The 72,089-nt window shown below is 34.5% G+C and overlaps 2 protein-coding genes across 2 annotated transcripts in view; one reads left to right on the forward strand and one right to left on the reverse strand.

The window, feature by feature from the left end:
• Window positions 1–3,771, forward strand: part of LOTGIDRAFT_161648 (hypothetical protein) — a gene marked incomplete at both ends in the record, with an annotated part of 4,090 nt that extends 319 nt beyond the window's left edge. Inside the window, 3 exons of the mRNA XM_009057496.1 lie at window positions 1,044–2,341; window positions 2,666–2,735; window positions 3,500–3,771. Coding sequence (XP_009055744.1) covers window positions 1,044–2,341; window positions 2,666–2,735; window positions 3,500–3,771 — 1,640 coding nt within the window. The remainder of the gene's footprint in view (window positions 1–1,043; window positions 2,342–2,665; window positions 2,736–3,499) is intronic.
• A 6,098-nt stretch (window positions 3,772–9,869) lies between these two features.
• On the reverse strand, window positions 9,870–25,233 carry LOTGIDRAFT_119146 (hypothetical protein; the record flags this gene model as incomplete). Its single annotated transcript, XM_009057497.1, has 7 exons — window positions 9,870–10,236; window positions 10,993–11,089; window positions 11,390–11,645; window positions 17,092–17,242; window positions 18,941–19,109; window positions 24,189–24,350; window positions 25,002–25,233. The coding sequence occupies 7 exons, from the start codon at window positions 25,231–25,233 to the stop codon at window positions 9,870–9,872; spliced, it is 1,434 nt and encodes a 477-aa protein (XP_009055745.1).
• Window positions 25,234–72,089: the final 46,856 nt, after the last annotated feature.

Here is a 72,089-nt window from a genome sequence, read left to right on the forward strand (position 1 = left end):
GTGAAAATAATTATCACCAAGGTGAAAATTAAAGTTTTTAATTAAAAATTACACGAATTGTCTGACAAAAACACAAAATCTTATACACGAATTATCACATAATTATCACCAAGGTGAAAATTAAAGTTTTTAATTAAAAATTGCACGAATTGTCTGACAAAAACACAAAATCTTATACACGAATTATCACATAATTTTCACCTAGGTGAAAATTAAAGTTTTTGATTAAAAATTAATTTTCACCTAGGTGAAAATAATTGTCACCAAGTGAAAATTAAAGTTTTTAATTAAAAATTGCACGAATTGTCTGACAAAAACACAAAATCTTATACACGAATTATCACCTAATTTTCACCTAGGTGAAAATAATTATCACCTAGGTGAAAATTAAAGTTTTTAATTAAAAATTAATTTTCACCTAGGTGAAAATTAATTTCCACCAAGTAAAAAAAAAGTTTTTATTCAAAATAAAAAGTGGAAAATGTCGTATGTAGGTTTGCACCCAAGGTTATGTGATTCCTAGTATATTGGCATATTTATTATTCCAACATTTCTCTTGTTTTATAAACTTGCTACAGTTCAGATGCAAGTCAATTGTATTGCGCCTGTTGTTGTTATAAAATTGTTGGAGATTTTTGTCGCCGATTAGAGTCTTGAGTAACATTTCGCGTGTTCCCGTGATTCTACGACAAGATTGTCACGTCTCCGACAGTCTAATTGTCTGCAAGACCGTCATCATCCAATCAGATTCATTTTCCTTTCAATTGCATGCTCCGCACGTGATTATCGACATGTTGGAAAACTAACGAATGGTGATTTGTGTCTCCTCTCGTGCCCGTGCCAGACGGTGAATCTCTGGACAAGACTCTAATCGGCGACAAAAATCTCCAATCAAGACCGTTCGTGTGACCGTACCTTTAAGCAGACAATATTACAATGTTAGAAGCACCTGTTAGGTTTGTAACCCAAGGCTATCTGATGTGTCTGGTGTGTTCTTACATTAACTGATCTTCGTAATTTAGTTGCTTTCTGTTTCTTTACAGCTTGTCCTACGAAAGGCAAATGGAGTTATCCAGTTTTTTGGATTGGTCTACCAGGGACCTATCCTTGCGAATATTTTTCAGCAAATGGGGGTTCAACAAGGGCGATAACAGTTTTAGAATGTCCTTACACTGGCAATTCCGTTTACAAACAGCTGATCTATTTAGGTTATGAATCGGTGCGCCATTCGCCAACTTCCTCTACTCGAATGCCATCTTCTACCGGGAAGAGCTCTAATGGCTGCTTGGTAAGATCTAATAATCCAATTTCAGTTGTGGCCATAAATCAATATAGTGGTATAATTGAAGGCAGTCAGTTTCGGGAACTGAAAGAACTTGGAAATGAATATTATATTATGACTGCAAACCCGAACATCTCTTCTAAACCAGAGTTCGCCATCATGGCGCCTTTCGCGGGTACAAACATCAGGGTGCGACTTCCTCTGGTACGACCAATCTCTGTTAATTACGAAGGTACGACCTACACCACTGGCGATTGGATTAATGATACCCTGAAAGATTTTCAAACCATGAGAATAGTAACGAATAAAATAGATTTAACCGGTTCTTACGTCGTGTCGGATAAACCGGTTGCGGTTGTGGCTGGAGACTATGAAACCAAAGTTACTATTGGCGGAACAGTAGTGAGTGGACACGTAGAGGAATCCATGCCACCAGTCCAAGAATTGGGTAGAGATTACATTGTAGCGCCTCTAATTCACGAGAACTATACCTGCTCGTTACGCATATTGGCTGTAAGTAACGTCACAGATGTAACAGGCGTCACAATATCGAACATAACCGACACGGTCGGATTCGCTGTTTCGATTCCTTTCAATGAAGTTTATGATTACGACTTCAACTGCGAACTCCAACGTATTCGTGCTAACCAAGATATTATGGTCGGACTGTTCACACAAACTGGAGGTATAGTTGGTGGAAAGCCTGCGTATTTTCTTTTGACACCGTTGGAGAAAGCTGGAAATGTAGCGTGGTTTAGTGTGCCAAACAAACATGGCTTAAATCTTGAAAATCCTTTTGAACACACTTACGTGAACATTATTGTAAAGGCCTCTGATGCTAGTGGAATTCGAGTAAGGAACTCGAGCATCACATCCCATTTCCATCAAGACATTGACGTTGGAGGCGAAAACTACTCTGCATACTCTGTACCTGTTGATGCATCTTTGTCCGATGCTCATTATGTCAACCATACATCAGGGGGTAAATTTATAGGTTATTTTGAAGCGAGGAAAGACGACTGGAGATCTTACGGATATACCCTGATACCTTATACACTGGTAAGTTGTCGATTTCTCCTGCCAATGACCTTTTTGGGATTACCCTGACGCCATTCTTGTTATTTTAAGATCCGTACAGCATCCATGAGCGCGAAAACAGCTCAGTTTATTATCAGTCCGTATGTATGCAATGCTGATCGCTTTTAAGGGACAAGAAGAAATGAATTGAAAGTGAGTGTCCACTCATGATGTACTCATCATAATGTGTGTCTTCCGTGCGTTACAGACCGTGCACGTTACTTGTCCCTCGACTGGTGGAAGCCGTAGATTGTCCGGACGAAATATTCTTCATAGCACACTGTATGACTTACCATTTAATTCCAGGGACCAGATTTTCTTTTCTGGAATGCAAATGATCATGTTGTCATTGCTAAAAACATAACATACAATTCAAGTAAGTATGGTTAGTATGTTATGTGTGATAAAAACGCGACCGGGGAAAAAAATGAAATAAGGGGCACAACTCTTGTTAACAAACATGGTCAAATTTGGCCGTCGACCAGTGAGCTAGACTTTCTATCTGGCTAGACGTTGATATGCTTGTCAACCTAGAAATTATAAAGTGGTATGTAAGTACTGATCAATTTGCACCATCAGGTATCTGTGGTTTTTGCAATTCCTCCAATGGTGAGAGAACAGGAACCATATCCGCCTATTTAGAGTAGAATCTCACATGTGCCCGAGCTTTCACAACAAGAATATCGGTTACCGACAAAATTTATAATATAAAACCAGTTTGATATTTGTCGCCGATTGTTTATCGTCTGCATGACAGAGCGTCATCATCCAATCAAATTCATTTTCTTTTTAATTGCTTGCTCCGCACGTGATTATCGACATAGTGGAAAAGACGGACTGGAGATCTTTTGTCTCCTCGCGTGCCCGTCAGCGAAAATCCTGACAAGACTCACCAATTACGAACGTTCTTTTGACCGCGCCATGAAAACCAACAAAAGGAAGACTCTTGGACTATATACCATGATGACATATAGATCTCACGATACAAATAGCCACGGTCATTTGTTATAAATAACAATTCGTATTGGATTTGATTAAAATTAGGGTTTGTCTCCCCTAAACTTCATTTTTGTTTCAACATAGGCCTACTTATATCGCATTTATTTTGATATTTTATATGACAAAAAGATTTATTTGTAGATTTTAAAGTCAAAAATTTTGAAGCAACGAGCAACTTTCAAGTGAAATCATTTGATCCAGATACCAACGTAGTTTTGACTCCCACCAGCAGAGCCGCTGCCATAAACAGATGTAAGAAAACCTCATGTGACTTGGTCAGTTGTACGAACACCGATATGTGCACGCTTTTGTACACTCCACTTTATTGTCTTGTTTATGGAAGATCTGGCTCGGCGTTTTTTAGTTATTCTGGAAATAAAGAAGAGTCTTGTTTTTCACCGCCACCGACATAGATTAATGTACAAAGGCAACCGCGGTAGTCTTTTTCGTTCAGGAATGTAAATAGGGTGAACAGTTTTTCCTTTTTTGTTATTTAAGTTTGATTTGGATTCATTAACGATTCTTAGCTCCCTTCTTTCATCATAACAAGAAGTTTTAAAGGAATTCTGTCTTCTTATAAATCAATTATTAAACTATCTATATCATGTTATTGATATCAGGCAAGATGGACTTCGTAATACAGTTCGTTATAGCTTGACATTGTGAAGACGTAAAGTTATTGGCCCTACAAATTTTTTATTTAAGGACTCACTCCACTAAAACATTTTATGCAAATGATTGTATAGGAATGTAGTCCAGGCTATTTTTAGAAATCTTCTTTCTCTCTCCCTTTTGGGGTTTTTGCCTGCCTATTTTTGGGTAAAATTTGGTCTAGATTTGGAATTTGATGTCTGAAATTGCATTATCTTTCAGATTTGGTGAGATGATGAGAGACTTAAAGGCGGAAGGCTAATTCTAAAAATAGTCGTTTTGTGAAGTGCCAAACTCTAGCGGATGAGTATAACCGGTAGTAGTCTACTTTCAATTTTAGTAGCTCAAAATTTTCATGGTCATCATATAATGAATTTTTTAGGAGACATTGAGAATTGGTCAGGCTTTCATTCGACATATTGGAAAGCTTTCAACGAGATTTCTGGAAAAAGTTATAGAAGGTTGAATTTCGTGTTTTAACATGGGAAGAGATGGCAAATGAATTAGTGGAGTGAGTCCTTAAGTTTTGTCAGTATGTAAAACACAATATTGCCTCCCCTTATTTTAATGTGTTTATATATTGTAATATTCGATTATTGGGCGGCATAATTATACTGATATCAATCTAAGGTAGGGTTGTTCTGATGACCGGGGACAATACCAGTCTGTCTCACAAGTCAATTACCTAATTAGGAAGGGAATGCATACTAATGTTCTGACGAGTGACTGATCAAGAAAGATCAACAAGTCTTATTTCTACTCTCCAGCCTGTACAAACATGGACATGTAAGATATTTTTTTTTTCATGCCACAGCTACTCTAGTATATTGGTATTCCATGAATTATCAGGATAGATTATTTCTCACTTTCATTTTGCGAAAATATAATGAATCAATTTAAATCGGTTTTAACTTTCCACATTCCCTTCCGAATAGATTTAGCTCATGATATTTGACGAAAAATTACGCCACGTGCATCAAATCATAGAACTGTCAGTATACAGTACTACGTTCAAATATAGCTTCGCGTCATTTGGTGACGTAATTTGGAGTCTAAATTTAGTTACACCAAGTGGATTTGAGTTTGAGCCTTCTGCATCCACATAAATTTCTTTTGATTAGTACGTTGATAATTCATTATAATGACAAACAATTAAATAGTTTGCTTGATTTTACCCTTAAAGAAGCGAAAAGCGATCTTTAAGAATAACAGAATAGGCCAATATAGCCTGCTAGAACGCGTTATGTTATTTAATAAGAGATTTTTGACAGTAACAAATGAAGTAAAAACAAAAAGTAGCTAATGGTGTTTATTATCTACTTATTTTCTTGTACCATCCATTATCAGAAAACATTCTCGCCTGTTGCCAAAATAACCGCCAAGAACGTCAACATCATTTCAACTAAGTGACGTCAAACCAGTTATCAAACTTTGTATGGTAGTTCCCAAAGCAACTAAATTCGGTCAAAGGTCAAATTAATATTCCAGAATGAATCTGAATGGATTGTTCATTTCTCGCCTTTCCTGCAGGTGACTCCACTTCCCATCCACAATCTGAACATATGTTCTAAGTCTTTAAATATTCAACCAAAATTCGAAAAAAATGAATTTTTAGGTAGGCCAATCCATTGTTACAGATTAACCTTCTTCAGCCTTTTTTCTTAATATTATTTGCAAGTTTTATGACCTGTGCATTGGGGTTAGTTTTAACAGGGATCCCAGCATGGAATAAAAAAAATCGAGAAAATGGAAAATATCGGCTGAGATTCAAGGGGTGGGTGGAGGTGGGAAGCAAAGGCTCGCATGTGGAGTACAAGGGTAGAATTATACCATTTTAAATTTCATCCCTCTAACCAAATTTTTAGTGGTATTATTTGGTAAATAAAAAGAGGAAGTCTGGGATCTTTGTTTTAAAAACAAATGTATCTCAATCGAACGAGCAACAACAATTTTATGGCCAGAAACTGGCGGAAAATCACTTGGCTTCTGAGACAGAAAGACGTCTGAAATGATTAACCAATGACATGGAGTCAGATTCGCGGGTTTCTTTAAAAATACTTTGTGTGATATTTAAGTCAACTCATGATAAATCTCAAAAAACTTAGACGTTTTGATATGTTTTACACTTGATGAAAGTTGTCATAAAGAACCTGTCGTATTTAATACCCATGGATGTTATTAAGACCTGGCCTCTTAGGGAGAGGCATCGCTCATCCCCCCTCCGCCCTCAGGAATTTTCTGCAACTTTTGTCTCGAACACAAGCCATAAGGATTCTTGAATGTCTATCTGACAAACCGGGTCGTTTTGGTCTACAACAACAAAATATTCAACAGGGTCTTTATTTCACAAACCCTCAAAAAATAACTATAATAATAATAATAATAATGATAATAATAATAATGTGTGAGCCCTATATGAAAACCTGTTTAGAATGCAAACATCAATATGAGGTCCTTGAATCAATCAATTCAAATCAGTAATCAATCATTTCAAATCAGTAATCAATCATTTCAAATCAGTAAACAATCAAATCAAATCAGTAATCAATCAAATCAAATCAGTAATCAATCAATTCAAATAAAAAATTTGACAAAATATGATCAGTTTAACTTAACTTATGGTTGACTATCATTTAGACTCTTTGACCAATTTACCATCAAGGATTCTGACTTCTGATATTAGAACTAATCAGAATATTAAAAATTATACAGTTAAGATGTCTCAGACATCAAGTAAAATATATTATTTAAATATTCAAGAATACAATTTTGGCAGCCACGTTGAGAGCATATTATCACCTGAGGCAATAATTGCAACAATATTTAAACTAATAGACTCAAGAAAACGAAATATATTTTCCAAGTGTTTTTTTGTTTTTGGAAATTATAACAAATTCTATTTCATTGAAAAGAGCACAACCAAACACCAAGGGTTATGCTATATTTAACAAGGTTCTTTTCAGATACTACAAAAATCGCCAAACAATGTTTTTTTAATACGAGGTTACAAACTCTACTGAGTAAGTAAATATATCTACTTATTATTTAAAATAATTTTTTGACAAGGATTCCTCTTCATTTATTTCAACAAAATGAAAAATACATTACAAAAAAATAATTACTATTTACATTTGAAAATCAAAGAAATTAATTAACAATACTTTATTAAATTTGTAACACAATTTTTTTTTTTTAAGCTTTAAGCTTTTATCAAAAACTCGATAATCTTAGAATCATAATATCAAAATCTTCATTTGACTGATAATTTTAGTCTAACAAAGATAATAGTTTTTAAATGCTGACAATTCTAAAATATCAGAATACTGTCGAGGCTATAAAGACTAGATTATGATAGATAAGAAATTTAAAAGATTAAGACAAAAACATAGTAGATTAGATATTTTAGGGCATCTTGGTCCGATTCAAAACAAACACGAGCAGTCCATTTTATCGTTATAGGTAGTGTAAGTACTGACTGACTGATTAAACCTTTAAAAGTTTCAAGTACAATTTATTCTACCCACAAATAAAGTGGCCTGATCTTGTTTATATTTTAATGGGACCCCGACGTGCAAAGATTTTTCAGCTTGGCAAAAGTTCAGGTGCATAGAAATATATGATATGTTATGAAAATGAGCATGTCTCTGTCTTAAATTCAGTCCTTTAATTATAATATTCATAATTAAAACGACTTAACTAGTCGTGTACGGAAGCCAAAAGAGGCCATTTTATACTTGCGCGTCAATTCAATACTATGGCAGGCATTAACGGCTATTTTCTGCATTTTAATTGAGTTTTATAATAAGTTTTGTAGGATGAAACGAACCTTACAAGAAATGATAAATTTGAAAATACGTATGTTTAACACCGGTCGCGTTCTTAACGGCAAGATAATTTGGCATAAGATAGCCTATCAGATAGGAACAATAGGTGCAGCTTAATGGATTTCAACCAAAGGAAGGTCTACTACTTTGAATCGGACTTGGATGTGTACAGTATCTTTGCTTGACAACAGTGGCGACTCCAAATGCCTAATCCCCCAAAAGCCCAAGAAAACATTATTTTTGGATTAATGCATTATTGTGTCGAGCTGGGTTTTGATTTGACAAAGCTGAATGAATTCCGTCCATGAAATTAGGCAGAAGATGAGAAACTGCATATTTCCAAGCCGAGTGAATTTCGACCATGCAAATATACATAGAATGAGACATAACTTTACCATAAAAATTTCAAAATACTGAGCTGAATGATGACTAGATTTCAACAAATAAATAAAGCTTATAAATAAAAACCATCTGTATATACACAAGCACTATCTTTTAAAGGGAGCAATCGGTGACACAAATTGCGTCATGTCCGAATTGAGTTCAGGCATGTTTAATTGTAACATTATGTATCCAGGTAAAATCGCGTCCACTTGACCGTCAAATCATTCATTAACAAACTGTACCATATCCGAATTGAGTTCAAACATGTTTGATTCTAACAGTATGTATCTAGATAGGACATGTTTGATTCTTACATTAAGTATTCAGGCGAATTCGCGTACAATATAAGGTCACATCATTCAAAAACAAACTGAACCAGTTCAAATCGCGTCTAATATTCACGAACTTGCACCCGAATCATAGTTAAAAAGCCAGCTCATTCTATGGCACAATATATACATTTACAACTGTACATGGGATTTGATAATCCATTTTTCATCGATGTTTCACATTTTACTAGCAAGAAACCGTTTTTTCGTTTGCAATGCACAATATTTTCACTTAAGCTGGAAAGTTGCTATGGTTGCATTAAAGTAGCAAAGGTTAAAAGCTTCACGTTAGTTGTTAAGGTTGGATTGTTTCGATTTTCTTAAAAGAAATGACAGTCTTTGAGATATCTGTTTGTACTTTGCAACATTTCAGTTTTTTCAGAAATACAGCTGAAGCAGTTGATCTAATAGTGTCTTTAATGCAGCGGCACATTTCTCACTTTCATCTGCCAATAGTCAATCTGCTCCCTAGCTTTTTTAAAGACATATTCCTATCAAAATATACACTGACGAAACTTAAAGTACTAATGCACAGCGGTAATCCATTAACTCCAAATAAATCTCATCTGAATATTTCCAATCTCACGTCATTTAGGCACTTTAAAGTAACATTTCTATCTCCCATTTAGTTGAATATCTTACACCTCTTCAAGATAAATATCACATTTTATAGTAGCAAGTTCTCCGGCTTATAGTAAAATATACTAGCACCAGAACGATACTGAAAAAATCCATTAAAATACTGAACACATAAATTTATTCACAACGATGTATTTGTGGAGGGACGAAGGTCGTTAAAAGAACGGTTAAAAACACGTGGTGAAAGAGCACAACCCTGGGGAACTCCATTTTGATATGAATGTCATTTGTAACAGTAACAAGTGCACTGGAGCTCGAACCAATGATCTGATACGATTAACATATTTTGTATTTACATAACACTTTAAAAGTAAATTAACAAAGAGGGTCCAACGTTAATGTTATCGTAGACGTAGCACAAATCATTACGACTCCGCATCATAATATTTGTATGTAAAAGCAATTCATAGCAGACTGGAGTCAAAAACCATATAAAGGCCAAATATTTAGCGACATCGTTTCCCACGTCCGCTGTTACTCTGATTAAACACAAATTAGTCTTCTCCCAAAGATATGGATTTTCGTTCCTTATTGGTTGTAAGAATCGGGATGTCTGTGTGTGAATTTAAATATAGTGTATCCTGTGCGGATTTTTTTTTACTAGTATAGGAATTCAATAATTTTCCTTCTAATTCTGTCGTAAGTTCTGAGTTATACGCCACAAAGGAAACGATTCCGTTACGTTCACGGACTAGACGTCGTCGAATCGGACTCTGAAGGTCTGTAGATAAGTCTCTCTGTGGATTGATCATGCACGCAAACGTTCACTTTCAAGTTTTTGTCTCTACGGCCTGTATACAACGGTCGAGGTGGGGCAGGGGCCGGACTGCTCGATCCTGTTGCACACGTTGAACCCGTTGCGCCCCCGTCTTGTTGAATAGAGTCTATGGGGTTGCTACTGTTTTCAGACATATTTAAAGGTACATCGATATTATCTAAGAGAAGATAATCACAATCTTGTTCCAGTAGTTCCTCTAACATGAGACGTATTGTTGTAAATGTTGGACGGTCTGCAGGATTGTCTTCCCAGCACTGTCGCAAAATTCTATATCTGCAAATAGACAATAAATAAAATGGATAACGGTTTACGTCCTACTTTAATGCATGCAAATAGAAATTCACAAATTCAAACACAGTTAAACGTAATATAATCAATTGTTCAACTAGATAAGTGGAAAGTCTGACCACTCTGCAAATTAGTAGAAAAAATAAAGACTTAGATCTGGCATTCGATTCCAACTCATGATAAAGTACAAAGTCTCAAGATTCCAGTTTAATATTTCATATGCAATTTTTGAAATGAAGCTCTTTAACACTGACATAAACAAGAGAAAATAGAAATTTCACATTATTATGATATGATAATCACGATTTTGAAAAGAAAAAAACCGACAAAACATCGTCACGTTTTCACTTTATAGTGAAAAAATATCTAGGTTGATTTTGGTAGGCTGAATTTTAATCGGAAATTAAAATCAATTTTCTGCACTAGTCAGGTTTCTATACATTCTTTTTTTCTATTTCTCTTTTCAAATTATAATCGTCTAGATCTTATGACAGATTGGGATGGGTGGACACAGAAAAAAAAACCCCAAAACGAGAAAAAGAACAAGACAAAACTGTGATCAGAACAGTGAACAAAACTGTAAACAGAAAAGTGAACAGTCCCGGCCAGAACAAGAACAGGATTATCGTGAAAGGGTGATTAATTCGTTACTCGATTCTTATATCTCACGATCCACACCCTTTTAAAATTAAAATTAAATTTGAAAGATAAAAAATCCTATAATAGATATGATATACTTACAATTCTTCTGAGCAATTACTGGGTTTCTCCATTCTGTATCCATTAGATAGAATATAATATAGGTCAGCTAGTGCTATATTAGGGTATGGCGAGGCACCTAAAATAGACAAATATCAAGATATAGGGCATTTAAAATCTGGAATAATAAGCATGCCCTTGCCCGGCCCAGTGCTTTCATTGAGACCCTAAAACATTTCACAGCAGATATTTTGTGAAATTACGAATTGCGAGCTAGACATGAACCAAAGTAGAGCAAAATGACAGCCTATGACGGGTTCTACATTGACTGGGTAAACTAACGTCATTGGAGCGCAACTACGGTAGATAACGTGTAAGATTACAATAGGAAATATCAGAGATAAAAAATTGTAATTCAACTCTAATTAGATTGGCTTACCCATGGTGACAATCTCCCAGAGTAATATACCAAACGACCAAACATCTGTTTGAGTGGTGAAAATTCTGTCCCGTAAGGATTCAATGGCCATCCATTTTAATGGTAGCTTTCCATTGGTTAATTTCTTGTATTCATTATCATTGTATATATCACGTGATAGTCCGAAATCACAAACTTTCACAATCTTGTTATGATGAAGTAAGACATTTCGGGCTGCTAAATCTCGGTGGACGTATTTCTTCTCGGCCATGTATTCCTGAAAAGAGAAAAAAATATATAGTGTCAGAGTTAAGTCCCTTTAAATAAGCTTACTCTTCAATTGAAAACACTAAATTTACATGTAAAACTCAAAGCTGTATAGTTATTATATTAGGATTGCATGGCGTTATACGGATTGCACGACATTAAAAGGATTGCATGACGTTATAAGGATTACATAACGTTCAAGGATTGCATGGCGTTATAATGAAGGGTTGTACGACGTTATAAGGGCATGACGTTTAAGGATTGCATGGCATTATAAACATTGCATGACGTTATAAGGATTGCTTGACATTGTAAGGATTGCATGCCATTGTAAGGATTACGTGACGTTATAAGGATTACATGGCGTTATAATGAAGGATGGTACGACGTTATAAGGATTACCTAACATCATAAACATTACATGACATTATGAGGATTGCACGACGTTATAAGGATTGCACGACGTTACAAGGATAGCATGGCATTATAACGATTACATGACGTTATAAGAATTGCATGGCATTATAAACATTGCATGACATTATAAAAATTGCATGGCATTATAAACATTGCATGACGTTATAAGCGTTGTATGGCATATTTAAAGATAACATAACTAAATGACAAGAGGAATAAACTAATATGATCTGCTCAATCGAACGACTATGCGTGTGATATGTCTGATTGTGAGAGGTCTGTGTGGGGTTTCATCGCGCGCTTGTGTCTTGTCTTGTTTTGTCTCGAGTATGACAGGCAGCCTTATTTCACCACGACACTGTTTCTCAAACAGCAAACATCAAGTTGGCAAACTCACAACTGTCGAAAATTGTTGATTGGGAATTGAAAAATGCCAAAACTTTCAACTACAACTCAGATAGCGATTATGTTTTGCATTTTTTTAGAACAAAAATACGTTTTATGACGTCAATCCTGAATATTATACTAATAAACATTTTAAAGAGACTCGAAGAACTACACGTATTTTTCACTTCACAAATCCAGAGTAGAGCTGGTTTACATGTGTTTGTGATTGGTCTTGTGCTATGCTCCGATTTATAGAATAATAACACCTTTCTTTTAAAAAATCTTGCATATCCACTAAAGCTAATCTTTTCTTGACGTCATTATCCTTAGATATTATACTGATAGACGTAGTCGTAGTAGAATTGCAAGACGTCGATTCAATCCATCCCTTTACAATCTCTTTAACTATGTCTTCATCAATATTTTTCCAAGTTAGTTCTTTTCACGTGGCAGATTTTAGTCACAAAATGAAAAAAAAGCCGAAAGTCATAAAATCTATTTGTTAAAATTTAAATTATGACTAAGCCGAAGTGTAAAGTTTTTGTGTAATTATGATATAATAGGAAATATGATATATTTTAGAGACGATATAGTAAAAGACGTCTAGTGCCGATGTTAAGAAGTATATCAATGGTATATCACTTTATTTCAAGTAAATATTTATGTAGGGAATGAAAACGGTTTAAGTGTTATCGTATGTTTTAGTCAATTGGTAATTATGAATTGATACAAACTGGTGTGAAGTGATATATCCGTCAAAATATCTAGACTCATCTGACTTCTCAAGACTTCCGTCTCAAAATACGATGTAGGCAGTCTCGAAATAGGATTTTGTCTGTCTTATGGCGATGGTATAAGCTATTATTCTTTATCAATGCAATCAAAAATGTTCTCAGATCGAAATAGTTCACTTCCACGGACAGAAACCGAGTCAAAATCAAATTTGGTCAGCAATCACCACAAATTATATGAACTTAAGAGATGCCATAATAGTCTCGGTTATCGTTTCTCGCGCTGACAGGACTGACAATTCGTGCAGCCGATTGTTTTAATAATTAGTGATTCAAATTTCCGATTTATAACATCAAGAAACGAAATTAATATTAAAATCAAATGAAATGTAATACGAAACGGTTTTTAAAAATGCTATGAATTTTGAGTGGGTTTTTAACAAATTGCTGTCATAAACTGTTACAAGATCAGTCCCCGATGTATTACTCCAAGAGTACAATGCACGACAACTGAAGGCGTGAGAAGGCGGAAAGCTGTCAAAAATCTTACCGGAAACGTGGGCTATTTCCTTGGATTGAAATAAAATCGGTAAATAGAATGACCAACAGGCTAAATCTGAAAGGGATGGTATTTGGCATTGAGAAACAACGCATTTAGAAGAACGAACACTTTGTGCATGTTAATGTTTCCTAGATAGCTGGAAAACGAACAATATAGAATAGCATTGGCCTGAGAAGAAAAGTGGGACAGAAATCTACATTGCATTTACCACTTCATTCATTACTGAAAACCTATCAAGCGATATACCTGTAGCTTTCATCTTTAGTTTTCAACTAGGTGAGGATAGGTGTTTCTGTTTTCCTGGCCGTGAATCGGCTGGTATTTCAGTTTTGTTTACAAACCAAATAGCCACAATATATAATATACTCAGACAATGGGAATTGAAATGGCGTCTTTAATCCTTAGAACAAAAGAACTCATCTTTTTTTGGTTCCTCGGGGTTCAATCAGGCGATATAAAATACTTTCATCGCGGTTTTTTTTATTCTCAAAAGATTCTTATCAACCGTACGGAAACATACCTTTCTTAATCTCCATTTCAAACAACACACGATCTACTTTCGATTTCTATAAAAGTGCGTTCGGTAATGGGGTTGAACACTGGAGGGTTTTTTAAAGTAGACTTTACAACAACGTGTTGCAAAAAATAGGTCATGAGCTAGAAATACCACATTGGCGCAGTACATTAAGTACTAAGAACCATAGACGTCTGAGTGAAAATTGGAATGATGTATATTGAAGCTACTATTGTCCACAATACACATTTACAATCCCTTTAAAATACGACTTTTGACATTAGCCATAAACGAAATTAAGAATGTTACTCTTTAAGTTATGCCTTCTACCTTTTCTATTATTTACACTAATTCACGTGAGGTTCTGGCGCTCTTGGAATTCCTAAGGCTAAAAAACAATGCGTAATGCAAATCTTCCATGGCACCGAGACAAAACAAACAGGATAGATAAAAACATCGGTGTTGTCGATCTGAGCGATAGTAATAACAATTTTATAAACGACATGAATTCTTACTTTCCTAAACACTCATAAGTTAAAGTTGGATTTTACAAGACATTTTTGAAACTGTAAGTTAAGAGTACATAACGATCAATCGACACGACATCGAAAAAGAGTTAAATTCCTCACGCTGCATGACATCAGACTAGAAAAGTAAGCATTCATTTCATTCAGATCTTCATTAGACACGACGCCATATAACGTTTAGTCCATGCCGGTAATATGGAATTCAAAGTGACATACAGACACGATGTCGTATAACGTTTAGTCCATGCAGGTTATATGGAATCCAAAGTGACACGACGCCGTATAACGTTTAGTTCATGCCGGTTATTTCAAAGTGACATAAAATTAGTGTAACCACTTGAGAAATTTAATCTGTAGTGAAATATTGGAATATAAATTTCGAATTCAAGTACAAACTGTCAAGATACTTCACGTTATATTTCAAACAAGTAGAATGAAAATTAAATATCTGCTTTTAGAGTAAATTTGATATAGATTTAGAAAAAAAAAACATACCAACATAAAGTGCATACTTTAAAGAGACAATTGCGCCATTTTGGGGGTGTTGACTTGAGTCTTGAATATGTAAATATATATAAATAGCCTTCAGAAGTACTTACAAAGTACGAAAATCGCATAATTCCTTTAAAAATATTTCAAACTAGGAATTTTACTCACTGTTTCTATATATGTCTTTTCTATATATCACAGAGTATCTTAGAATGTTAACATTTAATCGCGGATAATTCTTGACACTTATGGATTTAAAGGCTCAAATTACGACCGTGAACTGTGAACACTATTACTGATTGGTAGAGCTAAAATATTCTCGTTTCTGAAATTAAGGTACGACTGGGTAACAAGTGGCGCGTCTGTCCCTTTAATCTAGATCTTTAATTTCTACCTACACTAAATGAAAAATTTGAAAAGAAAACGAAAGTACAGGAAGAACATGAGTTGGCAAGTTTCATTAAGTTTTAGTAAACATACTGCCTAGCGTGGTAACATCATGACTGTTGGTGAAAGAGATGTTCTATTGTTTGATATAGATAGTACATAGCTTTATTCAACAGCTGTTTCTTCTACTCAAAAACAGATGCAGATGTTTGCACATTATTGACATAACATGGTGTATATGATTTGAATGTCGACATCGGACTGAATCTCAGATTCATAGTTCGAATCTGGATGCACTGCCATGACACTGCCCCCTGTCTTACCTTGGGATGGATTCGAACCCGTGGTATCGAGGCTTACATATATTGGGTGTATAGCATCCTTCATTTAATTGTTTGCTTAGGTCCAGGTTTGTATTCTCATCATAAGGCGAGATAATACCTTCAGAGGGGTTGATAAAAACGTCTAGTCTTTCAGACATTAAACCGAGGCTCTGTGCACGAGACTATAGATATATCAGTGTAGGAAGTGACTTATGAATTCTTGAAAAATCTGGATGACTTGACCTCCACCTTTCAGATATGTCAACGTTGATGTTTTTTTTTTCAATGTTTGATCAGAACTGAGGTTACTAGTATTGCTATTTACCTATAGAACACTGTTTTACAATTGTTTGGCGTTATAGTAAGAGTAATTATTATAGTAATTACAGCCACCTAGGGCCAGGTGAAATAATGGAACAGTAATTCTATTTTAACTACATAGTATCAACACCAAATTATCACCTTCACTCTTGGCGATTTTCTTTCTGACCACAATTCCACTCACAGATTTCATCAATTGCTTTGTGTTTTCCTCCAAATCGTTAGTTGGACATGAAATTAGTTCGATAATGGCGTATTAGTTCCTATCATTAGTTTCTAACCTGATTTCCGATTGACAAATTCTACCTTCTGGTCATTGATAATAAAATATTCAACAAGCAGAAGATGGCTTTGTTTTCCTGGAAAGCCAAATTTTTTTTATTCGTTTTAGCAAGGGATGTGAATTACATTTGAAGTCAAATTGAAATTATTTTGTGGTGGTTGTCGCTTGTTGCTGTGCTTTTGCACTTTAATTTATCAAAATAGACATGAACAAACGAAGTTATGTATTTTGGCATGAAGTTGTAGCGACTGTAGGTTAAATGTGATCTATTCTAGTGCAATGCACTTCTACCACATAAAACGTAATACAGTGTACGTCGGCATTCAGTGTATTCCAGTTCATCTTTTTCTGGTCCCGATTGATTTCCTTCTTATGTCAGTTAAAAAACTATGTTTTCCGAATTTTTGTTGAAAAGGTGTTACTTGTGTCAAATGAAGCATGTTTATCGTAAGATGTTTGTGAATCGAGGACAATCGTTAAAGTACTCATCATTCGCAAATACAAAAATGACTTACCATTGCCATGGCAATTTGTCTGGCGAAACTGAGCATATCAGACGGTACGATGACACCATTGTCAATTCCACCAGAATCTTGAACCAGAGAATAAATAATCTCGCTTTGACCGTCTGTTCTCTTTCTGAAATCACCTTCCATTCGACATTTTCTGGAACGAAATATGAAAGGAATATTGAGCAAAATGATAAATATATTGATATCGTTCAGACTCAAATAAAAAAAAATGATATAACCGTTAAAAAGGGAATCATCCATATTATTCAACGAAAGAAATGCGTGTAAGCTCGCCCTGACAATTCCTCACCTCCTACCAGCCGTGCCCACCCTCATCTAATGATTCATAGAAGCGCAACTGACATTCTGTCATGCACTGTTATACTTCAAAACCGTATTAAATAATAGAATATACTGATGATATCACGAAAATTGGTAAAAATAGAATCAAACCAGAAGTTTATTCGATATCTTTACAGAAAACACAGAGTGGAAATTTATTAGGCATCATAGAGAGCATAAATATGAGATATAAATTAACCCTTAACCCTTATTACAAATAAACTCAATAAGAGTAATAGGGGGAATTAACCCATTATTGAGAAAAAGGTTAGGTCTGTTTCCCCCATTATATTATGTAACATGCACTCAAACAGTGTCTTAAAACATATTAAAATTATTCGGTAATGTGCACAACAGATAACATGTTTCTTAAAGCAGTGGTTTAAGAGTAGTTTTCGATTACAACCAAAACATGTTGTTTCTTTAACAACATCCGTAGAGAACGTTTAAGGATTGAATAACAGAACACAATTTTATGGTGTACCACTCATTACACTTCTCCTTAAGGAGTAGTATACCATAAAATTGTGTTCTGTTATTAATGTGATCTCTACACCTAAATGTCGCTACAGGATTGTTTAAGGATTGGTTCCAAAGCCGTTTGTAAAAACGAAGTATGAAGTGATCAAACTGGGGTTTGTTACCAGAATAGGGTTTGTGTTATTTTATATCAATACCAGTCATAATAGAACATGTGAACATTTGATATTCGAAATACTGGGCAAGACACTGGACTAAAGTAGTTTTGCAAAATTTTTCAATGGCCCTACTACATGCTTGGCAAACATCAATACGACACTCGTTTCATCGTTTGAGAAATACCGATATTAAATACCAACAAGTGTCAGCTATCAATGTTTTTATTACACTAGACAAGTGCATCTAAACTAACAAACAATTGGTTTATTACTCTCTGATGCATGCCAAGATATGTAGCTATGGAGTGGATATGGTGGCTTATTTGGGACGCATTAGTGTTTCATTTATATAATGGCTTTTTTTAGGACGCACGAGTGCTGTATTGATATGGTGGCTTAATTAGGACGCATTAGTGCTGCAGTTTTATCGTGAGTGCTGCACTGATACGGTGGCTAATTAAGGACGGATGAGGTATTCTTTCAGTCATAATACTAAGATAACCACCTTAACCGACATTATTATGGGGTTGCCTAGTAGAATGGAAGGGTCGAATATTTGTTGAACATATTCTCTATTGAGACACGTTTCCCCCTGGCTTCCAATCACGTCATGATATAGTTGAATGTTAAAATCAATACTGAATGCAGTCACTTCCGGTAGTGCTTTTTTTTAATAAAAAAAAAATGCAGGCAAGCTAGACGTCAGATCTCAAATAGAAAAGTAATTCTTATGGCTCAGTTAGGTGGCGCGACAAATATCAAGATGTCGACATCCGTTTAAAAACTAAGATAACGTGAGTCTTAAACCAGCCACCGTATTGAAACAAGGGGGTAATCTTTGTATACATGTAAATACAGACAATACAACTTACTTTAAGAAAGTCTGTAAATTACCATGGGGAATAAATTCCATAATTAACGCCACGGGTTCAGAAATTGTACATGCTCCTATCATAGACACAATGTTTGGATGATGTCCAATTCTCTTCATTAAGCTGATTTCGGCTACTAAATCTTCCTTGTAAGACAATGGGGCACCTTCTGAAAGACAAAAATAGTCATGTTTTGTTAAGATGATGTACAATAATGATCAAAATCCCCAAGTACTGACGATCCGAACCGCAAAACTACCCCAGAAATCCAAATTACTGCTAGTGTGGCATTACCAGTCAGTACTTATCAACTTCATCTGGCAGAACATCAAGGTTAGGAATTGAATGCTATACCTTGCCTGCAATAGCCACCTTTCTTGAATTATGGAAGTTAGCAAATACAGTGATTTGGGTGGATTGGACGCTAGCGAATACAGCCAATTAGAGCTCTCGATAAGACAATCGGCTACAAACAATCAGCCATAATGTTCAATCTTTTTCTTGAGAGCTGATTGGCTGTATTCGCTAGCGTACAATCTAATCAAATTACTGCATTTACAGACTTCTGTGATACAAGAAAAGGTAGATATTGTGGCCAAAGTTAAAGACGAAGTTGGTTATAGCTTGAATTGTGAAGATGCAATGATTTGTTTCTCTAGTGCCAAGTACAAACCCATTGTGAACATCTTGTTAATTCAAGACCACTTTAAAACCACCCGAGGGGATTCTATAAAAAGAATAACAATATACTCGTGTAACTAATTAGGTTTTTTATTTATATTTCATAATTAGATCTAAAACAGATCTCGGTCACGTTTATTACATGTTTGTAATTAGTTGACTTGGGTTTTGAAAATCTGTTTAAAGGCCTTTTAAAGATGTTTGTAGCTTTGTTCAATTTGTATAATTCTGGATCCCATTGGAAGTCTTTAGTTCTTGTAATTCCACAAAAATTAAATTAGATTATGATGTGACTCATCGAGTAGCAATTGGTTTAAATGGTATTTGCAAAAGTGCTGCTCACTTTTTTTATACGTGAGCCCGCAGTCGTGGGACTACACATATTAATGGTGTAAATGTAAGACATACAATAATTTTTGCAAACCCTTTAATTTAATCGTGTGTCTGAGTAAACAATTTCAGTCAAAAAACTGTTTGAATAATCTACTTTCAATTTTCAAGTGTAACACATCTTTAGTCTTCAAATTCAGCCTAGGGGCGCTTTCCATTTTAAACTCACTAAGTAGGAATCTCTCATTATGCAACTTGTTAATTTAAAGGACTTAGGCTACTGCTTAATAATTTCACAAACAGGTGTCAGTCGTTTTTTTTCTCAAATTATAATATATTGTGGAATACAATTGAGATAATAAGCAATAACTTTTCATCATGAAATACTTCATTCACGATTCGTAATAGCTACACTTCCTCGTATTTATAGCTATCATTTATTTCAGGTTTAGCCCAAAACAACTCGCGGGGGGGATCATAGGTTCTAAAAGACTTAACCAGAGAAAAATCTGACCCAACACAATTTCCTTTTGGTGTAAATACAAACTGTTTCTTAAAAGAAATGCTGATATGCTGTTTCAATTGCAGTTGGAATTACGATATCGTCATTTTTCTTCAACCACCAACGACCATAAATTCTTTCATTTTTTTCGGTTTGTTTTATTAACCCATTTCAATAAATTAACAAACTCCAGACGTCTGTACATTTCTGACAGGTAAACTACATGTCGATACCGCACGCTGTGAACATTGGCAGTAATGATCTCAAACAGTGATCACCAACTATAAGCCGTGTGTGGTAGACAGCAAACAAAAGATCAAATTAACTCAATGATATATCGTTTTGACACCGATACCCCTCCATACAGCATATGGCGGATATCTTTAGACAGATGTAGAGGAATTCAACAAAGAAATTGCTCTGTGCTAACAAACAATTATGATATATAGGTATGAATATGGCTCCCGAAATAGGCCAGCAGTTTATTTGATTGGTATGACTGGCACTACTGGTTGGCATCGTAACAGACTTCTTACTTTACTATTCAAAATACTATGTTACTCTTCCCCAAAGATCAAATACGCGTGTTTATTTCTTCAACCAATGCCTATTTTAAAAAATTCTGACAGAAAAAACCACGACTTAAGAAAAATAGAAATGAAAATAGCAAGAGCTAGATAAACAAAGTCGCCAGAAGAGGATTGAGTCTAATACTAAGATCGTTACTAAAATGTCGAGAGCCGGCTGTGGAGGTGCCCATCGACAACATTTGGTCCAAAATGTGCACCTGTGTTCTCACATGAACTACAAGCTGCCAGCAGTATATCTATGGTCGAGTGTGTTCTTCTGCACCGTTCCTCCATGAACGTGGATTAACCACGAAAACAATAAAACACAAGCTCAAGCGACCTACCATGAAAGTTCCCTACCGCTCTGCAAAATATCAGATAACGAATGGCAGCCAGTATTTACCGGAACTACGTCCAGATTGTCATATGGTCACGTGATTTTATTACTCGAAAGGTCCACGCTCTGCAAAGACAGAATCCTTAGAGCTTGCTTTCTAACCGGAAACCACGACTATGTAATTAGAAATGAGAATAAAACGACTTCGGATGTATTCTGTAATTAGTCAGTTAGTTGTGGTCTGAATTGATTTATATCTAAGGGAGATAATGTTGACTCTCCTCTCTTAGAGAAAATTTGTATAAAATAGAGAAAAGATTGTGATATTTTCTACTGAGAAAGTAAAGTGAAATGTATTAACAGGGGTTCTCAGACTGAAAAGATTCTACATCATGCGGTTAACATAACGAGTTAAATTTTAACATGAATTGAAACACTGGTTCCTGTCGAGCTCTTAGATTGAAGTAGACATCATGCATATCTGAGTTATTTATTTATTTATTTATTTATTTATTTATTTATTTATTCATTCATTCATATTTTCTATTCATTCATATTTTCTATTCATTCATTTTTTTTTCGTTTATTTATTCATTTACAATAACAAACTATTCCCACTGTTAAAATAGTGCTCAATACATCAATTGTAGAATGATATAGAAATACCACTGTTAAAATAGTGCTCAATACATCAATTGTAGAGCAATATAGAAATACCACTGTTAAAATAGTGCTCAATACATCAATTGTAGAGCAATATAGAAATACCACTGTTAAAATAGTTCTCAATACATCAATTGTAGAATGATATAGAAATACCACTGTTAAAATAGTGCTCAATACATCAATTGTAGAATGATATAGAAATACCACTGTTAAAATAGTGCTCAATACATCAATTGTAGAATGATATAGAAATACCACTGTTAAAATAGTGCTCAATACATCAATTGTAGAGCAATATAGAAATACCACTGTTAAATTAGTGCTCAATATATTAATTGTAGAGTGATATAGAAATACCACTGTTAAAATAGTGCTCAATATATTAATTGTAGAGTGATATAGAAATACCACGGTTAAAATAGTGTTCAATACATTAATTGTAGAGTGATATAGAAATACCACTGTTAAAATAGTACTCAATACATCAATTGTAGAGCTATATAGAAATACCACTGTTAAAACGGTGCTCAATATATCAATTGTAACATTTTTATTTATTTATTCATTTTTTGTGCAAAATTATTTGACTTGATGGATAACAAGCTTGATATTTACTTTATTATTTTACTAATCATGGTCATAAACCATTATTATTCAAATCGCCAGAAGGCTAGTTGTCACATTGTTAAAGAGATTTCTATAATGCATCTATTGTGTTCTAACAATTCCCTGGACAATATATTTATAGCAGGATAAAATATAGAATAAACCAATTAGAACAAGTAAATAAGGTGGGTGGAATTGTTTTCAATGTTCAAGAATTTAGAATTCTTAAGTTCTTGCGTACTCTGGTGTTATACAAAAATTAACTGCAATCCTATACAAATATTGCGGGCATATAGAAGCATAATTCATTATTAGGTACTTGTCTTCTTCACAAGTCAAAAGCTATAAATTACGAATTATCTCCCTTGTTCGAAATAATAAAATGACATCTACGATGGCAGACGAGAACATTCTGTTGTTGGCTCTCATTGGATGTATTCGCTAACGTGCAGTCCAATCGAATTGTTGCTTTTTGAAACTTAAAACGAGATAGTGCTTTGTGATGTCAAGGTTTCAGGCGGAGTTTGTAATGGCTCGAAATGATGACGATTGAGCATGACATGATGGTGTAACTATTGAACAATTGTAGATTTCATTGAGAAAAAATGGTTTAGGTATAATGCCTTAAGATCTACCACTCTTCAGAATAGACCAGGTAATGTTTGTGAAAGGAAATTTTTAAAGGTTACTGAAACTAACAGTCGTACGTTCTATGTACAGTAGTCTCGTGTCGGTCTGTCCATCAAAGATTGCTTCTCGTATGCAGTTACTAGAAAAATACACAAAGGTGATCGTAACGGTACTGTAGGCTATCCAAATATACTACACAAATAACAATGACGTCATTATATTGTGTGTAATAATAAACACATCATCAAGCAGAAGATAAAGTGAAAAGATTAGACGCCATTTTTATTGATGTACAATCAGATACGTTGGCTTATCAAGACAAGCAAAAATTGGGATTCTGCCATTTTCCGTCATGCCATGTAACTAATTACAATTTATTGTGTAAAAACACAACATTAATCTTGTTAGGCTTATCTGTATATAAAACCATTAGTGGTTTGATGTATGTTTGTGCAGGATGAAAGGTGAAGGGGCTAATTTTTATTTGGAACATTATTAGACAGCTTTTATCGCATGTGTTTTATTAAATTAGGATTCGATCCAAGAAAACAATATCTAACCATATGTATCGTTCAAAATACAGTAGTTTAATTGTTGTCTGACTGTGGTTAAGATGACTTAAAGGTTACTGGTCTGTACTTGTCTGAAACATTTGGATTACCATCAGCACCATCTTCTGGGTTGCCACTTGAATTATGTTTACAAAAGTAAGCCAAGCTTGAATTTGTAACACGGAAACAATCGAATTGGCCTAAGGGCTTGTGACTTCCACGTATAAGCTTGCAAGAAGTATCGTATTAGATGGGGATTATGGAAGATCACTCACTTTTTCCCTCGACAATTTCGTTGCCCCTCCCCATAACGTCAAAGAATGAAACTGACTCCCTGTCTCTCCCAACCACCAACCAATATATCCAATCAACTTACCTTTCACAAGTTTAATGGCGACCTTTTTGTCATTATAATATCCAGTAACAACTTTTCCAAACGCTCCCTGCCCAATGGTTGCACAGAATTTTAGCTGTCGAGGATCCAGTTCCCATTCATCGCTTATCACCATGAGCTGGTTGGAGTAGTCCGATTTACCTGCTTAAGTATAAAAAAATTATTTAGTACCTTTTGGACTATTAATGGTAACTCATTCTACCTACACACTCTGTTTCAAGAACAATTGGACACGATAGTTTTCTGAGTACGACTGACTCAGACCACAGAAAACTGGGATTGTGTAAAAACACAAATTGCTGGCTAGTTGTGAATGAGATATTATAGGCTCTTTTCCAGTAAATTACGATTTTGCTAGTACAATCTGCTAGCCAGCTAAGCAACATGTTGTTGATCCTTAAATCTGACCACGGTGAACTGTCAATAGTGTCAAGCACATCTACTATAGCCAGTTGGACCAAACAATTTCGTATACCAGTAGCACAAACGTCCATTGTACAAGTTCCGTCAGCGTTACGGAAACTGTCGACAGCTTCCGAATTCTATTAGCTAAATAACCCATATTTCAAGATATTAAAATCACCTTTTAAAGCCTAAGTGTGATATTAATCTTTTTTAAGTTCAAATTTTTTAAAATGTTGGCAATTTTGATGATGAAAAAATAAATCTCAAAGGATTAAAATTCCAAATAAAAAATTTAAATATATGATTTGCGACTTTGTCACACTTTTTTGTATGATTAGAAAAGATTTTATTTTTAATTTTTCATCAGGGATACAAAGTGTAGTTCATTACCTCCTACGTTAGATTTATAACTGTTACTTTTAGCAACTGTAGATTTGGTGATAATAATGTCTTTAAAACTCTGTCTTTTCTTATAAATTACAAGTGAAATAAAACCAACAGCCACAATACTGAAGATACAGGTCACTGCAATTATAACTCCTCGTAACTCTTCGACATCGTGTTCTGAAATAAATAAATGATTGAATAAATGAATGAATGAGTCGAAGCATGAATAAATCATGGTTTAATAAATTATCAAATTAATAAATGGACGGATGAATAAATGGTTGAATGAATGAATAAATGAATGAATAAATGGTTGAATGAATGAATAAATGAATGAATAAATGGTTGAATGAATGAATAAATGAATGAATAAATAAATGATAAATGAAATAAATCCAATAGAAGTATGAATAAATAAACGGTTGAATGAATGAATGAATGAATGAATGAATGAATGAATGAATGAATGAATGAAATAAATCCAATAAAAGTATGAATAAATAAACGGTTGAATGAATGAATGAATGAATGAATGAATGAATGAATGAATGAATGAATGAATGAATGAATGAATGAACGGTCGAATAAATAAATAAATGAATTTTTTGAATACATAAATGAATAAATAAATAAATGGAAAAATTTATGAATAAATATGGATATAATGTACAGAATTGAATTTGAACATTATTCAGAATTTAGATGGAGTCGACTGACAATTTCATTCTGAAATAATTCCCCGCTCTAACTTATTTACCATTAAAAAATAACCGGAACAAAACATTTAAGTTACTGAAAGCAAATTGCTACCATTGTTAATAAAGCAGCCGAAAATAATCGACATTTACAAAAGCTATTAACATGATTATGAAGCTCTTCTTGAAAAAATAAATCAAAACTATTTGGAAAAGAATTCCGTTTTTTAAACGTTACAGAAGACGTAACAACAATCACGTGGTTTTGGCAGTTCCATGATCACGCTTCTTCCGTTTTCACTATGGGAGTTAAACCTAGGTTGGTGTAAACTACCCAATTACCCCCGGCGGTTGAAAAGTCTTTTGGATATCCAATTTGTAAAGGCTTCGTCTTCTATGCAGGACCTTTAAAGCTCATTGAAAATGTAAAATTTCTTTTGTAATGTACACTTGCAGCATGGAATTGGATCATTTCCTAGCTCTATTTTTTTTACGTATGAGGGTCAGTTGAAATTAAATTCATATGGGGTATTTCGAGATGTCCAATCTACTGGTCTTTAACTAAGACCATCCAAATAGATCGGCTAGACTGTTTAGATTTATGCTTTTAAAAATGAAATGAACGGATTTTTTTTTTGTTCTACTTCGTTTTAAGATTTTAATGTGCCACGTGTTGTGCACGCGAAGATCCCTGGACAATTGGAAGTCTTCAAAAGTCAAATAAATCAAAAATGAAAAACAGTAGCGCCTGAAACTTCAAATATATAATTCTACAGAATTAACACTGCGACTAAGTAGCAAGAAAGGGCAATGGGGACATCCATTAACATTTAATTTATAAACCACGAGACTTAATAGCACGAAAGGACACTGGGGAATTTCAAACTAACCGAGAAAGAACTAAAACCTCGTTAAGTAACTTCATTATAGATAAATAAGCTAAGAGTTTAAAAGATCTGTATTCCACAACACACGTAATTCAAAAAGAAACCCGAAACCTTTAGGCCTTAATTGACTCGCTGTGTATTTTTGTAATACGAAGCGTAAAACATGAAAGATTACATCTGTTCAATGGAAGTTTTTACGCCAGAATGTGTCTGGTGAACGCACGTTGATCGACTATACGTTTGTTATTCTGGATCAAAAAGCTCTCCCCAATTTGTATGTCATGCCATAAAAAAGATAAATTTTCGTTTAAAAATTTGAAGTGATCTTAAACACGAGTTTTAAAATAATTAGTAATTGCCATTTTTTGTAGCAGTTTTGTTTTGTACATTGGTTTCGTCAATGTTTTGAATTTTGGGTTTTGTTTTGCGGTTGGGATCGTTAGTCCTTGTTTTTTTATATTTGTACAACAAGCCTCGGATCACTCTACTATGCTCATTACTGTGTTAAATCAAAAAGTGAAATATCGTATCATATCGTGTGTGCGTTCGAAGACGTTCACGTACGTGCATATCTATGCCTGACCTACTGGAATAACTATAACTGTACTGTCATTGGATGATCGTCAACAGGCAAAACAACCTGAGAAACAATGTATTGCATAGCATTATATTTAAAAACGTGCACGAACATGCATATCTATCTCTGACCTACTGAACTGAGTCTAACTGTATACTTACTTTTTCTCATATGAACTGCCATTGGCTGGTCGTCTACAGTAAAATCAGCTAGAGAAGTATTGATATATAACCACTGGCTGTCGTATATCGTCGGTTGACCAGCATCAGTTAGATACTCAGCGTCCGCCTAAAATGCAACCAAATGGTAATAATGTAAACTGTCGAAATATGTGCGAGATATAATACATGGAAATCTATAACATTGGTGATATATATTTCAATTTATGAGAGGTTGTTCAAGAAAGTGAATCAAAGGTGAATTGTTTAAACGTTGTAAATGAAAAACGAAACACAGGAATAACTGGCGTGAGACATTCAATCTGTACACTAGAAATCTCTTCGGGAAGTCCACATTGTTATTGCATATGAGCAAAATTATTTACATCTTATGATCTTTTTGACATACAATGTACCACTGTTTGAAAGATTGTCGATGCGAAAACGGTTTGAATAATCAGTCAGTATGTGATCCTGCCAAAGAAAAAAATTGGATTTACCCGAACTCGGAAAAAACTATCTGGTTCCAGGCTAAGCACATAATAGTTCTGAGGCGCCCTCTGATGGCCACTAAGAAAATAGTCATCATTTCCCGCCATTTCCCAAGCTATGCTATAATTGACTGCTGATTGGTTGAACGGTGGTGACCACGTGACATTGATATCTACTGTATATGTATTTGGGTTGAAGATAACAGAGCTATAGTTTAGGTGCCACAACAAGGAATCTAATTCTGTAAAGAAAGAAAAAAACACAATCCTGAAATTCATTCAAGTTTTTCTCAGTATTAAAAGATTTAAGGAAGTTTCTAGCATTAAAGCTTGTGTGCATCAACGATCCCGATGACTTCCTATTGCACATAAAACAGATTGTGACGTCACTATCTAAATATTATACGAGCCAAATGGTATTGCATAGGAACACAAAACATCGAGCGAGAAACCAGAAAGTTGCACATACATGTAGAAGCTATGAGTGTCGTCAATACACATACAAAGCTTGAAAACCTCTTTTAGAACCTTTTAATCAATTAACCGGTGTTTCAAACTCAATGGAAATGGGTATATTCCTTAATGGGAAAAATAATCGAAGTTTCATAATCATCTTAATTCACAAGTCAAACAGATTCTTTACATTTGAGAGTCGAAAGTTTAAAAACGCAGATATACAAATACTACTGATGTCGAAACTGCATGAACGATGTTTACATTTTACACTAAAAGCCAAAACTTAATCTTACAAACATTTTTGTCTTTAAATCATTTCTTTTAATCAGAAGAAACTTAATGATTTAACATGTGGAATAATTACTGGAATAAATCTCTAAAAACTGCGTGCGTGTTCATAATTTGCCGTTCTACCGCATCCGCATATTTGTGGTTGATATTTTCGTATATTGCTTTAATGGCAAAAGATTTGACGTCAGACAGTGTAATAATAACGCCACATAGCATCTATTGAACAGTGTAATAATAACACCACACTGTGTCTATTGAACAGTGTAATAATAACACCACACTGTGTCTATTGAACAGTGTAATAATAACACCACACTGTGTCTATTGAACAGTGTAATAATAACGCCACATAGCATCTATTGAACAGTGTAATAATAACACCACACTGTGTCTATTGAACAGTGTAATAATAACACCACACTGTGTCTATTGAACAGTGTAATGATAACACCACACTGTGTCTATAGAACAGTGTAATAATAACACCACACTGTGTCTATTGAACAGTGTAATAATAACACCACACTGTGTCTATTGAACAGTGTAATAATAATGTCACATAGCATCTATTGAACAGTGTAATGATAACACCACACTGTGTCTATAGAACAGTGTAATAATAACACCACACTGTGTCTATTGAACAGTGTAATAATAACACCACACTGTGTCTATTGAACAGTGTAATAATAATGTCACATAACGTCTATTGAACTGTGTAATAATAGCGTCACACTGTGTCTATTGAACAGTGTAATAATAACACCACACTGTGTCTATTGAACAGTGGAATAATAACACCACACTGTGTCTATTGAACAGTGTAATAATAATGTCACATAACGTCTATTGAACTGTGTAATAATAATGTCACACTGTGTCTATTGAACTGTGTAATAATAACACCACACTGTGTCTATTGAACAGTGTAATAATAATGTCACATAACGTCTATTGAACTGTGTAATAATAATGTCACATAACGTCTATTGAACTGTGTAATAATAACACCACACTGTGTCTATTGAACAGTGTAATAATAATGTCACATAACGTCTATTGAACTGTGTAATAATAATGTCACATATCGTCTATTGAACTGTGTAATAATAACACCACACTGTGTCTATTGAACAGTGTAATAATAACACCACACTGTGTCTATTGAACAGTGTAATAATAACACCACACTGTGTCTATTGAACAGTGTAATAATAACACCACACTGTGTCTATTGAACAGTGTAATAATAACACCACACTGTGTCTATTGAACAGTGTAATAATAACACCACACTGTGTCTATTGAACAGTGTAATAACAATGTAACATAGCATCTATTGAACAGTGTAATAATAACACCACACTGTGTCTATTGAACTGTGTAATAATAGCGTCACACTGTGTCTATTGAACAGTGTAATAATAATGTCACATAACGTCTATTGAACTGTGTAATAATAATGTCACATAACGGCTATTGAACTGTGTAATAATAACACCACACTGTGTCTATTGAACAGTGTAATAATAACACCACACTGTGTCTATTGAACAGTGTAATAATAACACCACACTGTGTCTATTGAACAGTGTAATAATAACACCACACTGTGTCTATTGAACAGTGTAATAATAACACCACACTGTGTCTATTGAACAGTGTAATAACAATGTAACATAGCATCTATTGAACAGTGTAATAATAACACCACACTGTGTCTATTGAACAGTGTAATAATAACACCACACTGTGTCTATTGAACAGTGTAATAATAACACCACACTGTGTCTATTGAACAGTGTAATAATAACACCACACTGTGTCTATTGAACAGTGTAATAACAATGTAACATAGCATCTATTGAACAGTGTAATAATAACACCACACTGTGTCTATTGAACAGTGTAATAATAACACCACACTGTGTCTATTGAACAGTGTAATAATAACACCACACTGTGTCTATTGAACAGTGTAATAATAACACCACACTGTGTCTATTGAATAGTGTAATAATAATGTCACATAACGTCTATTGAACTGTGTAATAATAATGTCACATAGCATCTATTGAACTGTGTAATAATAGCGTCACACTGTGTCTATTGAACAGTGTAATAATAATGTCACATAACGTCTATTGAACTGTGTAATAATAGCGTCACACTGTGTCTATTGAACAGTGTAATAATAATGTCACATAACGTCTATTGAACTGTGTAATAATAGCGTCACACTGTGTCTATTGAACAGTGTAATAATAATGTCACATAACGTCTATTGAACTGTGTAATAATAGCGTAACACTGTGTCTATTGAACAGTGTCATAATAATGTCACATAATGTCTATTGAACAGTGTTAAGAGTGAAGAAGTTCCTAAAAACTTCTATGTAAAGCACTGGCCAAGGTCACAAATCGAGAGATAAATGTTCAATACAAGATAAGGTGAAGTTAGCATAATTAGTATTAAGTTAAAAAAAAACAACCACGAGTAATCTACAATAAACAAAAGTCTATAATATGAAAGTTTTCTTGTTACCAGTTCTAAAAGAAAAGAGTATTTATAGGTTCTGAAAAGATAAACATCTATATATAAGGATTAGAATATATTATACTTAATGAGCCACAAAATAGAGAGGGGGGTCAAGTACTATTGGATACAATGGGATCGAGTCTACCACGGACCAGAAAATTACTTAGGTTTTTATTGCGCTTATAGGCAATTACAGGTCGTTTGGTATATACATTCGGAAATCTGTTCTGTAATTAACTGTAATACTGTTTGACGATAGATGAGGTTTTGGCAGCTGTATGATTAAAGGTGGCAACAAATGGAATCATTTGATTATCATGCTGGATGTTAAGTCCATTTGGAGCCACTGTTTGGAGTTGGTCCATCCAGTAGCTTTCTCTCTGTAATCGTTTGGTTTTTGGTTTGATAATATCAGAGTCAGGAATTGATTCAATGGAATGGTCAGGTAAATTAAAATGGTGAGAAATTGGTCTATTTTTGCTATGAATTATATCAAAGCGATGGCCGCTAAATCGAGTTCGCAACGCGTTCTGGGTTTCGCCGACGTATTGTTTGTCACATTTTTTACACGAAATTAGGTAAATGATATTTTTATCCGTAAACGTGAGACGTTCTTTAATTTCAAATATTTTTCCGTTTTTTTTATTTTGAAAATAATGAGACATATGGATATGTTCACAGGTGCGACACCGAGAACCTCTACAAAATTGCGCCGAAGTTATTTATTGGAGGAGGGGGTTCATTAATTTTCAAAAGGTCCAAAACAGTGTCATTTTTAATTTTGCGCAAGAATCGTTTGGAATAACCCCTCTCTCTTAATTTACTGAAAACTAGTCTACAAGCTGCATCAAAATCTACTTTTTGAGTGCAAATTCTAAAAAAAAACGCAAAATTTGTGATTTGATTATTCCCGTAAAAGTATGTATTGGGTGAAAAGAGTTTTTATATAAAAGTTGGTGAGTATCCCTTGGTTTAAAAAATACTTTGATGTCTAATTTGTTTGTTTGAGAGAAACTTAGTCCTTTGAATACCGTAGTATCCAAAAAATCCATACTTTGTTCAGAAATATTCGCAGTTAGTTTTACAGAAGGGTGGTGATTATTTAAAATTTCAAAATATTACCAAAAATTTGTGTAATAATAGCGTCACACTGTGTCTATTGAACAGTGTAATAATAACGTCACATAACGTCTATTGAACAGTGTAATAATAACGTCACAAAACATCTTTTGAACAGTGTAATAATGGTGTCACACAGCATCTATTGAACAGTGTCATAATAACGTCAAAGAAATAGAGAGAAAAGCACAGATACAATGAAGAAAACAAAAGATAAAGTTGAACTAAAGTTAGCGAAGAGGGATCTTATCCCGAGAGTTTAGAGTATGTGTATTTTATGGAAAGGAAAGTTTTCTTTGGATTGTTAATAAACCCTTACCATGAAGGGATTTCTGTTCGGCTATTTCCTCTTCCCGGGTCAATCGGATACATTTAGTGAAAGTATTATCAGGTGTCTCACATTTGGGGGTTGACAGCATGATGTAGGAGTTGATGTCGACGTCAGTCTGTAGTTCTATTCGTACCATATATTCGGAGTTGTACAGTAACCGCTTGATCGTTCTGTGAGGCTGGAATATAAAAACAGAATGTCGCCTGAAACACCTGAATCTTTTTTTATGGAGCTTTTCAACTTTTTCAACCTTTCTAATTCTTTCAACCTTTCTAATTCTTTCAACCTTTCTAATTCTTTCAACCTTTCTAATTCTTTCAACATTTCTAACTCTTTCAACCTTTCTAATTCTTTCAACATTTCTAACTCTTTCAACCTTTCTAATTCTTTCAACCTTTCTAATTCTTTCAAACTTTCTAATTCTTTCAACCTTTCTAATTCTTTCAACCTTTCTGATCTATAATGCATGCGGTTATCTATAACCAAGATTTGTAAAATATCCGGTTGATCGTTATGTGAGACTGGAATTTTCAATTCTATGGGTCTGAAATACGAGATATAAATTTGCCTGCAACTCCCGATATCACTATGTTTTTAAGCTTATCCTCTCTGATTCGGGATATTTGTTATCAATATGCTACTCGTAAATTTAAAATTCAACTGTTTAGTGATTCGGAGTAATTTTTTCGACATATTATGAGACCAATGAAAGATGGGGGTAGAACGTCTCACAAATACTCTAAAATCATAATCAAAGTTCATATCTCCTTTAATAAATCATTAAAACTATATTAAGATAAAGACTGTTACAAAGTAATATAATATTAAACTATATTAAAATGATATATGATATATGATCACATTAAAAGCGATCGTGTAGGAGGTTGATGTCATAATATTTTATTTGTTGGAAATCATTTTCCTTCTTAGAATAAGTAGGAAATGAAAAATTGAACTTTTTAGAAAAATAAATTACGTAAAAGGAAGGCTATTGAACTTTTCCATTTTTTTCAGTCTGATTATTTTATTGAGCATTTTTAGTGGAAAATATTCCCCCTTTTTATACAAGAATCTGTCACTGATTAAAATCTCTGAAATTTAATATTCAACACGTAGATTTCATGATTTGTATCAGACCTCTAATAAGTGACATGGATGGCCCAAGACTCGAACATACAGTCGCTATTCTGAATAATTAGACGACTTAATCTCTTTAAAGGGACAGTCTGATTTGTTTTTAAGTTGAGGTACGTGAGGTGCTCGAATTTATGAAAACTTTTGTTAAAAAATCTAGAGAATTGTGTCCCCAAGCTTAAAGTTTTATCCATCGTAAAGCGTCAAATGTATTTAAAAGGTTAACGTAATCATTTTAAACTAGTTATGGATTGGTTTATGTTTGGGCTTACCTGTTGCTTTAGTCTAAAAGGGCACGTGGCTTGCTTGTGTTCGGCAGGATGGTCACATGATGGCATTCCATCATACTTGTTGCACGTGCACAGAAACCAGTGGACGTCATAAAACACCAAATCTTCTAGTTGGCCACTTGGGTCTGGATGTTGCCACGTTATCTCCATTTCCAATTCTCCGTTTCTCAATTCAGTAATATTGTAGGAGATGTTGAATTTGGTATCCACGAATATTGAGCCACCTGGATGCTCTTTTAAACCACCAGTCAGTTCAGGAGATGGTAACACACCTGTAAAAAAAAAAAACGAAAGAAAATGATTGGAATATGATTCAAATTAACACATATACCATAATATTAGATTTTCTAGTCTTAAAAGTTTCACAAACCTTACTTTTCTCGTTGTATAGGTTGGTGTTGGGGTCATTCGTAAGCAATACTATACAAATCTGGACAATTTGGGGGATTTCAGAATTCCCTTCTAACCATCTTTGTTCCCGACCAGTATAGCAGTTTTTGGCTAAGTGATAGTAGTAATAGAAACCTACCGATGACATTGAAATTGGGTTTAAATTTGATTTCTGCTACCAAACCTTCATCGTTAACCGCCACCAGTTTAAATTCAGGAACGTAGGGCAGTTCATCTCTCTTTAATGACACTTCTTCTGAAGCTTGCTGAAATACAACGTTGATATGCTCAGTATGGCGACGGTAGCTAACGAGAAGCATCTTCACAGTGTCAAGTTATTACGTACTACGTCTTATACCTTTACTAATCTTCACAATGTCAAGCTATTACGAAATTCGTCTTATAGCATCTTAACAATGTCAAGCTATTACGAACTTCGTCTTATACCATCTTCACAACATCAAGCTATTACTAACTTGGTCTTATATCATCTTCACAATGTCAAGCTATTACGAACTTCATCTTATACCATCTTCACAATGTCAAGCTATTACGAACTTTGTCTAAGAGCATCGTCACAATGTCAAGCTATTACGAACTTCGTCTTATATCATCTTCACAATGTCAAGCTATTACTAACTTCGTCTTATACCATCTTCACAATGTCAAGCTATTACTAACTTCGTCTTATACATCTTCACAATGTCAAGCTATTACTAACTTTGTCTTATAGCATCTACACAATGTCAAGCTATTACTAACTTCATCTTATACCATCTTCACAATGTCAAGCTATTACTAACTTCATCTTATACCATCTTCACAATGTCAAGCTTTTACTAACTTCGTCTTATAGCATCTTCACAATGTCAAGCTATTACTAACTTTGTCTTATACCATCTACACAATGTCAAGCTATTACTAACTTCATCTTATACCATCTTCACAATGTCAAGCTTTTACTAACTTTGTCTTATACCATCTTCACAATGTCAAGCTTTTACTAACTTTGTCTTATAGCATCTACACAATGTCAAGCTTTTACGAACTTCATCTTATACCATCTTCACAATGTCAAGCTATTGCGAAATGTTTCTTAAACCTTGACTTGTCTTGTCGAAAAGGGGTATAATAAATCCTACCGGATATTGAAGCTCTGAGGATGGGTTTATACACTTTCAGACGTGAAATGCGATTAGGTCACTACAAATTACCATCGTCCCACACAATCTATCAGCTAGCTCAATACGATATTTCGTATGATTGAAACGTCAAAAGCTCTGGTCTTATGAAGATTGGACATTGCAAATTTCTTTTTTCGAAATACAAATTCCGATTGATCACCGTCTTCAAATTATGTAGTATGGATTCCTTATCAATTTGACCTATAAGGGCTCACGAAATGTATCATCACCAGCGCTATTGAACAAGATTAAGCACAAATGAATATCTAGATTTTCTATTCAAATTATGACTGATCAGCGCATTAAAAATGATGCTGTATGAACTCCCTACCAATGTGACCCCTAGAGTTTCGAGAAAAAGGCTCACGAAATGTATTATCACCGGCGCAAATGAATACCACTGACATTCAATAATAATTTTTCAGTATCCAATCCCTACCAATTTGACCCCTAAGGTTTAATGCTTATCAAACCAGTATGGTACCTTCATATTTTTAAACAGACAATAGCATTTCCATAAGGGGATTATTAATGTCAACAGATGCTTTGTGATGACAAATGGCGAACATCACAAACCTTGGTTAGTTCAGAAGTGTTTTAAATGAATTTCATATTTATATATTTTTCCCGCCATCTGCTTCGAATCTGACAAATTAGCAGACGACAAAATGAAAACAAGGAAACGAAGAGGTTTTACTTTTATTTCTGTATTGAAATTAAACACCGCCAAAATCTAACATATGTTCTAATTATGTCGGCTTGGCTTTGAATTAAGTATTACCCCGTTCTAACGTTCGTTTCTTCTGTATTTTCGAATTTTGTACGAAATCCACAATTTCATTCTAAACATTTTCTTAACCAAGTTATCCTTTAGTTTCATTTTTCATTCAGTTGTTTTTAAGGTCGACCCTTTTAACTTTTAAAGGCAACAAGCCGAAAATTTGAAACTAAGTTTGAAATAAATTAGTATCATCTGAAAAATGTTAATAGAAATAAAGCAAATGATTCCATCCGTCCCTGAAAACAGTTCGCATTGAACTTAAACACTATCTTTGCATTTCTATTCTATTATTCTTAAGAAAAAAAATAGTGTTTATCTACAGATTTTTTTACATCCAGATATTTTTGTCGAGAAATAAAAATTTGGCGATGTTTATGTAAGAATTCAACCTTTCAGAATGCTGGTAAGACACGATTCCTGCAATTGGCACCATCTCAACAGACTAACAGGTGGCTCCAGCGAACCATTCTGAATAAATTTACATCTAGTTATACTCATTGAGGTACATCTATTAACTTGACAAGGCTTACAACTCTAACGGGCCAATATTTGTAATTGTAAAATTATGGGGTTTAATCTTGATAATGAAATTGGGGGAAGGTCTTAATTTGAATAATGAGAAACGTTTGTCGATTCAATTAATTATCAATGACACATTATTCTGTCGTTATTAGATCATAATATGAATGATGAGTTTAAACGTTTACCACACTAAGACCCATATTATTCTTTTTAATGCTTCGCATATCGAAGATACAGATCTTGTGCCATGAATGGAATCCAAACCTAGATACTGCATCTTTGGAATTTAAAAGAACCAAAGGATTGGTATAATTTTAGAACAACAAAGAACAAGTAATTTCCCGAAATTAGCATTACGCCGACTAAATACTAAAACATTCCAGGACTGAAATACACCAAGCTTGACCGTTAGATATGTTTTTCTTTTATCAAGTTATTTATTCAATTTTCTGTAGCTTCGGTCAGCCTAAGGTCATGATAATGTAAGTTATTGTTGCTAGTACGAGAGAAATCGGCCATTCCCCGGTATCTGTCAGAGAAGGTGTTTGTGGAATCTAGGATGGTTGATTCTACCAGATGGTCTTGACAGACTTCTTCTCATCTTGGTTCCATTTTCACTCAACCGAACTGTTTAGGTATCATTTGTAACGAAAGATGAAATTGAACGTAATGACTGAAGCCTCTGTTTAATCGACTGTGGACTGTTTTGCCCCAATGGCGTTTCTAAGAATCGTTAGACTGGGACTGAATAGGGGCATTTAACTCAATAATAAGAAATTTGAGGGTGGTGAAGTCACAGCGCTCCTCACCTTGTAACTTCATAGACGCACATATTTTGCCTTCCATGTATACTCCAGTACTGACCTATAGAATAATTTTGATAAAAGCGGAAAACTTGTCACCTTAACATTAGTTACAGGCACATTGCTTACCAGTAATTTTGGTCACAAAATAAAAATGTCACAGTAATTCGGTTACAATAAAAATGGTCACGGCTATAAGTCACAATAATTTAGTCACAACGTAAATTAGTCACAATAATTCGGTCACAAGATAAAATGGCCACGGCTATTAGTCACGGTAATTTAGTCACAAGATAAAAATGTCACTGAAGTGTGGTCACAAGATAAAAAAGGTCACGGCTGCTTTAGTCACAAGGTAAACTATTTACAGTAATTCGGTCACAAATAAAAATGGTCACGGATATAAGTCACAGTAATTTAGTCACAAGGTAAATTTGTCACAGTAATTCGGTCACAAGATAAAATGGTCACGGCTTTTAGTCACGGTAATTTAGTCACAGATAAATTTGTCACAATAATTCGGTCACAAGATAAAAAAGGTTACGGCTATTAGTCACGATAATTTAGTAACAAGGTAAATTAGTCACAGCAATTCGGTCACAAGATAAAAAAGGTCACGGCTTTTAGTCACGGTAATTTAGTCACAAGATAAATTTGTCACAGTAATTCGGTCACAAGATAAAATGGCCACGGCTTTTAGTCACGGTAATTTAGTCACAAGGTAAATTAGTCTCAGTCATTCGGTCACAAGATAAAATGGTCACGGTAATTTAGTCACAAGATAAATTTGTCACAGTAATTCGGTCACAAGGTAATTAATCACTGTTGTTTTATCACATTGAAAATGGTTAAAGACAAATAAGTCACACGGTAAATTGGTCACAATAATTTAGTCACATTGCAAATCGGTCATAATATGAAGGTCACACGTTTTTCGCAGTAATTTGAGGTTCACAATCTGACCAGAGAACTAATCGCCTTACCTGTACATATTCGTGCCAATTCTTATCCTGCCATGAAGCATTCCTTGCCATTAGGGTGTACACAAATGGCGAAGTCTTTTTCAGAGGCGTTTGAGTTATCGGCCTTGTCCATTGTATCTGAGTGTTTAAAGAATCTGACGTCACTGTTGCATCTGCAAGGAATTCCCAATGTAAATCCGTTTTTACAACTGAAAAAAAATGTAGTATTTAATGGAAGTCGGATAATAAAAAATAATATTTGGAAAGTACACCACTATTTCCAATAATGCTGTCCTGATGAGGGTTGTTTATCTGAAATACGTTTCACCAGTATGAAAGATTTGAATACAATATAAGTTTATTACTCAACAGTAGTGTGATTTTCCCTTGCTTGTTGAATTGTAAAACTAGCCCACCTCTTTCCTTGGAGGTATAGTATGGATAACTGTGTTACACAAACTTACCTTCAGGCCTTGTTTTTATAAAATGACATGCTGTCTGACACCCAGTTTTCTGAAAGGCGAAGTAAAATACATTATTGAAAACAAGACAGCGCTGACGTTTGGTCGTCGTTTTAAAAGTCTTTGCCTTATTGTCCTCCATTTTGCTACAGCCTTGAGACATGCTACAGCCTTGAGACATGCTACAGCCTTGAGACATGCTACAGCCTTGAGACATGCTACAGCCTTGAGACATGCTACAGCCTTGAGACATGCTACAGCCTTGAGACATGCTACAGGTCGTATGTACCTCATTGACATGGTTTACAGCATTTTGAATGGATAAAGTAGAACTATCCCAGTTGACAACTGCACAAGATCCTGGTATCAGAGTGCAATAAAGCAGTTCTTCTCAACAGGGAGGAATTTGTAGACCATGGGGAGGAATTATTGCTTATGGAGGCAATGGGGAGGATTCCACTGCTGCCATTTCCTGCCTCATATATGGTTGAGTACGTGGGTCGTTGAAGAGGTGATCTACGACTGAAATTTATGTCTTTCACCCCGGAAATACAGAAAATCTTTAACGAAGGGACGCAGGGAGCTATCTCGATACGTGGAGTATGATTTTGAATTCGTCGGAGGAGGAATTATCTTGTTGAAGTTGAGAAGAGCACTGAACAAAGGCAAAGGTGAATACTTACACATATTTCATTATCACAGATTGGTCCCCAAACTCTATAACTGGTATATAAATATAAACATACTTCCCAACACTGGAAATATACCACAACATGTTTGTAATAATAACATAGACCAACACAGCAGGTTTCATTTAGATCAATGTTGCCTCAAGGTAATATGCAGGGCAAGGGACATAACTCACATAAACGGATTAGAATTTTATGAATTTTGACAGGAATCGTTTTTAAAGGATAAAGGTCAGTCTTTTATATTTGAAAGAAAGAAATGAGAAATCTTATCAAGGGCCAGTGTTTCTGATATGGGTGGACAGAAACTATGCATTATGAGTATCTGTATTGGATACTTAATTTTACGTCCTACCTTTCGGCACCTAATGGGCAAATGAAGATGGCCAACGCCATGCAGTCTGCAATAACGGAAATTTTGCCAGGTGGTCGATATCAAAAGCGGAATTCTTGTTGAAGGAAAATACTGTATATATGTATCCAATTGGTGGCTTTGTCAAACACACTATAAAATATAAAAGTTACTTACAGAATGGCACTCTGGAGAGAAACTACAGGATTTATCGGTGGCTTTCCCTGGAATCTGAAATATACAAGAGATACCATCATATTAGATAAGATATGAAGACAGGGGTGGAGGGGTGGAGTTAAGAGCAAGGAACAAATTGTTAAATTCCAATCCATTCCAAACTCTAATCTTCATTATTGAAGAGATAAAAACCAAGAAACTTCATTTTTAAAGAAAAAAATTCAGAATATATTAATCATTGGTCTTTAGTTTAGTTTTCGTGGACTGAACTGTCTGATTGTCTTAGCAAAACTAAAATTTAATTCCGACGTTTAGAACAACAAGTATAACATTTATATTTCTTAAGAAAATAAAAAACAAGTTACAAAATCTATCTGAAATTTAATGTCCTAGTCTAGTTCACTCTTTATGACAAAAAAAAATTAATTAAAAATCTTTATTTCAACCTAGATATAGGGGACAATATTATTTTGTCTAATCGCCATTCTATCGAATAATAAATACATATGGAGAATACAACTGAAGATGTGCAGAAATCAAGAGATAAAACACTGCATATAAATTCTATAGTTTCTATTATTTTTTAAAATCACAGAAAACCAACTGAATAACCCTTTCAACACCTCGAGAATTTAATACAACACAGATTCCTCCAAATAAACAAAACTTGATTTGTATGTAGTAATCTATTCTTTATTATTCCCCAGACGTCCACGCACGTGCATTTGTGCAAACAGATAAGCCGTCTGGGGCACATCGAGCTTATATTTATCATAAAGAGACGACTGCAGCAATTCTCAGAACGTGGTCTTATCATATACAACTAGCAGTCATCAGTCGAAGGAATCCGATAGAGCAAAGTGTATTTTTCTGGTATTTTATATTTTATCTTATCGTTCGACCATATCAAGACAGAGTGGCTAAAATAAATAACATTTTTACTTTATGAAAATAATATGACGTCATAACAGCTTCGCGCCAAAACATTTATTTTGATGTATATTTTAGCGTACAGCGCCTTCCTCTTAAACCCAGTAGGAGTCAACATGAACACTTTTTGATAACAGGCGTCTGGTGATTCAAGACGGTGTGGTACATTTCAGTAGAAGATTCCCGCCAAAATCAGATGTTTTTGGAGCCTTAACCAATATTCAACTATTCAAAATATAAAGGACATAGATCACGAATACGCTCCTTTCTCTTTCTTAAAGATATTGTGGGAGGTTGTTCTGAACTTTTTATATGTAATAAATTAATAACTGCTTTTCGGACAGTGGAATTGCAAAAACCACAGATGTCTTGCTGAGATTAAGAATGGGGCACATAGATGCTTTCAGTGAAAAAAGTATCGAAAACATATTTACAATCACTTTAATGCTGGGGTTTTCAATCTGTTTTTTTCCATTATCCTTTCCATGATCTTTGATCGATTTCCATCCCATTTTCCGCTTATAAATCCATTTCGTAATTTACTCTTAGGTTTTCTTCGTAATATTTTCACGTCATAGAATATTTATAGCCTGACTGATTAGAACGACCCAAAAAAAGTCCAAATTACCCACCCCCTTGGAAGTTATAACCCAAGATTGCTTATCACGGCTCTAATGTACATATTTAAAACCTCCCTATCACCCTGAATGTTACATGCAGATAACCAATGCTTCAGTGAGGTTATACGTCTGTTATCTGGCCCAGAAAACAAGATCAGTTCCATCACCTTGTCATTAATATTCAGAGCTTATCAGAACTAAGTCACAAACGCTTCATATTTACATGTACAGATTCGACGTAAGTTCCTTTGAAAGTTTATCACTGGTAATGCTCATATTCACGAGCTCGGGTTACATGACGGGTGCACAGTGTCAGTGTCTAAGTTAATCATCTTCACAATGTCAAGCGATTACAAACTTCGTCTAACACCTTGATTTCAATGGCTACTTTTCTTGTATCACGGAATGCAGGAATTTGATTGGATCGTGCGCTAGCGAGTACAGCAAATCAGAGCCCTTGACATAAAGAATGTAAACAATTATAGGTCGGGTGTGTAATCGAAGGCTCTGGCACTTTTGCACCTGTGTGGGTTCGATTTCCAACCGTGGATCTTCATAGTTAATGTGGATATTTAGAAAGAGAAATACTGATTAGTGTTGGTATAATCTGAAATTATTGAGCATTATCTTATCTTGAATATAAACAGAGGAATTTCCTGGTATTTGTCTATTAATGGAAAATAATGTAGAATGGAAGCAATAAGTAAGAACTGTCGACGAAAGGCGGTTGAAAACAAAGTTTTTACAATTGGAATTGTGTGACAATTCATTGAAATAAAAAAACATCTCAAATTTCATAACAATATTAGTCTCTAGTCTAGTCATAAACCAACCCAATCAGTCCATTGAGAAAACCGCGCCTGTTGCACCGGATCCTATCAGAACGACAAATTGTGCACGTCGTATTCTTGTTCCGCAGACCGCAACCGTAGACGCCGCACCACAAACCGTGCTTTGTATGTTCAGACCTTAAACCAAAACGGATTTTTATCCGTTAAAAACATTTGTATGGGTTCATGTGTCCAAGATTAATGCCGCACACGATGTACATTGTTAAAAAAAACATTTCGTATGTTCCTCTAAGAGCAAAAAACCTTTTCTTTTTTCACAAATATCTATTTTTGTAAGATTATCGGGCCAAAATATAATTTATGAAAGAAAATGATTTTACATACGTAATAAACTTAATGAGTCTTTAAGATACTACAAACGGGACTTGTGCCAAAATATGAAAATTAAATGTTTGAAAATGGTGTAAAAAGATAGCCGATTATCAAATGTGATATTTTGATGTGTTTTTAGTTGTAACCACCACAGTAGGGGCGAGAAATTTATCGCATTTTCTTGTATTTACGTCTACATTCATTAAATTTAATCAAACTTAAATTACAATTTCGTTTCTATTTTTTTCTGACATTTTTTTTTTCTACATTGTAATCTAACAGTTTTCTACCAAACTTCCGTTCTAATGAAGTTATTTTTAACTAATCATTGCGTGTCATGTATAATGGCTGCATGTATTCGTGGGCCATTGTTATCTTTATTTTCTGATGTTTGTTGTTTTATCGCAGTCCGATCTTATGTTATCTTTAACCAATCAAAGCGTGTCATTTAGGACCCGTTTCTTGAAACTTGGGATTTCGAAACCTAGAAGAGGCTCTAATAATGCTCTGATTTTGATAAGAATAACATTCATTAAGATATGGAATATTTCGAAATCCGGAAATGAAAATGCCGTATATTGTCAAAGATTAGGCTATTATTGTTAGAGCTATTTTCTTACTGTCACTTTATTAATGGAGTCCATCTTAATACGTCATTACCATCTTATATATAACAGAAATAAGGCGGGCGTACAACTCTATTTAGGTCATGTCGATAAAATTGCATTGTCTGTCTTGTTCAGCTCAATCGGGTAGAGAAAAGTAAGACGTAAAACTCCATTTCATTTCACTATATTTGTATTAACTTGGCTTCAAATTCTATTTGTCTCAAGCTGATCCCATGCTGCCGACACATGTTTTGAATATGTAACGATCTTAGGGAACAGTGAAAATTTGCCAGGACAGCGGCATCAGCCTACTATCTTTTCTATTCCCAACTCTCGGAGGATCTCGAACAGGTATGACCGATTGTACAAATTTAGATACAATCAGATGACTAATTACTATATTCAAACATATAGTCAATGCTTATAAGACTTACAAGACCTATGAATAGAGTGGCAATATGGGATTCAAAATTCATTATAAATATATCATTTTGGGAATGTTTTGACTAAAAATAAATATGTTATTAAACGCTCTACATACACAAGAGTTAATGTTAAAAACTTTCAAATAAACACAAAAAAACCCACAATTTTAAAAAATTTCAAGATTAAGATTAAGATTTTAAGATTAAAAATGTATATAAGGATTGATAAATAGCCAAATATTTACATCATAAAATATTTAGGCTGATTGGAACCAGGATTTCTGGTATCTTGGCGACATGATTCCTGATATCGGTTCCCTTATCAATGTTCCTACTTCACAAACACGTCAACGCCAAGATAACTTAAAGCAAATGTGAACCCAAACATTCTCAGTGGGTCACCGACAGCTCACTGCACTATAATGATAAGAATTACATCCAACTGATTTAAAAAGTGGTTTCAAGATTTTTTTCTCACGACAGTCGCGTTTCTGCTTCGTTTTCCTGATAGCGTAAATGTATTTCTAACTGATAAAACTAATAAACTTGGGCTAATTTTAAACCTAGTACTAGCTTCTGTCGAAAATTATGATGTTTCGCGTTCTGGTAACGTTAAGTAACCGTGAAAATTGACAGATACACTTGCTCTTAGTGATAAAGGTCCCAATGAGGTTAACCTCTTGGTGCATTGGATTTCTGAAAATTGGTAAACTTTAGCCCATTTCGTCACGTGTCAAGGGAAAGGGCAAAAACAGGAAATCCTTAAGGCCGTGCTCAGTTACATTGTATCCACATATTTACAATGTCAAGCTATTACGAACTGCGTCTTATACCTTGACATCATTAGGAACATTTCATTGACTAATTGATATTGTGATGATGTACCAGAAACCGTAATTCGTCTGTTCGTACTACACAAGAATAGATGTAGAAATCGGGTCCTATGTTTTTCAAACCGTTTTTTAAAAAAGGAAAAAGGGTGGAAGAGGGGCTGGCAAAGAGGCAACAATCCCCCCCACCCCACCCCACAAAAAAATGAATTGCCCCTCTGTAAAATTTTGACAACCAATCTCATTACTGCAACTACACACCATGCACCATTGCCCTTCCGGATATATCACCTGCTCCTCCAGATGTATTACTTGCCCCTCCGAACAATCAAGTCTGGCCAAGGCCTGTCTCAGTGTCAAGGTATTTAGTGAAAAGTATCTAATGATGTCAAGGTATAAGATGCTCGAAATCAGGCCCGATGTTTTTTTTTAAAACCTTGAACGTATTTCTTCAGTACTGGATCAACTCTAAAAGAAATAAATGATGTTATTGCAATGACAATTAACATGCTCTGTTGTCTGTATATTCCATTTAACACGCGCAATGTCTGAACCTTCCCCAGTTAGCGCGTGAAATATATCAAACTTATGGCATTCTTTAAACACGGAGGAAGAAAAAAGGCGCAGCTCGTGGCATTATAACAACTATAATAACACGATAGGTGAGAGGATGCTCGGGTTATTGCATTCCTGTACAAGTGATAAAAATTGGTAGAAGACTTAGCATAAAATACAGTTAAAATATACCAACAGCCTAGCTTCTATTTCTTATATTTTGAACATATTTCTACTATGATTGACATTCAAACGAGTTTTACATCCTACTTTTTGCTCAACGATGTATAGATCATTTATTTGTGAAATTGTTCACTACTGACTTACGAAATAAAAGGTACTTTAGGGTCTTACTGTTTTGCAACATACAGGCCAGGCTGAGTGTAGCTGAAGTCTAAGTGAAGAGTTAATGGAGTTTACGTCCTACTGCTCCGCGTAAGGTTATTGTAATTAACGCTTGAGCGTAATATTGTTGAAAATGCTCTCAGATTCAAATGCATGACGCATTTCTATAATTACATAAACATGAACCACAGACATCTGATGGAATATTGAAATGATGCAAATTGAAGTCATGATACCGATACACTTAAAAAGTTAAAAGAACTTCCTAACAATCCCTTTATCATTGTATTGAAAAATTGTATAGATTCTTTTAGATGATACCCTTGTCCCAGATGCTTCGGTTTCTCTCGATTCGTAATCTAAAAAAAGTTCATGGCTGCGTTCGTTTACTTAACTTCTGGCACGTTCAGGATAAACGATTGCGCCATTTCTGAAGAAGCTGTCAGAACACAGCATGAAACGTTGTAAGAATGATGTAATAGAACCATCCCACTGAGCAAAACATATCAAAAGTACGGGCCACCTTTCATATACGATTTCTTTTACACATAGCTACAACAAAGATGAGACGTAATGATAAACAGGAAAGTTGAGACGATACCGAAAATTGGACTAGTGTAGTTATGAAAACTTTATCTTAAAGCGAGGATTTTCATGTCCCGTCAGACAGTCTAGAGTTTATCTTTTAATCAGATTCCTTGAGTTGTTGGCTGTACTTCAGATTGCTAGTTGGTTTGGAAATGTTACCTACACTAGTGTTCTACACAGAGACATACCATTAGAACTACAAGGACTAATTTCAACTACTTCAAGAAGTAAGGATTCCGTGAACTACTTCCATTACACTTACACTGCAAATGAAGAACCGTACTCAGATCACTTTCTGGAACTCTTAACAAAAGTGATCCTCCATGGTGCTTCCCGAGCCAAGGATTTCAGGTGTATGTATATAAAGATTCAATCCAGAGATCCCCAGAGCATTGATGAGCGAGAACCAATATGCGTGCTCCATTCTCCACGACCTTTGCCCTCTAAAGCCTCTATTAATACCCACCCGGTGGAGAAAAAGGTAACGTGCATTCCTGCAATAAGCCTTTGACATTAAAAATCATGCAAGTCAGCATCTGATAGTATATTACCAGATGTTTAGGTATAAACCTGGTTATTGATATATACAAACAGTAGTAATAGAGTTTTTATTTTAACTGTATCACATCAAACCAGTCCAACAACAAGATCTGCTTATAATCACAGAAACTGTGGTAATTAAATGTTTTATCTTTACTTGTATCAAACCATTTCAAACACCCAAAATATTGATACAAGCAGTGGCAGATACTTACACGACCTAGACCAATCCGAGTTATTATTTCATCTAATTCCAAACAAATGAAAAACTAATTATTTAAACCTATTAACAGATGAATAATACTCATCCGTTGTATATCACCTTTACCACTTCTCAATGAATTATTTGTCCTTTCCTAGGCCTGTACATATGGAAGAATGAATACCTCTTTCCTCGAAAACTCAAACCCCAAAACATAGTAGTAAACTTAATAGTAAGCCGGCCAAATTATTTAAAACAGCTCAGAAAAAAATTTGGTGGCAAAGTCTAGTTACAAGCTAGCAACCATGTCTATAATGTTGATTAGGGGTCACTAGTCATTGGTGAGAGTTTCAAGATCATAACTCTCCCGTTGCTATGGTAACGTTATATTACATAATCCGCCAAAAAACGAGCTTTTTTGCGTATAAACTAAGCTTTCTATAAGTCTTATTGATGCAAATAGGGATTCTACACTTTTTTCACATTTACCTGATAACAAAAAGGCCTCAAAAATGTGTTTCCATAGTAACCACCTGTAAAAACCATTGAAATTGGTAATAAATGCTTATAAATACAAGGAAATTGTAAAGTGTCGATGACAAGCATGTGAGAGACGTTAGTAAGATTCTATTTTATAGCATTTTCATTAATTCATTATAAAGACACACTTACAGTGCCCATACCAGCACTACGATTTGAAGAAATATAAAGAGATGTATATAATCATCAGAATAAGCCAGCCATCTCTTTAAACTAAAAGTGCAGCTCAAATATCTTCATAGAAAATAACAGTCAGAATATTTTATATTTTACAAACTGTATATTATGAACCCAGGGTATTTTGACAAGTAGAAGGTTGTTATCAGTTCATCAAGTAATTAAGAGTCACGTTTCAGCTCATTCGTCATTCAAAATATCTTACTGCCAATTTCTTGTAGTACTCTACTGCGGTGCTACTGCGGGAACGTACACTGTAAAAATTGTTTTAAATTCTCCCTTTGTCTTTGTGCTAGTGAGTTTTGGATATTGGTCAACAAAGTTATTTGCACCACATCTTTTTACAAAGTTTTCCATTATACTCAATACAACCTCACTGTAAAAATCAATTGTAGAAAATCGTCGAGCAATATCTCTTTGTCTGGCATGATGGTCTATTGTGACCAGCTTCCAAGTGATGTAGTCAAAACCCAATTACAACAGATTTTTACACAATGTTTTTTACAGTGTAGATGATCACAACAATGATACAGTCATAGAGTCTATTGAAGCGAGAAACATAATACATAAAAGTTCCGTTTGGTAAATTACCGTGCCGGCATTGGCATACACATACTGTGATAAATAGGGAATGTTTGGTGAGCATGTGCTAGAAATATATCATATTATCAATGTTTGTATATGTCAAGCATATGTCAATGGAATCTGCGGATTCTCCTTTTCTTCTTGCCAATGTTAAAAAAAGAAATTACTATATTATATGTGGAAATACTACGAATGTATTAACGAAGTTTTTATAGTTTTAACAAAGAAATGGCAGGTTTTACAATTTGTTTGATGTCTTAACATAAAGCTTGACATGTGTTAAACAGTGGTTGTACATGTTTAACATTACCTTACTATTACATAGTTTCTTTCTATGATGCAACCAAACAGATAAAGCCGTCTTCCAGAATAGATGTATCCACCTTGTTATACAACCAAAAAGATAGAGTGGTCATTGAATATAGATCATTTAGGACACATAATACCCTTTTAAAAATTCAGACAACCTTTACTGCAACTGAACACCATACACCAATGTCCCTCAGGTTATATTACTCCAAACAAACAAGTCAGGCTATGGGCCTGATTCAAGATTTAACTTTCTGCGATACAACCAAATTGAATATAGATGCAACCACACATAAATAATAAGACAACCATGCCCTTTGAAGAATGGTGTTTTTCAGAACAGACCCCCGATACTGGATAACTTTATTATACAATCGAGCCAATATTTTTCATCACATATCGATATGTACGAACTTGCGAAATCTTTTTAATGTTTGCCATATGTTCTGTTTGTTTACTGCATAACGGAAATGAGAATAAACAAACACGATGTTTACAAGATTTGTAAAATATGAAAGATATTTTTGGCTGTAACAAAGAGTTTGAAATAACTCGGTATTGTCATAAGAATTAAAATAGAAACAATAATTCATACTAAGATTGTATTGTGACAAGGTGTTAGAAATTTTACAAAAACTTCGGATCATATTCCAAATATCAATAATGACGAATGAACAAACAATGTAACTTAAAGAGATTGTAAAGAGGTTTTCTGAATTTTTTATGTGTATCTGGGACACTGATAGCATCAATTTGCATCATTCCAATTTTCATTACGACGTCTGTGGTTCTTGCAATTCCACTAAAACTAACACGTTTTATGACGCTACTTGAGGGGAACTGCATAGATATTAATAGTAGCTTCCGGTAGCTCCCCTTTAGTGACGTCATAAAACGTCTTTAAGTCACAGAAGTTTGTCAATGAAGCGATTTGATTGGATTGTACACAAGCATATACAGCCAATCACTACATGACAAGAAGACAGTAAACATTGTGGCTTATTTTTTACGGACTTTCTGTCGAAGCCTCTGATTGACTTCATTCAAAACCTTCCCTGAATCAAGAAAGTTGGTTATTGCAGTCGAGGTACAAGTACGAAGTTCGTAATAGTTTGACTTTGTGAAGACGATCTTTCTGTGTTATTTTACCTCCTACCTTTACACCTTGCCGGTCTTTAAAAATCAAGGTAAGGAGCGAGGTAACGCGTGAAGTAGTTGTTTTGTTGTTTAGTCAGTCAGTTAGTTAGTAGATGTTACAGTTTTAGACAATAGAAGTCACGATCTGACAGCCCATTGACGTCAGAGTTTAACATGATACTTTGTTTCTACCTTGATGTTTTAAAGTATATATTCGTAGTTAAATTCGTAGTTAACCAATATAACCCTAGGGACAACTACTGCTACGTTGACAGATGTCGGCCAGCATTTCTGCCCTTGTTTCAGCATCATAATCAATAGCCAATTTATTTATTAATTTTTTTTTATATAAATAAATCAAGTACTAACTTTCCGAACCACAAAACTAAACCTGAAATCCAAACAACATTGGTAGAAGCTAATCAAAAATTATTTTGCACAAAAAAGTCTTCACTTCTCGTCAAAAAAACAGATGAATTAAAAAAGCAAGTGTTTGCTAAAATTGCCCATTATCAAATCTAAATCACCAGAAATATTAATAAACTTTAAAAATGGGGTGAAAGGTCATTTTTGCAGAAAAAATACAAGATAATAATAAAGTCTTTGAATGGCATTTAGCAATTGAGGACGACGGGTGAAACACGTCGAAACGTTGCATAAAACTTTAACCAGTGATTGTTGTTCCATAAAGCTGTGTCCATATATAAGATAATAATAATTTCAGCTTGGATTGCTCTTCAGCCGTGCAACATCACTAGTAAATATAAGATAGCAAACTGTTTAAAATTCTTTTTTTTACATAACCAGGGCAGTATTTTCGAGTGTCTGTCCTGTGAAAATATACACCGGAAAACTATCCTATAATATTGTTGTAGCATATGTCGTTTCTACAAACCCATTTACAAATCAATTTTTATTCCGTGGAAAAATCTCGTGAAATCAACCACTATAACATGAAATTGCTCAGAATTTCAAATAAAAATTCCATATTTGAAACAATCGACAAGAAAGAAGAGCATTCAATTATGTCAAATGTTAGTCGCAGCCGGCTAAGTATTCGTATTTATCGGTGAAAATAATTGGAATTTTTTCTATGATACAATTTGTAGTAATAAATGGCCAAGGCTTGTCTTAAACATCTCCCTGAAAGTGTTGTACAACAATTTTTTTTCTTCATTGTATCACAATCGTACAGAAACCTTGGCAGATTCACTTGTACAACAAATGACGTCTTCGTTGAATAACTTATGTATATCTTTGTTGTCTATCTTCTTCGTTAATTAACTAAAACACAAGTTAGAGTTGTACAACAATGTATTCTATGTTTATTCACTATCGCACACTTGTAGTACAACAATATTTTGTTGATTTATTATGCACAAAAGTTGTACAACGAATGTATTCTTCGTTGAGTAACTCGTACACGAGTTTTCTTTCATAAATACATAATGATGCAAAAATATCCCAAAAATGATTAACTAAATGACAATCAACAAAGGTTACGAAGCTCCTTGAATCTCTTTAACTCGTCGCCTATCTTAATATCTTGATCTACATTCTTTCTAATGGAATTCTTAAAATATACATCCATTACACGGCATTGATATTTCAACAATGTCATTTAAATAGATATCAATAAGTAAATACTAATGGTTCTTGAAAATGACATTTGCATTATATTTTGCATGATCTTATAGATCAAATTTTAAACCAAATAAATCAAAAATGGTTTGAAATGAGGTTTTCTATATTTTTCAAATCAAAATTCCAGAGATCTACCTGTCTCTGTTTTATGCCCATTTTGCTGTGATAAAGACATACAAACAATATTGTATCTATCACTATGGGCCCATTCTCGTCACTCAAATATTAAAATGATGTTATTTTTTAAGTATTAGCTCACGGCTGATATCGCTCTACTGGAGGTATCCAGTTCATTTCAGAACCAAAACCAGGCACCTAGTTTATCTACAATTAAAGACATGGTACCAACGACGTGTATTGTCTAATTTCAATGCCGTTATTATTATACTTTCATTGCGATTTTACAAAGGATGTCGATATCTTATAAGATATTGTAGACAAACGAGGTGCCGGGTTCTAATTCTTAAAAGTGTCAAGAATATCTTAAAGATAACCCTTTTCCTTATCATATTTCCCAAAAATAAAATTGGCCTACCATTTGTAAAAGACTTCATCAATTTCAAAACATTTACCTGTACTCTCAAGACCTCATCAATTGAAGGAAATGAGCCCTATTTACCTGTACTCTCAAGACCTCATCAATTGTAGGAAATGAGCTCCATTTACCTGTACTCTCAAGACCTCATCAATTGTAGGAAATGAGCCCTATTTACCTGTACTCTCAAGACCTCATCAATTGTAGGAAATGAGCCCTATTTACCTGTACCCTCAAGACCTCATCAATTGTAGGAAATGAACCCTATTGACCTGTACCCTCAAGGCCTCATCAATTGTAGGAAGTGAACCCTATTTATCTGTACCCTCAAGACCTCATCAATTGAAGGAAATGAACCCTATTTACCTGTACCCTCAAGACCTCATCAATTGTAGGAAATGAACCCTATTTACTTGTACCCTCAAGACCTCATCAATTGTAGGAAATGAACCCTATTTACTTGTACCCTCAAGACCTCATCAATTGTAGGAAATGAACCCTATTTACCTGTACCCTCAAGACCTCATCAATTGTAGGAAATGAACCCTATTTACCTGTACCCCCAAGAACTCATCAATTGTAGGAAATGGACCCTAAAATGCTGTACCTTCAAGACCTCTGACATATAATTTTAAATACCAAAACATCGTTTCTTACTCCCATTCTATGTCAACGCCTACATAACTTTTTAATTGATTAGATCTTCAGAGTTTTAATTGTTACAAAACATGGGGGTTTTGTCACACGGGCAATTGCGACATCTGACAATATTTTTATGTTTTTTTTCGCCTATTGTCATTTTGTAAAACAATTGTAACATGTTAACAATAGGTTCAGATTTTTAACGATTTTTTACTTCAATGTTTTTGTCTTGTTTAAGATCGTTTCTTTGCAAAACGTTATTTTTCTTTATTTCTTATATATTATAGACATACCAGACGCCTACCTACTCACATCCAGGTAATTCTCAGGTGGGAAGAATCCATGTTATTGCTCGATATTTTAAAAAAACTGACATATTTCATCATTTCATTTCCCAATTACTCGCGATTTGAAAGATACGCATTTTAAAAAGCGATTTCAAAGTTAAGGATTTTCTAGTTTTTATCTCTCTTCAATGTATATGTTCAAAACTGCCAAAATAAAAATTGAAAAAAAAAAAATACGATTTGAAGTGAAGTTCTGCCGAGTGTTTGTTCAAACCTGACAAGTCATGTATATCAAAATTATCCATTAAGCACGACTTATGATGCTATAGAATTTTCCAGTTTCCTATTCCGCAAATCTATTCATTAGGTTATGTAACTTTAATCGTGAATATTCATAATCTTCAATAGCCCTCAGTCTCAGAAAAATAAGACGTAAAATTCCATTTCATTTGATTTGCTTTTTTTACAACAAACATACCCGGATCTAACTTGGTATACAGATAGTAAACGCAATAACCCCCGTTACTAATATGAACTGTCTATATATTTTTTATATATATCAAAAGCCATGTACTTACAAGATATACAGGGGTCTCTAGGGCCCAATAAAACATTGATAGTATCGCTACAACTTAGACAGTCCGCACTACATAACCTTTATTTTACATAATACATCTAGCACATTCCACATGTTATACAAATATTTACAAAGCATTACATGTTCACTCGACTGACAAATTTACTGAAACTATGCAATTTTTCGGAACCAAAACAGCAGATTTTGTTATTGTTGAATCAACCATAATTTATAAAATATTGTCGGTGATTTTTTAATCCTGGTCTACAATTAGCCAAACCTCGTGGTGGGGCTGTTGATTGGCTTCATTAATATTTTTTTGAAAAGAGCAGTAACAGTGAAAAATGATGACGTTACAATATTCACAGTTTTCACCAAAGATTTTTTTTTTTGTATCAGTGAAATGACCAATTAGACATTGAACGGAAAATGAGGTAGCGATGAATATTAAGAAAACGGTGGAAAGAATCTCTTTAAACATTAAAATAAATGGAATGTTACATTCTACTTTTCTTATCCTCAGTGGCGAAGCCAATTGGGGTGGTGGGGGGCAATCTCGGACGTAAACCTGGCTCCGCCTCTGCTTATCCTCATGCATGAACGGGAATTGGCCTGTTTTGCTGCGGGGTACGAAAAATTCGTGGGTCAACTGGAATTTAAAAGCCAAATTACCATTTTATACCTGAGAAAAGGGTGTTAAAATCCACCCTGTAATCAGGTGTTTTTTTTAAGTTTTCAAGTGAGAATAAAGTGGAAACAGAAATTTCAGGTACAAAATGTCATTCTTAAGGTGCCCTCACACCATAGTGACCACCAGTTGTGTATGGTTGAAAATAGTAAAAGTGGCCATCAATACCGAACGCAAATCAGAACTCGATTGCATGAAAGTTGCGTTCGAAACATATAACCGCTATACTTATTCGCAACCGTACACAACTATGGTGTGAGGGCCCCTTTACACCAACTCATTCCTTAAAATAAATGAAGCGTGTTATTTATTAAAAGACAGGAATAAACTAAAGGAGTGTAGACATTGAGTGCCCTGGGGATTATCTTCTAGTTAATATTTTAGTATTTAGTAAGAAATGTGTCAGATTATCGCCTTTTCTGTGTTAGGTATAAATTGGTGTAATTTTATGGGTAGCAGGGGATGAACGGTTACACCGGGACGATTTTCGGTAGTTGATGTCAATGTTTCGATATGAGCGAAATATGTAGTTATCTTTAACCAAATGAATCTAAATATCCAGAGATTTTTTTCAGATTTGCATATATTATACAATTTATGATAACAAATGTTTAAATATCGCTATAGCTTAACAGACGTGCGACCTCTACAATATTTACGACTTCTGTGGGCCATTGCGTACGTTCGCTCAGTAAGAATCCTTTCAACATGGCCACGAATGTTTTCATATTTAGATTTTAACTGAGGAGAAAGACTTCAACACCTGTGATAGTTTGAACAAAGGTAAGATTACCACCAGCACAATCAAATCAAAACAAACACTCAATTGAACCCACAGAATCTTGGTCAAATTTAGACAAAATAAGAGGAGGATCTGGGTGTCGTAAGAGTTCACAGGTGAGCGATGTTACACGGAAGGTAGAATGGAGTTTTACGCCCTTTCCCTTTTCTGCTTGGAGTTTGGGAACTACGACGAGCAATGATGTGCTGAGCCAATAAAGACTCAACAACCCAGTTCTACTTTGACTACAACTGAAGAAGACAGGGGGAAACTGACTTTGCCAAATTTCACCTCAAAAACGTCGTTAATACCTCTTCAAGCAACAATACTGTGTGTAGAGCACTTAATTTTACTTCGTGCAGTCTGTGAAAGGGTCACAAGACAGGGGCAATAACTCGTCAACATATTTTCAGAACCCTGAATCTATTAGTAAGTGACCGTTCCATGTCTGCAGTGAATGAAACCAAACAGGATTAAAAAAAAAATTGTTTACCTTTTACCTTTAACAAAAATCAATTCATTCTAAATAAAACAAAAAATTCAAAGCAATAAGCCTAGACTTTTGCAAAGAACCGGACAGTAAAATATTGTTTAACCCTTCACCTGTGAAAATATATCGATTTATTCTAAAATAATGTTGAAAGAGTTGTTAAATAAAGAGGTTCTACGTATCAGTAAAAGAGTTATGGCCCAGGTCGGTCGAATGATATTATTAATGCCATTAACGCAGCGAGCCGTGAGATCATATCAAACTACAAAACTTTGTAAATACATCAAATATGTATTAGATATTAGAAATATATCCATATTGCCGTCCCAAAGGTTTCATACGATCTACTACCGATACAAATATCAAAGGTGTGTTTTCCATGATTTGAAATAATTCCTATATAAAATCAAAAATATTATTGTGTATTACCTTGTATCGAAATATACACAAAATCAAACATATTATTGTGCATTACCTTGTATCTTTGTACCTTCTGATTTGTCTATAACAGATTTAAAGTAATGTATTCCCTGATTTTTAACAAAATAAAAGGTATGTTTTCCCTAATTTATTTAATAGTGTAACAAAGCTAAAAGTAAGTTATGCTTCCCTTGATTTGAAATAAATTAAATACGCAATCAAGGTTATATATTCACTGTTTTAAAATTCTTTAAATACACAATAAAAGGTATGCATTCCCTGATTAGTTTATTACAATTTCCAATTCACAGAAATTGAAATCGATTTAGAGGCCTTTAGTATTTTGACTTTCCTAGTGGATGTATTAGCTATTACATATATTGTTATAGTTTTCCTGTATGTGCTTACATGACACATTTTTAGCCTTAAAATCGTTTGTGACTGTTATTAGCAAACCTCCAAACTTTTGCAACTATGCATTGCATCCTTTCGAAATATGAAACGTGAAACCTTAATTATATTGGACATTATTTCAAAGGTTGAATGTATACATCTCATCTCAGAGTATCAGATAAATTATATTTTTTAAGTGCTAATGGTTGTATGAATAAATAAAGCGATATGATTAATTGTCAAACCCGGTTAGATCGTGTGCAACCAGCTATACCAGCAACCAATATATATATTTATATATAATTCACTTGAAACCTAGTTTCATGATACTTCCTTTCAAAGTTTCTGATCACAATAATTATCAATCATTAAAAAATAGTAGAAACGAATCGTGTCTGTACTGTGTCTAGAACAATATCTCGCGTATTCTCTTCATTTTGGAGTTTTATTCCACACCGTACACCACAAAGTACCTACTTTATTCGCGGCTTTATACCTTTTTTGAGTTTTACATTTGACTGAATGGGCAAATGGCGAAATGAGTCAACAGATGAACTTGTTCTTCCCCATTGTACACTGCATAAAGTTGCTCCCTTGATAAGCTGTACGCATACAAGAACTTAATTTTGATAATAATAAACTCTTTATTTTACATGGAGTAAAGTTTGTTCCTTTAACAAAGTTACGAAAACTAAGGCTTTAAGGATTTATAAGTTAAAGTTCTTGAATTAACCAATATGTGTTTATAATTAAATGTTCGTAAATCTGGGTTCTGTACACTTTAAACTGTAGGTAATGTGAAATTAGTCCATTAAAACCAAATAGACATGGTCCTGTCTGACATTCAGTCCATTGGGACAAACATAGACCCTTTATTTCACATTGGTCTGAATTACACCAAAGTGACGTAGTCCAACCCATAGGTATACGATGCAACGTTTAATATGAAAAATATGAATCTTTAAAGTACTATGTCTAACCTTTTGGAACAACTGATATCAACCGATTTATTTTCACGGTATCTGTTATTGAAAGTGTGTATATACATGGTGAAATCATTATTTTTTTATTTTGAATGCCCACACAAAGAAGCAATACAATATTTCGTTATAAAAATTGATTGTTTTCGAAGCTTATGTTCTAAATGTCAAAATTGTGTAAAAGTAAAGGAATTTATTATTTTTTCCCTGATTATTGACAGATTTTAATAATTAATAAAGAAATTACACTTCCTAATTATTTTTCATTATATATATTAATTAGTTTATGAAATTTTACAAGATGTAATACACAAATACATGATTCTCAATTTATATTAAGATATTTCTATATTGCTTGACTCAGTTTCGCAAATTGGTTCTATTTCGAGCGAATTTAATAAAATTTTCAACATTAGTTTAATTTGGGAATGCGTTTAATGACTGGAATAAATACTAACGAAATAATTACACCTCGGCACGAATATTGCTTCGTTTCTTATTGAACATTAACATACATTTTTAATTTCCCAACCGTTACACAACGGAATTCTTTTTTATTCGGCCTACTCAATGAAAATGGGTATTGAAGATTAAAATTCTTCCAAATTGGGCAATTTGATCCAAATCTATTTGTTTTTTACACTTGAAATAACAAACGCCCCAGAAATTTTTATCAAAAAATACAAACATCTATACGTTTAACAGATGGTTAGCCATTAAGCGTTTAACTACCGGTTCCGAACAGATACCGAATTTAAATCCATCTTAAAATTTCGATAAGAAACGAAATTCGGGTTATTTATCAGCCGAGAGCCAGTAGGTTACGTTTAAACCAAATATAAAGATAAATTTTGACAATATAAATAAATTTATGACTCGTAAGATATATAAAGAAATAAAATCTTGTTATTTCAGAAATAAGTTGTAAGAGACTGTCGGGGAGACTGAATTGTTGACGAATCAACGAGAAAACTTTCACCTACGACTTGCATGGTAAAATCGCATTCCTTAATTTGGAACTAAATCCTTTTTTTGGGGAGATTAATCAAATAATCGCCTTTTCCCAAAGTGTGGTGTTTTCCCATCACCTGATGGTACAGCTTCAATTCTATTTTGCCATACTTTGGAAGAGAATTAGAGAATTGTCTTACTTGTACCGGTATGGATCTTTATTAATATAACACTTTGCTCAGAACCTTTCTTTGAATCTGAGAGTCTCTGTTTAGTTTAACAGATAGGACTTAGTTGATATGATAAAAAGTATTTCCCACTCATAGAGAGTGACATCAAGAGTTAGGAAACGATCACCGATATTTATCAGAATATTTTGCAGTTTATCCCAAACTGTTAACTTCTCCAGGTGCAAATTCAAGTTATCTTAGTGCTGCCCATTGCAATAACATTTCAACAATAACTGGTGGAAATGAACCTACAATACTTACGACATATCACCACCTGTCTTTTCATAAAGATGTTATGCTGTTGTTAAATACAATATTTAAAACTGAGACTAGACTATAAAAAATTGGCAGACAAGTTAACGCAAATGAAGTTGTTTTGTGAAGACACGGGACGGAGGGTGTTCTTGTTATGAAGTATCGGTACACGATATTTGGTTTGATATTCTACTACATCGTTATGCGAATATGTGATTTTGTCAATGTATTGATCATGGATTTTGTGGCAGATAAACAACAGCATGCAGAATGGCCCATAATAATTTAATTACTGCACATGAAAAGTATCCTTGCTTATCAAAAACAAAAGTTTCCAACAATTGCCTAACTATAGTCCCCCATTACTACCTAACCGTATGTATAGTTACTTATTTTAATCATCGTAAGCTAGCTGTATTTACTTTAGTTTGGAAAAGTCTCTAAGTTTACAATGTATGTGTATATATGTATACTTCCTCTATCTCAATATAAACTGTATTTTTCTGAATACATGACATCAACACTGAATGAAGTGAAGCTTATATATTATTCATACATGCGATATAATAGTATATCACTTTTCTTAATAAAATAGAGCAAGGCACGTGATACAGACAATATCTCAGAAATTATATATTTGAAACGGTGCATTATCTTGAGAGTTATAAAACATTTCCGCGTACACACGTACTGAACATGATGCGTCTATAAAATGACAAATATACGATCATATTCGATTTTCTTACAACAATTCTGATCTGTTTGTAACAGTTTTTACATGTGAGAGAAAAACATACAATAAGCAGTTGCAATGAGGAAAATTTTGCCAGGACAGCGGCATCAGAATGCTTTGATTCCATCATCATACCTTCTTCATAGAAAAACACACGTGCATTATTTAATATATAGGTCAAACAACAATTTGCATGTGCATAAATATAAATTTCTTACCTGTTTGAGACAATCTACTCGGCACCTGCTTAATTCTATAATAGATTTCTTAGTTCCAGCTAACACCAATCCAAACGTCCAACAGCACAATATCACAGCAATTTGAAAAAAATCCGGCCACTTCATGATAATGAAGCGTCAAACACAATTCAAAACATACAGTTATATCACAATATGCATCGATAATCCAATTATATCACAAGTAGAATTTGAAATTGGTGAATATTTGCACAAATAATCTGTGAATTAAATACTTGTCGACAGATCAATGTCGTTTTGAGATTTTTTACGTGAATAATTTCCACCTGACGGACGATGTGAACGCTCTTGAGGTAGTACGACGCCACTTGATTGCTCGATGTTTTAACACCTTGAGTTCTAATTGACAACAGTTTGTTATTAGTTGTGAATGAAGCTCCGGGAAACTCGTGTTGTCTGAATTTGTATACTCTGTCACAAAATCAATATGAACGATTCAAGCAGACGACGTTTTAGATCCGACGCAAAACAGTAATCCGAGGTATTTTTTCCGGTATCACAAAACCCTCACCACAGGCACAAATCACTCTCACTGAGAAAATTTTGACAGGTGATGATAATGGAACGATGTAACAATTCTTCTTGAAAATAATCGAACGTTTAACGACATAATTCCAAAATCCCCTGCAACTTTTCTAAAGAGATGTTAATTCTTTTGGCGAGTTTGGTTGATGAAGTGAATCGAGGCCTGTAATTGCCATCAGTACAATTCGGCTGCTGCAGATCGTGCGAGTCTTGCCAAAAGTTTTTGTATTCGCTTCTCTGATTGGTTGATAAGATGTCAGTTCGCGTGTCACTCAAAAAAGAACTGCCAACAGCTCATCATAAAATCTGTTCTTCCAATTACTTTAACAAAAATCACAAGTTAGTGATTTCCGATCGTTCGTCTTCGATCCTTTGAGACGTCTGCAAGAAAAAAATCAAAAGACTGTTAAACTTATCTAGATTAAAACAAATCGATAAGTTAATAAGTACTAGTTCGCTAAGAAAATGATAAATATTTGTTCTAAAAAAAGAGTAAATTAAAAATAAAATAATTATCGACGCAATGTGTTTTCATTGTTTTAAATGTTATCTTAATTGTTTGCTTTTAGCACACCTTCTTGAAAACAACTCGTTCGAGATTCCAATCAAATCGGAAATATTTATTGAAATCAATTCAATTGCCGAGTTTTTTTTTCAAAATAGTTTCTTGTGAACATTATTACTACCAACTGAACACCTAATGTTACTTTACATTTGTGTCTGTCAACATTTCTTGGCATTTATTCGTTTTAGCCATCTAAACGGATCTAGTCATGTATTCATCTAACAAGTTTTCTCCTACAGTCCCGTTCAAATAAAATCATATTTAACCAATCAAAGCTTGTTATGTAGGACCCGTTTCTTGATAACAATGACAAAAAGTTGGATAGCAAAACCAAAATGAGGCTCTTCATGGGCTCGCTATCCCCAGCGGCCCAACTACCATAGGGACTGATTGAACGTGGTTGAATTATCCGTGTTTGAAAGTTAAAATGACGACTCGCCTTTTCTTGATGGGACAGAATTCTCGAAATTGAACTATGTGATCTAATGGAATGTCTTTGTTTTAAATATTAACACAATTATTGGTTCAGTAAGAACAGTACTAAGTACTAATCAATTGTCGTCGTACATCATCTATACAATTATAAACCTAGTCTTGAATTAAGATTGTCAGTAAGGACCGACAAGGAGTATCGTACAAGACGGGACAATAGTTCTTCAAATAATATAGTTCTGTCTTGGAAATGTCATCATAAATGTTAATCGCTCGCATCCCGTTGTCGAGAATGCTATGATGGATAAATACAGTCAAAATGGGAAAAGTGAAAAGCATATTAAGACGAACGGACCGCAAAAGGCCATAGCGTAATTGAGGCAAATGCCTTTTAAAACTTTTGAAACTTATCCTCTTTCTTGTAAAAAAAAACAAATATGTATTTTTAATCCCGCCAAACCATCTTTCTCTCATTTTAACCTGAGTTACACTGCGGCCTTGTGTGTTCATAAATTGGTAAGAATAACAAGATTCAATGTCAAAATTAACATTTTCTGGAAATAGCATCTAACTTCCGGCACTATACATCAAACATTGACATGTGGAGAAATGAATAAAACTTAATCAAAAAATATGAGGATTAATAATAGGAAATTAGTCGCTAAATTTACCTCTAGGAAATGCACCGGATTTCATTGGATTAATAATCCGGTTTAGAGATAATCTTTTGAACAATATCACATGAATATATTCTAGGAAACAATATTAGAAGTGTGTAATATTCTAGAGTTGATGGGATGAAACCTAGTCACAGGATGGCATCGGGTGATCTGAAGCCGTGTCATGTCTTGTTAGTGACAACTGTAAAAGTAGTATATTGTATGTCGGGGTAAATACTCGAAGGTAAGCATAAGATTTTTGGACAATTAAACTGGAAAGTAGTTCTATTCTGTCAGGCTATGTTCTCCGACATGAAAAAGAGGGGGCAGGCAATACAACTGATCAAAAACCCCTGGTATAAATTGTACAGGAGGGGGGCAGATGCCTTCATCTTAGTAACGGGTCTGACGAAGATATACAACGGAGACAGTACGATCTGACCACTTACACGTAGAGTCATTATCTGCTGGAGGTGCTGACCTTACCTCTACCGGTAAATCACCAGAAAGAGTATAGCCTAGATCAGGTATACATCAGATATATTGTTAGATCTTAGAGACGGTATAAATATAGCAAGTAGTTTTAGTATTAATAACACCACTCAATTATTATCACTCATAAAACAGAAAGTACCACTTATACCAACAATGGCGGCGATTAACCTGGAATTTACCCTTCTTTCTCTTGTTTTCATGTTTCTGATTCTTACACACAGGCACCAGATTCTGGTAAAAAAAATCATATCTCTTATTTTAGTATCTAAATATAAAGGTACGCATGTAGCCATTTTGTTCTTCCAATCTCATAAAAGTATCTAGAGTGGAAGTAAACAATGATTTCGTCATAGTACGCAATGAATAAATTCCTGTCCATTGATTGGTTAGAGTAATTGGCGAGGCTTCTTCAAAACGTGCTGTCATTATTTTTGCCAAATTTTTTATTAATTTTTTTTTAACTTCATAATTATCAGATATATTTTATAAGAAGATTTACTATGCTGAAGTAGCACCTTTGAACATTATTAGTTTTTATTTGATTCTGTGGTTGAAATCCGGAGAATGTTTACTTCCGCTCCACATGCTTTTATTTGGAGAATGAATTAGGATATTCCGATAAAATACGACCTGTTAAACTGTAAAAGTGATGATTTTTTAAAAAAAAAAATACGTTACAATGCTGTCTGAAGTAAAAATGAGAAATATCGCTGAGTAAGAGTATAACGTCCAGAACAAAATGGCTACTTGCGTACCTTGATATTAAGATACTAGTGTAAGAGATATGCTTTTTTTTACAAAAACCTGGTGCTTGTGTCCTTAAAGGGGTTGTAATGGTTTTCTAAACATTTTATATGTATAAAGGACACTGATAGCATCGATTTGCCATTCCAATTTTCAGTCAGATGTCTACGATAGTGACGTCAAAAAACACTTAATTTTAGATGACTTCAAAGACAAACATAAATTGAAATGGTGCAAATTGATGTTGCATATAAAAAGTGCATAGAAGTGCTATTTATGGTCTTGTTTGATCAATCAGGAACTCATAACAGAACGACAAAAGTAAACGTCGTCTTTGACAATTAGACTATAGAAGGCGATAATTTGTCACAGTTCTGTGTCCTCAATGACATTCCATTCTTCCATAGCACGGCAGAAGCACAGATAAGTCTGCGACATCACAATATGTTGTTGATAATAACAACAATTGTCGTTGTTGAGAAGTCCTGTGACCATGGCCAGTGCTTCTATAGGAGAGTATCTTCTATAACACCCAATACAAGTCAATTCGTATAAATGGTATCTCGAGGTCTGGCCAAAACTGACCCGACTAGAGTCAAAATGTCCCCTCGCAGAATATCAAATTGACGCAGCATAGTTATCAACAATTTCAAACCTCGTTCTTATACCTTGACTGCAATAGCCACTATTCTTGTATCACAGAATGCAGCGATTTGATTGGATTGTACGTCAGTTGACACTGCCAATCAGAATCCTCGACAGAAAGACATTATGCTATTCTGATTTGCAGTACTCGCTAGCAACTAATATTGCTGTATTGACAAACCTCCATGATACAAGAACGGTGGTTTTTGCGGTCAAGGTATGTGTATGTTATACCTTGACATTGTGAAGATGCTTGCACAAAGGTAGTCTATTCGGCATTATAGACCACAGGGAGAAATGGGGAGGGGGCAAAATCTGAGTTTTCTAGCGGCATTTTTCCTCACGAATAAGAATTTACAATTTCGTTAAGGTACTATGCCATAACAGCAATATAAGCTGTATACTATAATATTTCACATAGTCTAAAAGGAAGGCTCAATCATCATGTCGTGATGAAGTTATGATAAGACAGAAAGGAGATAATCACATTCTAGTAGTCCGAAATATTATGACTCTTGAATCGCTTCTTACTGTTATCATTCGTAGCGGCATCTAACCTAAAATTACGAGTATGAGAGGATTTAAAATATATGATTCAAAAAATGGCACCTTGAATGTTGGTCGTAGTTTCAAAGGAGACATTCTCCTCGTGAATATGTTCTATTACGCCAGAAAAACTATTTCAAAACTTGATGTTGTTATTCACTGTTTAATGTTACAAACTATAGCTAACCGACATCTGTCAGGAACAGCTATCAGATAGGCGTGTTTCGGACTACATAATCTTTACCCCAATGGCGTAATGTAGTGTAAGACGCGAGTAAAGTCAATATGAAATTTGAATTTGACACCTCAAACAGAAAAATAAAAATTTAACCATCTGTTCCGAGGAGAAGTGCAAGACGTATTTTTATCAGATATCTAGTTTTAAAGGGATTGTGATGAGGTTTTCTCAACCTTTCCATTACCAATCATTCGTCTGTCATTGCTGCATTTTCATTACAACTAAGGGTTATGATGTCAGTTGTGCTCACCACACCGCACCCCCACCCCCTCCACCTTCTCCTTCAGAAATGCCATTGCCATTGAAAGGCGATTGAGTTGAAATCAGTTTTTAGAATAGGATTCGATATGAAATAAGTTTTCATTGAAATACTTCAAACCATCAACACAAATACATATTTCGTCAAAACATCGCCGACTAAAAGATGTTTTTAATTAGAGAGTTCCAATTCTCGTTACGTGTCTTCTGACTTGAAAATGAGTGCAAAACACGAGAAGTCGATATGGTATCTTTGAAGACCAATCAGAAACAGATGCTCCACTGTTTTAAAGTCAATCATGTAATTAATTAGTAAGGTGTATTCAGTGTGTGGCGAATTGTGGTCGACTCAGCCGCAAATATCTTGATTATAATTACCAATATGCACCAAATAATAACAATCTAATTTATATTGAATATCGTCTGGCTTGGAAAAATAACTATACATGAAATGTAAGACCTTTCGTTCCAGGATTACATCTATTTTAACTAATTAATGATGATGAAAGTCTAACGACTTCTTTACAAATACCAACTACTTTATTTGTTAATTAATTGATTTTAACTGAATATTAGCATAACATTACAAAAGTGTAAATTGTTGAAACGTCGCGTACCATAAAATCGTATTCTGTTATTTAATATAATATATGCCCCTAAATGTATAATATTTCTTCATTTCACCTAATGATGACCATGTAAATTGTTGAAACGTCGAGTACATTAAAACTCAAGAGTAGAATACTATGTAAACTGATGGTGACAATGTAAATTGTTGAAACGTCGTGTTCAATAAATCATAGAAATTATAATAATTGTATTATTGCGTTACGTCTTCCCCACGGACAGGGAATTTGATCATGCTTGGATTTTCTAATGGTTCATGTGAGGTCAAGTTTATGTTCGAGAGGTTTTCAATCTGTGGTAGTAACCCCCGAGGGAATAATTTTGAAAATTATTATGAAAAAGATTGCAGGGAAAACTTTAGTGTAAAGTACAAAATAGTAAGAATTTGATTTAAAGGGAAAGGGGGTAATAGTAAGGATTTAAAGGGGGAGGGAGTAATAGTAAGGATTTATAGGGGAATGGGGTAATAGTAAGGATTTATAGGGGAATGGGGTAATAGTAAGGATTTATAGGGGAATGGGGTAATAGTAAGGATTTATAGGGGAATGGGGTAATAGTAAGGATTTATAGGGGAATGGGGTAATAGTAAGGATTTATAGGGGAATGGGGTAATAGTAAGGATTTAAAGTAGGAAGGATTCTGAAAAAGGTAAAAGAGAAAAAAGGTTGAGAACCCCTGCCTTCCCCGGCCACTCTTTCCCTTCTATGATTAAGCTATTCTGAACTGTGTTTAGTGCCTTGACATCGTTAAACACTTTTCTTTTTAAGTTATTGAGCGATTTGATATACTAGCGAAATATACTATATAGTGTGCTAATACCTCTTATTAGGCAAATACAATTCAGAGTGTATTTTGGGAAATTGTCCATTTTCGATGTAGGCTAATAGGAGAGCACATGGGCGGTGGAAAAATTTGCACAGAAATTATTTTTTTCATTTACTGGAAGAACCATGTCTATAGTGTTCCAGGAAAAAACTCTCACAAAATCTCCCTTGGGAAATTTTCGAAGGATGACCGTTACAATAGGGTTAAGTACTTATAGGTCATACCTAAGTGCCGAAATGTCGAAATATGTTATGATTCTCACAGTTAACTAATTACACTTGTTTAGTTACACATTTACAAATTAATAGTTTCAAATAATAACACAATTACATTCCAAAATAGACATTGCGTTTTTTTAGTCCTCAGATATCAGATCGATAAAATCTAACGATTGTCCAGAATCTCCCTATAAGTTGCTAGTTGTCGTTGAAAACACAGTTGCTCGCCGATTCTGCCAGTCGATCCAGAACCTGATGGAATCAAATGGAGTTTTACGTCCTCCTTTTCTGCACCCGTTTGAGCTCATGATGAGGGCAGACAGCGCTATGCAGTGCGCAAATGGAGAAATTAGCCAGGCATTAGCCTGCTCTTTTTTGATTTCTGGCTATCGAGAGATCTTTAACGTTCACACGGGGCCTCGGTTTTTGTCCCATCTGAACGACTGGCATCTTCAATGGGCAAGGTATTGTTTACTACATCGTAATAGCTTGACATTGTGAAGATGAACGACTTTTTCCATGTTTCCTATAGATGAGTGGGCACGTCTAAACACGCAATTTGAATCATGGTTTTTATATAATTTTATTGGAATCAACTGGAATCATCACCAAAATATCTCCATCCGAATCTATTATTTAACATGAAGAGTATTTTTAGTTTTTTGCGATTAATCTCACAAACAATAACAATATGACACATTAGTTGAAACGTTGCCTTGGTAACCCTGTCACATATCATATCTACTTCTAAACAGTTTAATGGAATTGTACCTTCGTTATACCATGATTCAATAGATCTTGTATTACATAAAGGTGGTGCCAACCTTAAACCATGTCCCGTGTGCAACATTTAAAGGGATTGTAAAGAGGTTTTCTAAATATTCTATGTGTATCGGGGACACTGAACATCGACTTGCCCATGAATTACGCGACTGGGGTTTCTGCAGTTCCACTAAAACTAAGCGTTTGATGACGTCACTAATCGCAAAATGTGCTTTATCACATAAGGCTTTTCGTGATTAATGACGTCATAAGTGTGCCGATTATACACAATTTAGAAAATCTCCTTACAATCCCTTTAAGAGAATACTACCTTTAAGAATGGGCAAGGATTTTAATTTCTATAACTTGGCCATTAAGAGTATAATATTCATCACTGAACATACCAAGTCTCTGTGTGCTACACTTAAAGAATACTACCTCTAACAATGGTCATTTAAACTTAAATTCTCAAACTTGGGTACTAGGAGTATATAAAAATTATCAGTGGAGTTACCTGGTGTCATAACAATACAACAGAATCAACGTAAAATTTAAGCAATATTCCATAAAGTAACTATAGTAAGTATTGAAAAACACAAACAAAAGTGAAAACATTTTTCCTTCAATTGTTACTTATTTTAATATACTTATCATCATTTCTGTTATATAGTTAAAACACCTAGTAAGTCTACTGATGAATACATACTCTTATTGACCAAGTTTGAGTGAAATTTAATTTTTTTTTATTATAGAGGGATTCTGTTGTAACTTTATAACACCGGGTAAGTCCACTGATGAATATATAATCTTATTGACCAAGTTTGAATGAAATATATTTTTTCTTTATTATGGAGGGATTCTGTTGTATAGTTTTGACACCAGACAAGTCTACTGATGAATATATACTCTTATTGACCAAATTCGAGAATTTCAATTTTATGCTAATTCTTAGAGGAACCGTTCCGAAATTGGCAATATAAAAAGGAAGGTTTATGCCACTGAATTGGCAAAATTGCCCTTAATGCACACTGCATGGAATTGTCGGGCTTCAATTCGGAGCAATTTTTTTTTTCATATTTCTCAGTATGTATTTCTTAGGATTACTCGCCGTACTCACTTTAATTATTTTAGGTTTGTTTTAATACTCAAATTCTACTGATTCTGAAGTTTTATCTTGTAACAGATTTAAATTTATAATGATATAAGAATGCTTCTTGAACTGACTCGGTTTCAAATTCATATAGACGTGTTGTTTTTCTTAATAGACCCTGAATAAATTAACAAATTTAGAAAATGAAATGTAAATTTTTGAAACGTTGTGTACCATAAAACCAAGAGATATTAATATTCAAATCGACGATGTAAATGTAAATGAAGAAACGCTGTGTACAACAAACTTCGTGTGTCAAAAATTGTATACAGTATAATTCTTTACGTTATTTAATTACGTTACATATTCTTTTGTGCTTCAAAATAAACAAACGGAACCTTGATCGCTGTACCATTTCAAAGAAAGGAAGGGCATAGAAGAAATCTTTCGCCGAATAAGGAAGAACCCTCAACGATTGCCATACATTCAAAAACAAAGCAAAACAGAACTTTGTTGAAACTTCCCATTAACATGTTTGAAAACAATACACCGACAATAGTTAGTTATCGTCAATGAGCCACATCGACCGAATTTGTTGAACGTAATGAAAAATCAGACGAAAAACAGTTTTGAGTTATGAATCATGATTTAGTGTACATGCTAATGGTATTACTCACGGAACAATGTGCCAAACACACACACCTACCTGTTCGATTGGTCGTTCTGTATCCTCTCGACTTTAATTCAACTATAAAAATCCAATTGAGTATAAAAAGAAGTAACTAGTTGATACTCCAAACTATATTGAGTATCTCTCTCAAGATGAAGTGATCACTAAATAATTTCCTACTGTTTACTACACAACAAGAGAACGAGAATAACTTGATATACACAAGATCTTATCAATTTACGACTTCAGTGAATTAAGGAATCGAGTTTGGCATGGACAATGGCGTAGATCAAATAAACAAAAAATGCGAAAACGTCACGATTTCAAAGGTAAAAATCCTTAACGTCGGCACCGAATCTTCTGAAAACCGTTTCGTATCTTCACTATTTTGGCAACTGGTAGGATGGTGAAATTAACGTTTGCTACACCAGTCTTTATCGTCTGCTACAACGCCATTCGTTGGACTTGTTTCACTATCTTGTGTAGAGATATGCGATGACTGGCGGGGTGATATATTAGAAGATAAGACAGAGGCAATGTGGTACTTCAGTGGCAGTTTTGGTACCTCTGAAAGAATTTTGACATTTAACAATATCGTATCTCGCTGTACAGAAGTTGTCTTGTCAGTAGTCCGCCATTAATTAAAGACGATGTTTTTGATGTACGGGTTTGAAACGTCCGGAGATCTCAACACATATGTACGAACCATTCCTAGCAGGTTGAAAATGTGTCCATGTGCAGGTAAAAGTAACACAGTTTAGCAGAATCATTCTTTGGCATAACAATGGCCTCAGTGGCGGAACCAGGTTTACGTCCGAAAGGGCGGAGGGGGATATCTGAGATTACCCGAATTACTAACCTAGTCATGAGATTTTTACCCGAAAAACTTGCTTTCGGGGCTGCGAGGGCAGCCCCCCCCCCCTTTTTTTTGGCCTACTACGACAACCAACAACTACCTAGTTTGCGACTGGAAGCGAACATTAACCAACCACTAATGAAGGGGTTTTCTAATTTTTTTTATAAGTTACGAAGACACTGATAGCATCAATTCGCACCAGTGACAGTCAGACGTCTGTGGTTCTTGCAGATTAATTCCACGAAAACTGAGCGTTTTATGACGTCACTATCTCTAACGCCGAATTGTAAGAACCATCAGACATGCTGCAAAACATAAAAAACGAAGAAAACCTAAGAATTCCTTAAGACATTCATCTTGGATAAAACGCCATTTGTCTTCTTAGAGGAGATCTTCATAGGTTTAAGCTATGTGCACCCTCTAAAAGCAAAAATAGAGAAATCTAATAAAAATTTAATCTTCGATTTGAAAGGCGTATATTGAATTTTAGATTTATCTTAAAGTGTTCAAAAGAGAAAAAAGTTGTTAATGATATTAAAATCCGATTAAAAAACCGGACACAAATTTATTGATCGAAGTTTTGTAATTCAGTATAAAATACTCTCGCTATAAACTTAAAGTACAAATATTTTCTTGTCAGTTCGCATTTTTGGACAAACAGACGCTCTTCAAATCAAATTAATATGATAAATAACGTATAGCCCCCTTTTTCCAGGGGTTTTAAGGCGATAGTTAATGAATTAAAGTGTTGATATATCGCTTATTACCAGTTACAATCTCTTCAAACCTTCCTGCTACGTTTCCACAGTGCTACCTGTAGTGTCTTAATTGTTTGAACAGTGGACAAGGCTTCTTCCGTTTCCGCTTCTATTTCTATTTGCACTTGTTCTATTTCCAGGATACACCGTCTCCGAGTTCAAGATAGGAGAAATACGAGAATGTCTGGGAAAGGTGACGCCATGTCCATAGTCCAGAACAAAATGAAACAAAAAAGTGAAATAGCAAACAATTTATCAAATAAATCTATAAAACTTTAATTTGACTGCAAATATAAGATTTTAATATCTTGCTCATTCATCACAAAAAAATAGACGTAAGAAATTAGAAGTAAGAAAATGACACTTTATTAAGAAATATGATGATTATTGTTATTATCCGTTGAAACATGTTATACGTGCTAGGTTGCAAGTAATATTACACAAAAACAACCGTGATCGACAATATCTGTGTGCAAAATTTCACGCGTTTATTCATATTTGAATGTAGTTTGTGACACACGGTTATACTTACCGCTTGTGACGTCGACAGTGTGAATAAGATTATTGAAAATCCGTGAAAACATTGCATAAGTGGTGAAACAATTTTGAATATCACTAAATGTTTTATTTTTAAGCTTACTCTGTACTTGATTTTTAAAACCTTGATGTGTTTCTAGATCGCCACGGCGCCAATCGGGCAATATGTGTTTTTTGGGTTGTATTCGGGTAGGTAGATGACAGGTTAACGTTAGCTTCCAGCGGATATTGATATCGCAAACTAGGTATTCAGTTAAAGTATTTTTTCTAATGCCCCGAAAATTATCATTGTATAAGAAAAATACAATAGTAGCCTATTCTTTGCCATTCAGATTTCTGCATATTATCTGTATTGTTGATAGTGGTTTGATTGTCTTCGGACTTTGAATATATCACAGTCACCATTAGGTCATCTATCTTTACAAGAACGTGGATGCTGGTTGCATGATCTTAGACGGGTCAACACTGACATTTATTTAAAGGGTGGCGTGTATATCCCCCGTAAGCGATGCACAATTTATAGTGGTCTGAGTTATTTGAGTAGCTTTTATTGTGCTTTCGTCGTCTGACGGCCATTGTCTTCGGACTTCGGATAATATGACAGTTACCATTAGGTCTTGAATGTCATCTATATTTACAAGAACGTGGATGCTGGTTGCATGTTCTTAGACGGGTCAACACGGACATATATTCGAAAGGGTGGCGTGTGTATCCCCCTTAAGCGGTGCACAATTTAAAGGGATCTAATAGTTGAATTATCCCATCGACCAGCTGATAAGAGCTCAATAATTCAAGCAGTCGTTGCATATTGTTTGATTTAATTGCGTGTAAAGAGAAATTGGTGAACGATTGTGTCATCTTGGATATTAAAAGCGGGCGTGTGACGGCGTCACATTACCTGGACGTGTACTTAGCACACACTTGCTAATTTTCTT

The sequence above is a fragment of the Lottia gigantea genome (genome assembly GCF_000327385.1).
Source record: "Lottia gigantea unplaced genomic scaffold LOTGIsca_30, whole genome shotgun sequence".
Taxonomy (NCBI): domain Eukaryota; kingdom Metazoa; phylum Mollusca; class Gastropoda; family Lottiidae; genus Lottia; species Lottia gigantea.